The sequence below is a fragment of the Ochotona curzoniae genome, unplaced genomic scaffold (genome assembly GCF_017591425.1).
Source record: "Ochotona curzoniae isolate NIBS_2020 unplaced genomic scaffold, NIBS_Ocur_1.0 contig_1014, whole genome shotgun sequence".
Taxonomy (NCBI): domain Eukaryota; kingdom Metazoa; phylum Chordata; class Mammalia; order Lagomorpha; family Ochotonidae; genus Ochotona; species Ochotona curzoniae.
Window position 1 is genome coordinate 23865770 of NW_024464920.1, and position 71380 is coordinate 23937149.

At 41.7% G+C, this 71380-nt stretch overlaps 2 protein-coding genes across 5 annotated transcripts; both read left to right on the forward strand.

Annotated features, from left to right (window-relative positions):
- The first annotated feature begins 5537 nt into the window (after positions 1-5537).
- NAP1L1 (nucleosome assembly protein 1 like 1) lies at positions 5538-40465 on the forward strand. Of its 4 annotated transcripts, XM_040981384.1 has the most exons (16): positions 5538-5651; positions 19083-19119; positions 23494-23579; positions 24935-25037; positions 30769-30910; positions 31152-31232; positions 32998-33126; positions 33988-34059; positions 34851-34990; positions 35484-35629; positions 35723-35742; positions 37179-37301; positions 37781-37810; positions 38292-38342; positions 39208-39279; positions 39941-40465. In XM_040981384.1, the coding sequence occupies exons 2-15, from the start codon at positions 19103-19105 to the stop codon at positions 39241-39243; spliced, it is 1176 nt and encodes a 391-aa protein (XP_040837318.1). In that variant the 5' UTR covers positions 5538-5651; positions 19083-19102; the 3' UTR covers positions 39244-39279; positions 39941-40465. The 4 variants fall into 4 exon arrangements, with proteins under 4 accessions (XP_040837318.1, XP_040837309.1, XP_040837328.1 ...); XM_040981375.1 differs by having other exon boundaries at positions 39208-40465; XM_040981394.1 differs by lacking the exons at positions 38292-38342; positions 39208-39279; positions 39941-40465 and adding an exon at positions 38036-38288.
- An 8853-nt stretch (positions 40466-49318) lies between these two features.
- Positions 49319-54902, forward strand: PHLDA1 (pleckstrin homology like domain family A member 1). The gene is made up of 2 exons (XM_040981416.1): positions 49319-50790; positions 51121-54902. Exon 1 carries the CDS (start codon positions 49586-49588, stop codon positions 50762-50764), a length of 1179 nt encoding a protein of 392 aa, XP_040837350.1. The 5' UTR covers positions 49319-49585; the 3' UTR covers positions 50765-50790; positions 51121-54902.
- The last annotated feature ends 16478 nt before the right edge of the window (positions 54903-71380 follow it).

The window sequence follows — 71380 nt, forward strand, 5'->3', positions numbered from 1 at the left end:
TCTCTGTCTCTGTCCCTCTCTCTCTGCCTCTGCTTTCCAAATAAATTGAAAGTATTTTTAAAACCTGTGAGCTAAATAAACCTCCTTTTTAATAAATATCTTGCCTCATAAATCTCATTATAGTGCTAAAAGCTGACTAATACAGACAACCTCATTGACACTTCTTGCACCTACATCCTGAAGGCTTCTAAATCTGTTATTGCCCCCAAAATTATTTTCATGAGTCATACATTCAATTTTCTGTTGGAAGCTCCATAGCTATTATAGTTCTTAAAATACACTCATTTTATGCACTTTCTCCTAAACTAGAAGATTTCACATAAAAAATATGCTTTTCCAGCTTCTCTTGAACAATTGAAAGTGTGATAACACTGCACTACAACTGGGGTTAGAAGTGGGGGAAGCTGCTTCCTTTCATCAAAGCCTATATTCATCCATTGTCTGTAAAGCCTGCCCCTTCATACATGTCTGAATTCATACAGTATATTTCTTGTCTGGCTCCTATAGATATTAAAGTTTATAATAACTGACATAAACCATACTAAGCCATCTCTTCAATTAAGAAATGATGTGAAGAGTAAATAACCCTATCCTTTCCTCTTTAGTCCAAAAGTACCAGATTTTATAAAATCATGACTTCATCAGTAAATAAGCTGGTTGCAACTTTGTGTAAGTTATTGCTAAAATAACTCAGTTATTTCATCTATGAAATAGGGATATTAATAGCTAACTCACAGGGTTGTTGTGACAGCTAATTGAGCTTCAATATATAGACAACACAGAACTGCCCACCACAGTTAACTAAAGTATTTGCTGCCTTAACCTCTACTGTTTCAGTTATTCTTTTCTGGATTTTCAAAAATATCTAGGGCAACATTTGGTCTAATGGCTAAGACATCAGTTAAAATATGCCTTTATCCCACATCAGAGTGCATGAGTTCAATTCCTGGCTCTGGCTTCAGACACCAGCCTCCTGCTCATGCAGACTTTGGGAGGTAGTAGGTGAGGGCTCAAGGAGTTGGCTCCCTGCCACCCATAGAGTAGACCTGGATTGAGTTCTCGGTTCCCCGCTTCAGCCCTGACCATTAGGACTTCTGAGAGTGAACTAGCAGATGAGAAAACTCTCTCTCAAACAAATAAATATTAATAAAAAAATGACTAGAAGACTTTGTTTTCTGATTGACAAAGGATACAAGCCCAGTTACTTGAAGCTATATTGATGCAGTTTTCCATGACTGATATTTCTACCAGAGGTTCAGTTTTGACACCTAAAAGAGGTGTCAGCAGTAGGAAGACCATTATGTTCTTTTAAGGAACTTTGTTGATGGCAAAATGGGCTCCAATCCTTTGGCAGTTATGTACAGGTGATACTTTACTCATGGCCTGGGTTCTGGAAAAACCTCCTTGACAAGGCCTAACATCCAGATGTTATCTATGACCTCATGAGACTTGTGACCCGGGACCCCCTTGAGGCCAGCTGGTCCTAACATGCCACTTCCTTAAGTAGTAGGTTGATTTGCAATCACTGAAGCAGGGCAAGAAACTTCAAGCTAAGAGAGGGAGACAGACTGTGTGAGGCTAGGGCCTGATAGAACTCAGTGTCCATACTGAAAGCATTATCTACGGGGTTGGTTTCTATTCTAGCAAAAAAAAAATTGATTTTCCTGTTGTTCATTTCTTCTAACTTTAGGAAATATCCTCTCACAATATAAGCATTATAATCTGATACTGCATAGGTAGAATGCTGAGAAGTGAGATATTGAATGTCTTGTATGAGAAAACTTTTTTTTAAAAGTTTTTTTTTTTTTAATAGGAAAAGCAGATTTACAGAGACACAAGCGATCTTCCATCCACTGGTCCATTCCCCAAGTGGCCACAGAAAGACGTGAGAATCCTCATGTCTCAAGAACAAAGAACAAGGGATCCTATGCTAAATTGGACAAGGATGGTCTATGACTGACCAGGCTGTATCTGCACTTTCTCAAGAAATACTAACATTCAAAAGAGACATTCCAGGAGTCAGATAAGAGACATTCCAAGCATCAGATAAGAATGGCAGATTATCTTAATGAATTTATACCACTAGGTAGGATGCCTGCCAGGCAAAATGGTGGTTAAGACCAAGATATTTATAGCCAAGTCAAGCAGGATTCCTATATGTATCCTTGTCAAAAATGGAATTTTGGACCTAGACATACACATAGAAGGGAGGTGCAGGGAGAAGCCAAGAACAGAAGCTGGGAATACAGTGTTCCCTTAGAGTACTCAAAACAAGAATGCCAGAAAAGCATGTTATCCAAAATATTAGACTTTGGGATTTATACCCTATGGAACCATGAAAAAAAAAAACTTTTTTAAGTACCTGGTTTGGTACTTTGTTATGATAGCACTAGCAAACCAATGCATAGTTCTTAGTACAGAGTTTAGTCAGTTTCAAAATTTCTAATACCCCTTTGAGAAATAAAATTACTAAAGTACCATGTTTTTGTATAGTTTTTTTTTTTGCATTTTTTTCTATGCAAAGAAGTAATGGTATTCTTTTTAAGATTTATTTATTTTTATTGGAAAAGCAGACCAGATTTACAGAGAGGAGAGACAGAAAGATCTTCCATTTGCTGGTTCACTCCCAAATGGCCATAACAGTTGGAGCTAAGCAGATCCAAAACCAAGAGCTGGGGCTTTTTCCAGACCTGCCACATAGATTCAGAGTCGCAAGGCTTTGGGCCATCTTCTGATGCTTTTCCAGGCCACAAGTAGGGAGCTGGATGGGAGGTGGAGCTGCTGGGATTAGAACTGGTGCCTATATGGGTTCCTGGTGCTGTCAAGACAAGGACTTTAGCCTCTAGACCACTGCGCCAGGCCCCAAATTTACTTTCAAAAAAAGTAAATCTTTCTTCAGCATAGTATGCTTTTTTGGAAAATATGCTTTTAGATTTTGTTTTCTTCCTAATTTTATTTACACAATTGAGAGGGATGCATGCCCCAATGGGCCTCTGATTAGGGTGGTGTTAAGTACAGAGGAAGGTAGGTGGGACAAATGTTTCCGTTCCTTTTTCTGATGAATCCACGGGGAGAAGTGGGAAAGAGCTGCTCCTTGCCATCAAACTACATCAGCACCTGAGGATGACGCCTAACACGTTAAGTGGCCACCAGCAACAACCGTATCTCTCATGGCTGCCAGCAATGGAGGATGGCCTAAGTGACTGGGCTCTTGTAAAACCACGTGGGAGACCTGGAAGAAGCTCTGGGCTTCTGGCTTAGGACCCTGGGGGGAGGAGGGAGGCCCTTGGCTGTTACAGCCATTTAGGGAGTGAACCAGTGAATGCAAAGATGTGTCTCTCTGTAACCCTATAAGTAAAATCTCAAGGGTCCTAGGAGGAATGCATACTTATTGCTCCTATTTTATAGATTTGGAAACTAAAATTTGGGGTGGCTAAGTGACTTATTCAAGGTTACGCAGTTACAAAATGGTATAATGGGGATAAAGACTATTCAACTCCAAAGCCACACCACTAAACCTCTAGGAAACAATGCTCTAAAAACCTGCCAAGTGAAAACCACAGGGGTGAAAAGAGGAACTTCAACTCAACGTTTGATGTGGTCCAAGATTACTGACCAGGGACATAATTTATTATAACAAGATTTGATTTAAATATATTATGTGATTTGGGGTCAAAGGGAGGTCAACATGAACAACATGAAAAATTCAAAGATATCTTCAGGTCAGCCACATTCCACTGCTTTGTCTCATTTCTTTGTAACTCTTTCACTTACCAGTAACAGAAATTATTTTGTTACTTGTTTATCATACGCCCCTTCTAATTAGAGCATAAGTTCAATAAAGCCAAGAACTTCATCTTTCTTGTTCAGGGCTGAAGTTCCAAGTGTTTCAAGTTAATGCATAAATATTTGTTGAACGATGCATAAATGGCCTTCCTTGGACCTGAACTGCAAAGATTTCAATTTACAAGCTGTGGTTGGACTGGCCATAGTAAAAGGCACATGTCAGGACCAACTGTTTGCTTTGTTAGTTAGGCTAGGGTATACTGAAGAAAGAGGAGGAGGAAGATTGAGTTACCTGGCAAAGATTAAGAACCCCAGAAAGATTTTTATGTGTGCTGTAGATATTTTATGTGTGCATTGGAAACAGAAGTCCTTATTTTAACACAATAATGACATCAAATGTCAAAACGAGCCGCTGGAGGACCCTACCTGCTCTGCTCTCAGGCACATGGGCAATGAGCCATTAACAGTGACTTCCTCCATGTGTCTTTGTTGCCTCTCAAATACATAGGAATTTTTACAAATAACATTTTCGAAAAGGATTTGTTTATTTATACGAAGGGGACAGCTGACACAGAGAGACCTTCATGCACTAGTTCATTCTTCAAATGGCCAACATGGAGCCAGGAGCATTAATAGGGAGCTGTGTTGGAAGTGGAGTAGCCTTGAACTTGCATGGCAGGTGGCTGCTTAGTTTGCTGTGCCGCACAACTGGCTCCACAGATACCTTTTTATATGAAAAATAACTATTTCTCCCCCTCCAATCTCAGTGCAGTGGTGCTATTTTATGTTTTCCCAAATCTCTTTAATGTCTGCTTTTACACCAGATGGCTCGATTCTCCTGTCTGCTTCTATTTTTCAAAAGCCTGTTTGCTAGACACATGTTGGGTACCCTTGGAAAATCTGCTGTACACTTGTGAGCTTGTAAGAAAGGCAAGCAATGTCTGAGAATTACAGGGCGAATAGTTTCCCCTTGAAAGGCTGTGTTGGTGCTCAGCTCGCGTATTGAGGATGACTGTCCTTAGGGTTAATTTTAGACAAGTCAATTGAAAAATTGTAGCGGTTTCACAAAGTGATGATTTACATAGGATTTGATTCATCAGAAGGACAAAAGCATTATCCGACCTTCTGAGTACCCTTAAACACGCAGTTGTCATCAGTCAGAACGACTAAAGTCGCAATAGGGAGCTGCATGCGGACAGCCCCAGAAAGCGAATCGGCAGAAGACGCCACCAAGGTGGTCAGGAGGAAAGCTGTTCTTAGGCGGGAAGGGGAATATGGTGACCAGAGGCTGAGGAGTTGGCAGGAATTGGGTCCACGACAGGGATGCGGAAAGACAGCTGGAGGTAAAGGATGCAGCCAGCTTGGTCTGCATTCTCACCCACGCCGCCCGACGCCGAGAAGAACCGAGGTCGTGCTGCGGCCGATGAGGCCCGCGGGTCAGCGTCCTTCCCTCAGACTGACGGGGTTGGGATTTCCCTTTCAGCGCAGTGGGAAGAAAAGAGATGGCGGGGTGAGCAGTCATGGGAGGCAGACACTCGCTGGCGGGAACCAGAAGAGCGGGAGCAGGAAGAACTCGGAGCGAGCGTGTGGAGGTCGCTGAGGAAGAAGGGCGGTTCCGTTACCCGGCAACCCGGCCTGGGCCCGCCTCTAGCTGGCGTTGCTAGGAGACGACGAGGCCAGGGGGAGGGCGGCGGAGCCGGCCCTACGTGCTGACGCTAATTGTATATGAGCGCGAGCGGCGGGCTCTCGGGTCTTTTTTAGCGCCATCTGCTCGCGGCGCCGCCTCCTGCTCCTCCCGCCGCCGCTGCCGCCCTGAGTCACTGCCTGCGCAGCTCCGGCCGCCTGGCTCTCCGTACTAGCCGCCGGTAACGGATAGGGGCCTGGAAGAGCAGGGAGGGAAGGAGGAGTCGGTCTGGGCGGCCTGCGGGAAGGAAAGGGACGGATGTGTTGGGAGGGGAGACCGAGAGCTGAGGGCCGCCGGCTGCTTGGGGAGGCTCCGTGCCGTGAGGCCGGAGCCGCTGGCCGTGCGGACTCCGTAACCTGAGAGGGACCCCGGAACCGACGCGGGGGACGGCCGAGAGGACGCGGGGGGCCGGCGCGGCCTAGGGGCGGGGGCCGAGGTTGCTTGGATCCCCACCGGCTCCTCCGCGCGGACGGGAGGGAGGCCGCGGCGGCGTCTGGGTGTTGTGAGCAGTCGGCGGCGGCAGCGGCGACGACGACGCCGCGAGGGGACGGGAGGCGGCCTAAATGCGGAGGGTCGGGCCCGAGCCTGGTGCCCGACGCCCCCCAGCTTGTCCCTCCTGCCCGGCCTCCGCTGGTGGCCGTGCTGGGGGGGGATGGAAGGAGCGGCGGAGGCTGCGAATTCCGACGGGAGGGAGGGGGCGGGCGAGGCCGCGCGGCCCGGGCTTCTCCGCCCACAGGAGGCGGCGGCCGCGCGGGGAGGGGAAGGCCCGCGCCGGCGCCCGGCACGTGGTGAGGGGCTGCATGGCCGCGCCGCGAGGCCGACCCCTCGGCCTGGCCTCTGCTCAAAAGTTGTGAAGGGGTGAGGGCTGGGAGTTCATAAAGCAGCCCGACATCCCCCTTGGCTTACTCCGCATCGGTGCGGGAGGAAAGTGAAGAATGTTAGCCGGTGGGTGCGGGGACAGGGTCTCTCCACAGTTAGGATGTTGAAGAATTCAGGCTTGTGAAACGCTTTGTGTTAGGAGTTACAACAAAAGATGCGTTGCTACATCCCAGGTACAGTTGGCGCTTCCGTGGGTGTCACGACAAGGGCTTTTTATTTAGGGAAGATGAGTCCTAATGGAAATAAACTTCTGAACGGTTGCAAGATGACGGTAAGGGCTCTGGCTTGTAATGCTTTTGAATCATGCAGGCTTTTAAACAAATGGGCTGCTTTATTGACGTTTCCACACTAAGGTGCTTCACTGGCTTCTCAAAGATGGAGGGGTATGGGCTAGAATGAGGTGTTCATGCAGAGTGAGCCCAGAGTGCCTCACTTCATTGCAGATCTTAAAAGATGGGCCATAAGAGAAGATGGGGCTAGCGGCCTTTCTGGTAGAGCCAGGCTCTCAGGATGTCTTCTAGGAACCCCATTGTAGACTACCCTGAAAAGGGAAACCACAGCTTAAACTGCTTATCTGCAAGAATCTGAAAAATTTGTAGCATCAAAATATCTTTTGACCCTAATGTTGGGGGCTATTTTCTTTTGAGCTTAAATAATGCTATTTATAGCTGCATTTGATTGGATAAGGGGCAGAACTACTGTAAGGATAGAAACATAATTCCGAGAGGTTCAGTGAAGTTTCCATTGATCTTCAAGGAGTCGTGTGCCTTTGGCATGCTGGAAGTTAGCTAAATTCACGTAAATTGTACGGTTCTGAGGATAGGTGAAACTAGTTAAGTAGGTGAGCTTGGACATCTAATATTATAAAATACTGACTTAACAGATGCTCTTTTCAAGCCAATATTGTTTTTAATCTACTGAGAATGGTAAAGTTTCATCGTATCAACTGGGAAATCATTGTAAATTTTATATTGAAAGGTACCTAAATTTATATTAGGCCCACTAATTGATAACGGCAAATAACAGTGCTTGCCTTTTCATGAAGCCCCCACACCCCCTTAAAAAAAAAACCTAGTTAAATCAAAATACTGTCCCTTATTTTTCTAATTGCCTATGTTGGTGCCAGGATTCTCTTCTAAACGTCCTAAAAAGAATTCAGGACAGCTTTTTTTTTTTTTTTTTTTTTTTTTAAATAGGGGTGAGGGCTCAAAGAGGCAGAATCTGTTGCATTACAAGGTATGAAGGAAGGTGTTCAACTTTGGATATTTGAAATATAATAATGAAAGGATGAATCCTCATTCTCTTTAAAACAAATACTACTGGTCATTTCTTAAAGTTTAATCGAACCTGTAATTGCTTTTGTTTAAGTGTTGTAGCACCTAAAGTTTGGCCATGTATGTAAGAAGAGCCTAACAGGCAAATGATGGTTGCCAGGATAAAAAGTGTTGAGTTGTGATGACAGCTATGAAAGGAAAAGACAGAAGGGAGCTCAGGGTATTAAGAACATCCTTTATGAAACAAAACAAAAAAACACATCCTTTCCACTACACACAGGATTCATAGAAATAACAATGATATTAAGTCTCTTTTCAAAACAGTTTCATCTGGGTAAGTTCCTTTCCACATTGGGCGGCGCAGGGATTAGCTGAGAGCTTTTGTTTCACACACATTCTTGAGCGTAGTGCCAGTATATGGCAGCAGGTTGCTAGAGCACATTATTGAAAGTATAGAAAGTGGCTTTTATACTTGGTTACCAGCTCTGCCTTTTATTGCTATATGCATCTATACATTTCATCATGCTTAGAAAAATTTTGTACATCTTTTATTGGTAAAGTGGGTAGTCTGAAATAAAGTACAGAAGAACACAACATGATTGAACAGTTGGCATTTACATGATGGTTATTCTAGCATTTTTGTAAGTTTCCATATGTATTATTAATTCACTTAACATTTTAAGAAGTAGGTAATAGTAGCATTTTAGCTGAGAAAATGCGACAATATGGCCCAAGAATTTGTCCATAGTTAATTAACAGAACAGTAACTTCTGATGGTTTTGTATTGGTTTTTATTATTTTCATTTTGAAAAGAATAGCAGAGATCCTCTGTTCTGATTTGTTGAGCACACACCTACAACAGCCAGGGCTAGGCCAGGTTGAAAGCAGGAACTACCTCTGGGTTTCTCATGTGGATGACATGTAACTAAAGTAAGCTCTCTTAAGAAATGTGGATGTTCCAAGGGCAGTCTATACACACACACACACACACACACATATATATAAATTATACTTAGCAGCAGTGATGTTGGCCCTTTAGAAATACTTTATCTTGGATTCCACTGACCTCTGGGTAAGGAGCTATAATAGCACTTAGCGTAGTAAGAACTCCCAAAGTGAAATTTGTTCATACATACAGCAAGATTATTTTTGAAAACTTCATGGAAAAGTGGAATTTAAAGTATTAACTTATTTTGACAGTTTTACTTTGTACATTGAAAAATATTCTGTGTACTATGAAAAAGCTGCACGCACTTCAGAAGTCTTTGTGCCAAATTAGACTCAGTCTGTTTTGGTTTTCCATCAACTTGAGGTATACTCAGATAGTTGGGCGGTAACTTCGTGTGTGCTGCTTACACATATATAATTTGGGGACTTGTATGTGGACAAAGTTTTTTTCACCAAGTGTCAGTCGAACCTGGGTGTATTTCTTTGCTATTATATCAAGTGAAACTATGGGTTTTGAGATAGATTAGGCAGAAAATAGTGTTGATATGTAGGTGTCCCATTTTCATTTGAATGTCATAAAATTTCAGTTCTTAAAAATTATAAAGTGAACAGATTTCATGCTTTTAATATATACAAATTTTAAAATTAATTTAGTTTTTTATTTGAAAGGCAGACTTTTTACAGAGGAAAGACAGAGCCTTCCACCTGCTGATTCACTCCCCAAATGGCAGCAATGGCTACAGCTGATAATGATCTGAAGCCAGGAGCCAGGAGCTTCCTCTGGGCCTCCCATGTGGATACCAGGACCATTTTGCTTTCCCAGGGAGCTTAATCAGAACTAAGCAGATAGGACATGAACTGTTGCCCATTTGGGATGCCGGCACTTGCAGATTAGCCTGTTGAGCCATTGCAAAGGCCCCAAAAGTTCAGTTCTAAACTGAATGTTAATGCTGCTTAAGCAAGTGATCATAAAGATAGTGGTGTTCAACCATGAGGTCATGAGGGAGCCAAATTAAGTACTGACTTCCTGGACCGTAGAAGGTAGGTTTTTCTTTTTAATGTGTCTGCAATACTGATTTGTTTAAAGTAGGTTTGGAATGAGGAGAGGTCTGTGATAGAGGAGAATTTATACTTGGTTATAACCGATGCTCCCTTTGCCTTAAAATAGTTCCATTTTAAAAAAAGTATTATAATGATTATTTCCTGTGAGTGATTTACATTCTCTCTGTATTAAGCAGTGGACTGGTCATGGGTTTCAAAAGTCAGGCTTCTAGGTTTTAGTATCTAGGTGTTTTAATACTTTATCTGAACAAAAGGATAGCCTGTAATAATTTCTCACAAGGTAGACTGTAGAAATTTTAGCTTGGTTCTATTTCTTTGGAAATAGAATTTATTCAGAACAAGGTTTACCAGAATAAGAAGGTAGAAACTTTCTGGTTATCTACAGGAGTGCAAATATTTAATTTTTGTGGTCTCATTCACTTATTCTGACTTTCCTTCAGGTTAAAATTTGCCTCAGGCGTGTTGTTTAGGAACTAACATGTTATTCTTGCCTTGGGTTGTGAGTTGAACCTTTTTTCCTGCTATTGTAGTGATATACAATATAACCAAGGGAAGCTGACTGGACTTTGAAGCTCTACAGAGCTCCTGCAGATGGGTTCCTACGGCCGGAATCAAGATCTGCAATGCAGAACCTTTAGTTGATTTACATTTGGAGTTTAAGTGATTGTTTTATACTGTGTATGTGTTCACTCTGTGTTGCAGGCTTATTTAAAAAGCATATTTTTCTTCAGAATTAACATGGTATGTTTCTAGTCTTTTGGTCATCCTAGAAATTAACTTCAGATTGTTCGAATACTTTTAATCCATATCCTTCCCCTGTTCAAACTACTGACTGTAGTGTTGGATGCACTACACGATGCTGTTTCCGGTAATACCTTTATAAATGTGCAGATGTCCTTTATTTTACCTTAGAATTCCCATTGGGATCACTTGCCTTATATCTAGGGAGTGTGCTTATAGATTTATTTATTTTTATGGGAAAGTCAGATTTATAGAGAAGGAGAGACAGAAAGATCTTCTCTGCACTGATTCACCACTCCCCCCAAGGGGCTGCAGTGGCCAGAACTGAGCTGATCAAAACCCAGGAGCTTCCTCTGAGTCTCACATGCAGGTGCAGAGTCCCAGGGATTTGGGTTCTCTACTGCTTTCCTAGGCCACAGGCAGGGAGCTGAATGGAAGTGCAGCAGCTGGGACACTAACTGGCGCCCATATATGATCCTAGCACATGTAAGACAAACACTTTAGTCACTAGGCTACCAAGCCCCAGCTTCCTTCTTAGTGAATGTTTTGATTGGGTATAGAGTCTTAAGATCGTTAGTTATTTTTGACGATTAATATCTTTTGGTGTGTTGATGGGAAGAAGACGTCTGTCAGTGTTTTGTACTTTTGAGGTTAAACTCTTGTGTACATTTGGGATGACTTCTTTGTGTTTGGTTCCATGCCTTTCTATTTCTACTTAAGTGTCATTTTCTTTTTTCTTTTCCTTTCCCTTTCTCCTTCCCTTTTTTAAGCTGTTCTTTTCTTTTGGCTTTTTAAAGCTATCCTGATTGGTGTTTCTGGAGCTACCTGAATCTGGGTTAATGTGTTTGTTTGCTTCACAAAATTCTTAGCTGTGGCTATGTCCAGATAGTCTGTTTTTAATCTGTTTTTTTTACTTCTGTAACTTGTATGAACTATTTGTTAGAATTTCTTGTGTCCTGCATTATTGTTTTATTTATTCATTTTGAAAGGCAGAGTTCTAGGGAGAAACATTTTCTATCTGCTGCCTCACTCCCTGAATGAGTGCAGTGGTCAAATGCAGGATCCATGGACTTATCCCTGATGTCCCATGTAGGTGCAGGGGCCCAAGACTTTGGGCATTCTTACCTGCTTTGCCAAGCACATCAGCAGTTAGCTGAATTGGAGGTGGAACAGTGGGACTTGAATATGTAATGTGTCTGACAATAGTGGCTTTACCTGCTATGCCACAGTCCTGGCCCTTGTTTTTCATTTTGCTGTCTTTTGTCCTTTAATCTTTACCACGTTTTAGAAAGTTTCTTCTATACTTCCTTTGGCCGGCTTAGTTCTCTCTCCAGCTGTCTTTGGGTGGGTTTGAATCTACTTTTTTTCTTTAAACTTCTGAAAGAAATTCTTTTAATTCTTTTCCAGATTTTAAGTATGCTCTTAATACCAAAAATATCACCTTAATGGATGATTGCTTCTTGCAGATGTCACATTTTTTTTTCTTCCTTTCTTTCAAGGATCTATTTTTTGGTTTTACTTGAAAGAGTAAGAGGGAACAAGGGAGGGATAGAAAGATCGTCCAGTTGCTGGTTCATTTCCCAAATGGCCAGTAGGTCACTAGCGTGGTCTGAAACTGAGAACCAGGAGCCTCTTCCGGGTCTCCTATGTGAGTGCAGGGGTCCAAGGGCTTGGGCCATCCCAAGCTGCTTTTCTGGGCCATTAGTAGGGAGTTTGGTTGGAAGTAGAACAGCTGGGACTGGTGGCACAGGTGGAGTATTAGGCTGCTGTGCCTCCATGCTAGGCCCAAATACCATGGTTTTATTTACTATTTTTTAAAAATGTATTTATTATAAAATCAGGTTTACAGAGAGGAAGCAATGGCCAGAGCTGAAAACAGGAGCTAGGAGCTGCTTCTGAGTCTCCCATGTAAGTGCAGAATCCCAGGGTTTTGGGCCATTCTCTTACTGTTTTCCCAGGCCACAAGTAGGGAACTGGATGGAAAGTGGAGCAGTTGAATATGAACTGTTGCCTATATGGGATCCTGGTGCATGCAAGGCAAGGACTTAGCCTCTAGGCTACCATGCCGGGCCCAGATACCATGTTTTCAAACCAGATGATAGCCTCTTGGTTTATGTCTACAGTTTGTTTCTAGTGTGTATGATAATTGAGCCTCTGTAGGACTCTGTTGTATTCTTTTATTTGGATCCTATTGCCCTTGAAAAGTATTTGTATGAAGTGTTGGAGGTCTAGGTGTCTTTGATATATATTTGGATGCACAGCTACTAGGACACAAGCCTGTAGCTTAAGGTTCAGGAACAACTATCAATAATCTTTTCTTTTTTTAAAGATTTATTTTTATTATTTTTTTATTGGAAAGGCAGATATACAGAGAGGAGAGACAGAGAGGAAGATCTTCCATCCGATGATTCACTCCCCAAGTGAGTGCAACGGCTGATGCTATGCCGATCTGAAGCCAGGAGCCTCTTCCGGGTCTTCCACGCGGGTGCAGGGTCCCAAAGCTTTGGGCCGTCCTAGGCTGCTTTCCCGGGCCACAGGCAGGGAGCTGGATGGGAAGCGGGGCTGCCGGGATAGAACCGGCGCCCATATGGGATCCCGGGCGTGCAAGGCGAGGACCTTGACCACTGCGCCACCGCGCCGAGCCCCAATAATCTTTTTTTACCAGTGTTAATCTGTATAATCCCGTGGCTTTAATGGAAGTAGGAATTTTTCACAATTCTTGGCAGTAGTCCCATGTATGATAAATAAAATTCCATTAATTTTTAATGTTAGGAAGTGCAATGAGATTAATACAGGTATTAGTGTAAACTTATATTTCAGTGTGATCTGATTGAGAACAGCTGTCTCAGAAGCTGGATACTTGTTTGCGGTGCACATTTTTGACCCTATTGTGTTGGACCTTCATGGTTCAGGATTTGAGAACAGTCCTAAGAATTTTTTTTTTACGTTTAGATTTACAAAGTGATACATTCAGAGTCCTCACCACCTTTTAGCCAATTTCTCTTGTGGTTGAAATCTTAAACTATTGAAGAATCTGTGTAACTACATTAAAGGGAAGGAAGTTTGTACAGTTGTATCCCATTTCCTAGTGCTTGGGTTTGAGTTCTGCCTCAGCTCCCCTGTTCATTCTTGTACCCTGAGAAGACAGCAGGGGATGATGGATCAGATGGGGAGTCCCTGACAGTCCACTAGTCCTAGGTTGAGTTCTGGGTTCCTCCTGACTTAAGGGTTGTCTGATTCCAGCTGTTGTAGTCCTTTGGAAATTGGTAGATGTTGTTTGTTTCTGTCTGTTGTCCTGGCTTTCTGGTTAATAAAAAATCAATAAGAATTACCATCAAAGCTAGTTATTCTGTAGAACCACTGACCTTGTATTAGGATAATTAAAAATAGTCCAATGAAACATAGCTTATGTTTGAGTGCTTATTAAATGCCAACCACTGGTTAAGACCTTCATAAAAATTTCCTTCTTGGGTTTGAAATGTAAGCCAGTGAGAACATTTTTTTCTGCTTTTTAGTAGATTGCTACAAAGCTGGTGTCAGCCACAATGATCAGACTCCAAATTTAGGCCACCTTTTAAAAGTGTATACAACCAAAAAGAAATGTAATGTAACTGAGAGTTAGCATGTTGGAGTCATCATCTGCCTCTTTAATGAAGAAAGGAGAAAAAAGTTTCACTGTTAGAGTTTTAAGTTCTGGGCCCAGTGTGATGGCTCAGTGGATAAATCTGCATATTGTAAGTGCTGGGATCCTTTATGGGCACTGGTTTATGCCCAGGCTGCCCCACTTCCCATCCAGCTCCCTGCACACTTGTGGGAAACCTGGAAGGAAGAAGCACCTGGCTCCTGGCTTCAGATCTGCTCAGCTCCTGCCATTGATGTCACTTGGGGAGTGAACCAGCAGATGCATGTTTCTCCTTAAATCTCATCTGCCTTTCCAATAAAAATAAATGAATTTTGAGATTCATTTATTTTACTTGAAAGTCAATAACAGGGAAAATGAGAGTGGTCTTGCATCTGCTGACTAACTACCCAAATGGCTGCAACGGCCAGAGCTAGGCAGGTCCAAAGGTGCGATCCAGGAGCTGCTTCTAGGTCTCCCATGTGGCTACAGTGACCCGAGGATTTTGGCCATCCTCTGCTGCTTTTTCTAAGCATACTAACAGGGCGCTGGATCCGAAGTGGAGTAACTAGGATTCAAACCCATACCCATATAAGATACTGGAACCTCCACTGTAGGATTAGAGCACTATAGCACTACCTTGGTTCCAGGATTTCTTTCAAAGTTTGACTACTGATGTTTTAAGAAATGCTGCTTATTTAATTTAACTCAGCAAATTTCAAAATGTTATTTTGTTTTTGTATGTTGAAAGACTAAATAATGCAGAGTGAAAAATAAGTTTTTCATCCCCTCTAAAACGATTTGAGACATAGCTCCTTTTCATAGCAAGGAGCCAGCAGCTTAATCCAGGATCTCTACAAGGATGGCTGGTATCCACCTTCAGTGTCACCTGCTTCCTCCCAGGGTGTACTGCTTCCTCCCAGGGTGTACATTAAAAGAAAGCTTAGGCATGGAGCTGGGGCTTAAACCTAGGTGCCGTGATAGGTGATGTGATAATCAGTGTTGTAATTGCTAGCCAAATGCCTGCCCCAGGAAGGTTTTCATTATAAAGTGTGCTCATCATCCACCAGCGTGAGATGAAACGGAGCAGGCCGGGCCAGGCTATAACACCCAGTGACAAATGCCAAGGTGAGATGGGCCAGGCCAGACTGGGCTGCAGCACCCACCAGCTTGATGTGGGGTGGTGAGCCCAGTAGGGGAGCTCTGGGGACTCTCCTAGTGAGCGTGAGAGCTGGGACTAGGGGCAGAGCAGGCTGGGCAGGGCTACACCTTTTGGCCTACATGTGAACTGGATTTGGGGGAGAGCTAGGCTGGACCAACTGTATTCACTGGTGCTGGCGTGAGCCAGAATAAGGGAAGGCTGGTTCGGCTTTGCTGCAGTATCAGCTGGCAAGTGCTGGAACAGGGGCAGTCTCTGACAGGACTGGGGAGTGGGCCCAGTAGGGAAACTGTGGGTACCCCTCTCATGGGGCTGAAACTCTCACTGACAGCATGAGACTGGGGATGGGCCTGACTAGACAGGCAGTGGCACCTGCTGGCATGAGTGTGGGCTGGAGGGTGAGTTGGTTGGGATGAGTTAGGCTTCAAGGCCCAATTATGTATATGAAATCTGAATGGGAAGTGGGACAGACCAGACCAGTCCACTGTACACATTGGCAGACAAAGAAACCAGGGCTGGGTTCCAGCCCAGTGGGGGCTATTGGGAGTCGCTTCAACCAGGCTGCAGCTCCCAGTGGTGTACTTAGGAGCTGACTGTGTGGAAGGTGGTGTTGGACTGGGCCGCAGTTGGGAGATGGGGCTAGAAATGGATCTGACTTAACGATAGCAGGTGCAATTGCCAGTGTGGAAGTAGGCTGATGTGGGTGATGGAACGAACTGAACCCTGTGCAGGTGGGCAAACGTGGGAAATAGGTCTGAGATCACCTCAGATGAGATTTCTTTGAGGGCTCCCTCCACCTGGGTCGCTGTAATAACTCCGACTGTGGGGAGAGAAGGACCTGTGGTATGACAATGGAGTGCATCTGTTAGAGCTGGACCTCCTCGGTGGCTTTGACAGAGCAGCAGTGGATGGCGTGCCTGGAGGCACATGGAGAATGGGTCACATCCTGGAGCCTGCAGAGGACACCTGGTACCATAGCAGAAGAAGCAGGGCAGAACAAATTGATCATCTACCCCAGTGAAGCCTGACAGCAAATGGAGACTCAGAGGTGGACTGTGTCTAGCAACAGACTTTAAATATATATCTGCAAGGTCGACAGCACAGCGTTTCAGAACTATCAAAACCACTTGAGCAGAACTCTTTAGGCATGCTCCACCGTGGGGACTTTGGGATGACATCGGGAGGCTGGGTATGGCTTCTCCCCTTGAAGAAGGGAAAAAAATGTGGATGCAAAGGTCTCACCTCTTTTCCCTGATTCAGGACTCTTCCCACCCTAACCAATTATGTGAACATTATCAAAAATAAATTTTTAAAAATGTGCTCATGCATTTTTTTGTTTCATATATTCAAACCTGAATTTTGCATTGATGTTCTTTCTACATCAATGCAGATCAACATTTTTGACATTAAAATATTCTGTTTGATTGTTTAGTGTTAGCACTAAGCTTATGGCAATGCAGTCAATGATTGGCAAAAGCATCTTAATGTGTGATCCATTGGGAGAGAGACCGTAGAGGTCAAACTAATTCAGAATCACAAACTTGAAAGATTGTATGATGGGAAGGAGTAGAGCTTCAGGCTCCATGATGACACCACAGGTTAAGCCACCAACTGCAATGCTGGCCGTCCACCATGAGTGCTGATCAGAGTCTTGGCTCTGGATTCCACATCCCGAAAGGTTTCCTGCTACTGCGCCTAGTGAAACAACAGAAGTTGGCCTACGTGCTTGTGCCCCTGCCCTTGCTTCACAGATCCAGATGAAACTCGTGATTTCCAGCTGATCCAGCCCTGGCTGTTGTGGCCATTTGGAAAGTGAACTGGCATTTGAAGCTCCCTCAGTTTCTCCTGCCTCTTTGTCTAACTTTTTTTTTTTTTTAAGAATGAAAAAAGTGTTACTGTTCTGTAGAAGAATGTGCAAATTAGAAAAGAATGTATCTGAAGGAGTAAAACTTGGAGCTGAAAGCCAGATAATATACAGGGACATCTTCCAGATTTTGTCACTATCTGTAGGTTATTGGATGGGGAAAGGGCCTTAGTTTTTTGTTTTTGTTTTTTGTTTTTCTCCTGGTGTGGCACATGGTCCTAAGTCTAGAGAAAGACATTTAAAGCTTTTGATAGTCCCTTGCTGAAATTACTCTGTAAAAAGCAATAATTTATAGAACACTGCCTAAATTTCACACTATTTTACCTGCATTATAAAAATCCTTGGGGTTGAATGTGGTGGCACAGTAGTAGTGGATTAAGCTCGCACTGCAGTGCTAGCATCCCTTGTGGGTGCTGGTTCAAGCCCTGTCTGCCACACTTGCACTTCCCAGTCTAGCTCGCTGGTTATGCTCCTGTGGTTAGATCCCTTCGCCCGTGTAGGAGACCCCCAAGAGTTTCCTAGCTCCTGGCTTCTGTCTGGCAGATTTCTCAATCTCCTGCATGGGTCAGGGGCCCAAGCACTTTGGTTGTCATCATCTGCTTTCCCAGTGATATTAGCTAAATTAGAAGTGGAATAACTGGGCCAGGCGCGATGGTACAGTGGTTAAGGTCCTCACCTTGCACGCCTGGGATCCCATATGGGCACCGATTCTAATCCTGGCAGCCCTGCTTCCCATCCAGCTCCCTACATGTGGCCCGGGAAAGCAGTCTAGGACAGCCCAAAGCTTTGGGAACCTGCACCCGCACGGGAGACCTGGAAGAGGCTCCTGGCTTCAGATCAGCATAGGGTCGGCTGTTGTACTCACTTGGGAAGTGAATCATCGGACGGAAGATCTTCCTCTCTGTCTCTCCTCTCTGTTATCCATCCGCCTTTCCAATAAAAATGAAATAAATCTTTAAAAAAAAAAAGTGGAATAGCTGGGACCCAAACGAGGTGATGTTGTAAATAGGGGCTTAACTCCAATGACCCGACACTGGCCCCTGGATTTTAGTTTTTTTAAGGTGAAAAGTTAATTTTAACATGAACTTTTTTTTACATTTAGTTCAGATTTTTAAAGTAGTCTTGAATTACCTAAGTCATTTAAATAAACAGGTTTTGCTTTGTTCTATCTTAATCTGACAGTTAAAGGGTCTCATTCACTATGTCACTCCCCCAAAATCACTGAAGGCTGGGATGGGCCGAAAATACAGTTGAAAATAAAGTGAATGTATTGAAGGCAGGAGTCAGGAATTCATTCCAGAGTTTCCCATGTGGATGGCTGAGGCCCAAGCACTTGGGCTAGCTGAACTTCATAGCTGGCCCCAGGTTTTGGATTTTTTGTGGAAAGATACTTTGGGCATGTTATGATAAATCCCAATAATTCATTCAGGTCTGCTAATTATGGAGTTTACAGTGTGTGTATCTGCGTACTTTGGGAGGCTGAAAGGTAGTTGGTTATCAGTGATGCTACGAGAGGCATGTTTGAAGACTCATGTTTTATATGGTATAGGGTAAGATCCAGGATTTTCTAAAACTCATGAAATATTTTATAAATGCAATAATTAGTTTTTTTAAGCTCTCAGATGACATGAGTAACAGATTTTTTAAAATTGAGTTTGCTGAAAATAATACAGTTGAAAATAAAGTGGATGTATTATGAGTGCTGATTAGGCTTAAAAACTTAAGCAAATCTTGACCATTATTTTTAAGTGAATAAATAAATATGCTTGTGTTCTGGTCCTTTCCTATGATCTGTAGAAAATTTCAGACCTTTTCTGTTGGTGCCATTGTAGTGATACATACACTGTAGTTTCTGAGAGCCTGTTGGTAACTTGATTTTTGGAAAACTTGCCTCAAGAATTAATTTGGTGACTGTTTTTTTTAAAGTATTTGTGTGTTCTATGATTTTTTTTTAACACTGATGCTATTTTAAAAGAAATGTACATTTGTTGATCTATTTCAGTCTAATGTGGTTTTACTGGTTTTAAGCAAGTTAAGTATTTTAACATTAATATTTTTCTCTTTAGGTATTTGGAGTTCTTACAACATGGCTGATATTGACAAGTAAGTGGCAAATAATTAGTTCCTTTTCAGACATTTAATGTCACTTTGTACTATGTGTTGTTAACAGCAGTACAAATTATGTGTTATTAATATGTATGCAATACCTCATGCTGAGTACTAGTAAGTATCCAAGTTAAGGTATTACAATAAGGCAATACAGATAATGATAGTCACATAATAAATAAGACATTTGTCAGTGTTTATTAGAAAAGTGCTCTGTAGTGTGATAACGATCATAAATGTATGGAATTCAGTTTTGGCTACATTGTATCTCCCAAAGATCTTTTTGTTACATTAAAATATATATGTCAGATGTGTATATTTATGTAGAGTTTAGATAAGACATGTAAGTTAAAATGCATTGTTAGAGTCCCTGTGTGCCCTTTCTTAGCTGAATTGTTCACCTTTCTTCAGAGATGTGAGAACTATCCTGACTGTTGTCTAATTCATTTCTTTTTAAGTTTTACTGCCTGTAAGTTCTTAGCCAGTGTAGCTGAATAAGAGTATTATCACTGCTGGTTAAAAACTCCAAGATAGGACAATATAAAGCAAAAGGTATTTGGATCAGGCTTCAACTCTCCTGAGGTTTTACAAGGATTTGTTGCAGAGAAGTCATTGGACAAGGGTCTAGGACAGAATGATTTAATCGAGTTTGCATGCGGTAGAGTCCTGGGTGCTGGGGTTGAATTGTGTGATATTTGTTGCCTGTGATCTTGAAGTAGCCTACTGACTAGAAGTCAACAGGTGGCTAAATAAAACAAAGCACTTTGGGATTATTTGGACCGACAGTGGTTCTCATCAGTTGTAAGTACTAGGGAATGAAGGAGGGATGGCAGAGACCTTTAGCACAAGGTCAGCACATAGAAAAAGGTGTAAAATTGTAGGCCAGTCTTCAATTCAAAATTGTTTCCAAGTTTCACTGCTCTAATCTGAATAGCCTAACTATTATTACAAGATTCATTGTGATCTATTTTACTGCCTTCCTGATGTTTCTTTTTGGTTTGCTGTGTGCTTTATCCCATGGTGTTTTCATGTTTGAAGAGTACAAGGGAAGTAAATTATTTGATACATTGTGTGACTGAAAATGATTATTCTACCCTTAGTTTGGCTATAAAATTCTTCCAATATTTTGAAGGCGTTGCTCTGTTTTCATCTTTTCAGTGGTGCTGTGTTGGGAGTTCAGAGTAATCACTCTTGTTCATTTTTATTGATACGTTTTTATATGTCTGTGTGTTTCTGGAAGCTTCTCTGGCTTTAGAAGTGTGAAATTTATTTTCGTCTATGTTGAGAGTGGGATCCTCTTCCATTTACTTGTAAATGCCCACAAGAGTTGCTGCTAGACCAGGTGGAGACCTGGAGCTGAAAACTCAATCGAAAGTCTCCTTGTGGGTTCAGGACCTCAACACTGGAGCTGTCATCTGCCCCCAGTTTGTTTTAGTGTAAGCAAAGGAGGCAAGACTCAGACCTATCCCTCATGGAATATGGGTGCCCCAAGTGGCAGCTTAACGTGCTACACCCACCTCATTTAGGGGGCATTTGTGACTTTGCTGATTTCCTTGCTGGTTTTTTTTTTTCCTCTGAAGCTTTAATGAAATGCCATTCATTGGATTGGTCTTCTTTTGTCTTACTTTGCATCTTTGCTTGCCTCTGTGCTGTTGTTCATATTTGAACAGATCTGAAGAAGCTTTTTTGACTCTTAACGTTGAGTTTTTAAATCTATTTCGTTTTTAAGAGCTCTCTTCTTTTCAATTGCTGTTTTTATAATATCCTGTTCCTACTTTGTTGACTCTTTTCTATGGATGTTCTTCCCTGGGATAGTCTATTTGCTCTTACATTTTCTTTCCCCACTTGTTTTTAGTTTGGCTGATGAGATTTTCCTCAAGTACGAGATAATACTTAGTTGTCTGGGTTGTCTAGGATGAATGTTGAAGCTGTTGAGGGTTAAATTTTCAGTGTTTGAAAGGACTGTCAGTTCGAGATTTTACTATCAGCAAAATGAGCATTTGTCATTAGGAGCCCTAATGTCAGTGGACCTCCTTTTTTTTCTGGACTTGTTAAATTTCCAACTAAACAGTGTCTAGGTCAAGATTTGGCTTCACAATCTAGCCATATCTGAACCGCAGGGTCCTTTATTGCCATATTTCAGGAGGGGGGAGGAGATACAAGGCAGTCTGCTGCTTACCAATTTTCAATCTTGTTCTAGCCAGCTTCACTGGCCAGTCCGCCAGTCTTGCTTCAGAAGTGGAATTGATACAATGCATTAATGCCAATTTTGATTTCTCTAAGATTTACTATTTTTATTGGAAAGGCAGATTTACAGAGAGGAGAGACATATCTTCCATCTGTTCCTTTACTCCCCAAATGGGCTCAGTTACCAGAGCTGAGCCCATCTGAAGTCAGGAACCAGAAGCTTGTTCCAGGCCTCCCAGATGGATACAGATCATAAGGTTTTCGGCTGTTCTCGGCCATTCTTCCCAGGTTACAAGCAGGGAGCTGGATGGGAAGTAGGGCCACCGGGACCCGAAATGGCCCATATGGGATCCCGGCACTTGAAAGGCGAGGACTTTAGCTGCTAGGCTACTGTACCTGGCCTGGGGTTTTTGTTTTTTGTTTTTCATAGACCATTTATACTAGTCCTGGGTTTTCCCCACTGCCGCCTTAAACTTCAGATGTCGGCAAAGTTGATTATGGCTTGACTGTTGGCCCAGTTTGAAAAGTTTTGCTAGTGTGTGTGTGTTTGTGCCTCTGTGTTTAATTTCTTCATTGCAATTTTAGTGGAGATTCTGGAAAGGTTTATATCAGATGAGCTGGTATACTCTTCAATCTTAACTTTGGGACCTTCATTTTACTTTACTTCTAAAAAAATTAAATTGGTTATACAGCTTGAGTTCTCCTTATTTTATTTTTAATGCGTGTTAGCCTTATGAGATGGAATAAAATTAGGATCTTTAAAATAGGAGTAGCAGACTTTTTGAATGGCTTCATAGAAAATACCTTTGCATTTTGGATAAATTAATGTGTTTGTGTCCAATAAAATTTGGTGTGTAGAAATAGAAGTAGGGCAGATTTGTCTACATTGACATTCTTTGTGGATACCTGATTCAATGTCTTGTTAGATGTAGCTGTTGGTTAAATGGTTGAAGACGCTGGAAGAACTGCTCTATCTTAAGGCATTGGCCTTTAACATCGATTCTATATAAAGTCTGTAACTCAAATTTTGTAACATCACAAGAGATTTTATGAAGCACCTTTATAAAATAAGTATCCTTAGTCCTCCTCTTTTTTTTTTTAAAGATTTATTTATTTTTTATTGGAAAGTCAGATATACACAGAGGAGGAGGAAAGATGGAGAGGAAGATCTTCCATCCATTGATTAACTCCTCAAGTGGCCACAATGACTGGAACTGAGCTGATCTGAAGCCAGGAGCCCAGAGTCTCCTCTAGGTCTCCCACGTGGGTGCAGGGTCCCAAAGGTTTGGGCTGTCTTTGACTGCTTTCCCAGGCGACAAGCAGGGAGCTGAATGGGAAGTGGAGCTGCTGGGATTAGAACCAGTGCCCATACGCAGTCCCGGTGTATTCAAGGCGAATACCTTAGCCCCTGGGCCACCGCACCAGGCTCCCTTATCCCTCCTTTTAATGTTGGGTATAATCTCATGGTTAAGTAAAAATTTATTCATTACAATGAAATAGAAAGAATGCTGTCCTAGGAAAAGGTAGGCTAAGAGATCTACTCCTTACGTGTTATCGACCCCATCTCTACTATGAAGAAAGTCCAGAGAAAGTGAAACAGGCAGGTGTGGTTGTTCCACAATCCTCAGGATTCAGTATCCAAACTCTTGTCCTGAACTGGTGGCTTCCATCTCCTCAGATGCCCCCTGAAGACCCGTATTGTAGATGGGAGGACGTGCGGGAACAAGATCTTAGAGGCTTCCTAACTATGTGTATTCTTAACAGGAATACTTCAACATTTTGTTCCTCCATTTTTAAAGAATTTTACTGCTGAAGCATAGTCCTAACCACATGTAGCTAAAAGGGAGACTAGGAAATGTGGAGTTAGCTTTGTGGGTTGCTGTTCTGTGTAGAATGGGGATGACTTTACCAAGAATAGTGAAATCAGTGAGTATTACATGCTTCTTGGTATATTCTCCACATACCTACCAAATCAAATCATCTGTATTTCAGCAGATACTCTAAATTGAAAGTTTAAGTACTTCCAGATTGTACTTGTTTACACATGAAGTTAGTGCTTTTAATTTTCTGTCTCACAGGTTTGAAATAAGCATTTTGATTTATGAAATGAATTTAAGTTTTTCTATACTTTTTTTTTTGGTAATTGGTACAATTGAACCATGGTGTGATACTATGATATTGTAGCAAAGAACAGTCTGAACTTGATCAAGATTTGGATGATGTTGAAGAAGTAGAAGAAGAAGAAACTGGTGAAGAAACAAATATCAAAGGTATTATTTTAAATTACTTCAGGTGCCAGTGATTGGCACATGGCTTTCAGAAGAAAGCAATAAGTGCCATTCCCCTTTCTGGGCCTTTGTCCATTGTCCACTTGTCCTCCAGTTCAGTAAGGGTGAGTGTTTTTGGGATGGGTATAGTAAGGGAAAAGGTCTATGGAGATAGTAATTCATCAGACATCACTATTCACTCACAACTTTGGCTGGAATGACATGGTAAGCTGCCTGAGTTTTTATCTGAATTAGAAATTTTAACAAGTAGTCACGGTGGTGATTCTTAGTGATTCTTTAAACAATGACTAATTTTTAATATCTAGAAAATAATGGAGCATCTATATTGTCTTTGAAAATCCATTCTTCCAACAAACAACAAAAATGAAAAGAGTTAAGGGTAGGTAAAAATCACTCAATTTTTCTCAGCAGCAGGTAATTTTTAAAAGGGTAATGGTGAAGAGTTGTGTTATTTCAGGGTTTTACCCTGGATACCTAGGCTGAGAACAGTGAGTTCTAGGTGACTTGGGTTATTTTGAAGCCACCTGGGGGTCAATTACAAAAAGCCTTCTGAACTTACATCTTTCATCACACAGTATTTTCTTACCGAGTACAGGACTGTGTCTTCTGTGATCAACATCTGTGTTTCTGAATGCATGTTGATTATCACAGCTGTGTATCATCCACTATTTGATTTAATGTCAGAAATAAATTGACTTCCAAGAATTCAATTGGGAAGATTAATGGCAATTGTAATATCTGAATTGGTGAAGAAAGGAAAGATAGCATAATTAGTTTTGCATAAATCTGGTTTTTAAGTAGATTGACTATAATTTTTCAAAGCCATTAATAGCCAATTCTTATTTGGATTCAATTATAACCTTTGTCTCAAGTATTAACTTTGTCCATGTATACACAAGTACATTAAACAGGTAACAAATGTAAGCATTCTGATCACTTACTTCATCTTTCTCCCAGGCTTAAAATAGTCACTTTCTTTGCAGTTCTGTGTTGCTTGCCATCTAAGTAATTTCAAGAGTTATAGCTAGGCATCTGGATGAAGCTTTGAGCTTCCCAAACTGCAAGGTGGGTGAGCATGAAGGAACTAGGAAGAGAGAGGATACTGCCAGTAGTAGCAATGCCTTGAGAAATGTGATGCATTAGAAATCATTAGAATCTCAACATGTCCTGGTCATTGGGTTTTCTAAGAGTGTATTTTTCTTTAGCTTGCTTTGTTCATCTCTGCTCACCAGTTTTTGGGTGAGTCACAAAAATTTCATGATTGGATTGTCCTATTTATGAAGCATAATATATTTTCATAAAATCCTTCTTTCGATACCCCCCCTTTTTTTTTAAAGCGCGTCAACTGACTGTTCAGATGATGCAAAATCCTCAGATTCTTGCAGCCCTTCAAGAAAGACTTGATGGTCTGGTAGAAACACCAACAGGATACATTGAAAGGTACAAGTTCTTTTCTGTAGCTGTTTCCTTATTTATCTTTCTGTGAATCAACATTGCTAGTTGTGTCTGTTTTTAAGGCCACCTAGGGTAATGTATGTAATAGAGGAAACCTTAATGTCTGTTAGTATGCAGGATGGTGAGGATTCTTGACAGTTTGAATATTTGGCCAGTGCTACCTGTCTAGAATTGGTCTTTTGAAGTTTATTTTAACTCCACAGAAAATAGATTTTAACCATTGCTGTGATAGTTTTAGGTTTATTAGACATATGCAGGATTAGAAATATAGATATGACATAAGTCATTAACAGTAGCCTGTGTATATTATGATTTTAAAGCCATTCAGACTGCTATCTTTGTGTGTCTAGTTAGTTTCTAAATGTTGACAAATTCTCTGTGGTGTATGTCAACTATTATCTTCTTTTTCTTAAATGGACTCCTGTCTCTATCAACACAAATTTTATTGAAGTGGACAGGCTTGCACATGTCCTTTAAGAACTATAAATTTCTTTGGGACCTGTATTCTGTCTGTATTGGGGATGCTAGTAAATAGCATTTACAAGGCTTAAGTACTTCGGTCATTATTTTTGGCATTTCTGTATCTAGCACACAAATGTTGCTTTATCTTTGTGTTTCTGCTGAAAATTGCATCCAACTCTGGGGTTTTTTAAGGTACATACTCATTTTTCACTTCAAGATTTCTTTCTTTACTTGCTTATAAGGTAGAGTGAGAGAAAAGGAGGGAAGGGAGAGATCATCCTTCTCTGTGCTGGTTCACAACTGCTGATGCCAGGAGCTAGGAACTCCTTCTGTGCCTGCCCTCTGTCTGCGGGGGCCCAGGTACCTAGGACCATGTGCTGCTTTCCCAGACATATTAGTGGGGACACGGGGTGTAAATGGAGTAGGTGGGACTCGACTGGCAGCGAAGTAAAGAATGTTGGTGTCATAGCAATGGCTTAATTCACCATACCACAATGCTGGTAGTTGTTTTTAAACCAAGGTAAGAGGTGCTGGCTCATTTTGTTTCATTTCTATTTTATGATATCTAATGAATTTTTTGGAAAGGCACATTTACAGAAAGAAGAGGGATACAGAGAGAAAGATCTTCAGTCCACTGGTTCTCTCCCCCCATTGCTACAGTGGTCAGTCTGAGCCAATGTGAAGCCAAGAACCAGAAGCTTCTTCATGGCCTCCTATGCGAGTGCGGGGTCACAAGACCTTAGGCTGTGCTAGACTGCTTTCCCAGGCCACAAACGGGGAGCTGAATGGGAAGTAGGGTAACTGGGACTGGAATTGGCACCCATATGAGATCCCGGTGCTTGCAAGGTGAGGGTTTAGCATTGAGCCATCTCTGAGGGTCCTCTAGTATTACAGTTGCTCATAAACGGTGTGAGCCTTTTAGGATGCTCCTATATATCTTTTTTATTTTCTCTTAGAGTTACTGTCTTTCATATTTGCAAGAGTCTTTAATGTAGGATTTATCAATTGAAAGGCAGAATTACCACTCCCCAAATAGTTGTAACAAGCACAGGATGGAAAATGGCCCAGGCCAGAGCCAGGAACTTTGTCTGGGACCCAAGCAGTCAAACCATCTTTCCTCTTCTTTCCCAGGTGTATTATTGGGAAACTAGATTATAGGTGAAGTAGTGGGACTTCCAGTTTTACAGGCAGTGAATGTAACTTTTTTGTATTTTAAATGTTTCCTTGCCAGTTTTAGATTTTGTAAATAAACATTGTGTCATTTCTACGAGATTATAGGGCCCTTACATAAGATAAATTTTTAATTTTTATGTTGGAAAAATATTTTGTCCTGTGACTTGTGCTTTTGAAGTTCTAAGGTCCTTCCTAGTTCTCTCTACATTTCTTATTGACTAGTTTTACCTTGACATTTAGATCTTTAATCTCTAGAAACTAGCTTTATTTGTTGCAGAAAAGCATCCATTTCTTGCAGCTTTGCTTTTTCCTGAGCTAGTTTTTGTATTAACTAAGTCTGCTCTTCCCCCTTGCAGCACTTAATTTTGTGTCCAGTTCCTACAAACACTTGTGTATGTCTTTGAACAGCACTCTTCTGTTTCACTTTCTTTTGTCTCATTCTTTTATCATCATAACAAGTAATGTAACTCCATGACGTGTCTCAGTATCTGGCAGGGTAGGCTGCTTCCTTCCACATGTCCCCCAACTCCCAATATAATCTTAAAGCTGATGAATGGATTTTCAATCCCATCTGACAGTTAAACTTGTTAGAGTAACCAATTTATTTAGTTAACCTCACAGTTTGTTAGAAATTACATTGTATTGATGAAAATTGTATCTTATATTGTGTCATCTATATATGTGCATTTGTTCAGATCACATGGGTCTTATTTGAGTTTTTATGGTCTGTCGGTTAAATTCATGTCTGTTTTAGTTGTTGCACATATGGTCTTTCTATTTGCATTACTTGATTGACTTATTGTCAAAAATTGATCTTATATCTAGAAACTTAGTAAATTGATTTATTAATTGGTTTTGTCCCATTCTCTGCCAAACAGAAAATCTTAACTGCAGATAATGGCAGTTTCAGCTCAGCTCTTTCATATTAATTTTCTCTATGTAACACTGGTCTGGACTTTAAATGCTAGTATTAAACATTAGAATTAGTATTGAAAACAGTCATCTTTGCCCTAATGTCTTAATTAAATTTAGTGCTTTTTTTTTCTTTTTAAATTCCGTTTTCTGTGTGCAAATGATCTTTTGAACTTTTTTCTTGAGTCTGCTAGGTAAATACTAAATACATGTTTTGGAAATATACTAGGCTTTGCATTCCTGGAATAAACAATACAATGTTATTGATATGTTATTAATTAATATGATAGACTTGCCTGTGACATGCATGTATGTATATGTGAGGATTAAAAATAAAACTTGGTATTTAATTTGTAGTCCGTTTTAGCTGTCTGGTGGTGAATGAGATGGCTTGTAACTTTTCCCTAGTTTTCCTTTATCAATTTGTGTAAGACAGAAATCAGTTTCCTGAATGGTTGAGTAGAACTGCTAAAAATTTACTTGGATTTAAGTGTCCTATTTTCTACTTAGCTTTTTTATTTTAAGCAGTTTTGCCAGCTGTCTTGTATCTTACTGATGTTTCTCAGAATAGGTTTGCTTTAGATTTAGATTTCCTTTTCTGTTCTGTTTTTGATTGTCACTGTTTGCTCTTACTAATTTCTGGCTTTCATATCATTTTTTATTTCTTAGGTTTCTAATATACCTCTTTCCTATTTGTTTTAATTACATGCTTAATTCAGGTGATTTTTTTTTTAAGCTTTGTGGCTTCAGTTCCACTCCTCCTGTGCCTCTTCTTCCCTTCCCCCCAATGAATCTTGGGTGTAAAAATATATGCTGAAATGAACAACTTGTAATTAAGTGTTTTGTCTTCCTATCTAGGTTTTTGGTAAGGATATGTTAAACGTTTTTACTAAATTACCTTTCTTCCTGTAATTTTATCAGTTGTGGAGTGAATTTCTTTGAAGCTATATGGTTGGGTAGGTGTTTTGTATAGCACCCTCTGATTTCTTTTTGTTATAAATACTGATTTTCTGATAAGATCTACTCAGCTTTTTTATGTTGTTGTTTGTTTAAGCTGTCATGCATTTTTCCTTCTTTATATTTTCCTGCAGTGAAGATGATTGCTTCTTTATTAGTAAGTTCAACTGTACATTTCTTGGAGGTTAGATTGATTTTGGACATAACCCACATGGTTTTTTCCCTTTGAATTTGTCGTACTTTGCTTCTTTTTCCTTTTATAAGTCATATTATCGTCCTTTTTTACAAGTTAATGCATTCTACTTTTATTAACTCAGTATCCTCTGACTTTACTTACCTCATTGATATTTATTAAATTTCTCAATGTCTGAGTTTTAAGATATACTTCATCTGTTCTTCTGTTTTTTTTTCTTCAAGGCAACAGTGATATTTATGAAGATATTTGACCACCCATTCCTTGTATGAATCCACTGTGTGTTTTTTTTTAAATTTACGACAGACCTCTTGGATCCTGATGATTATGATAACATTTTTATGTTGTGCTTATGCCTGAATAACAGTTTCATAAAATTATAAATTTCTTAAAATATTTTAAAAATTATAATTCATTTTCTTTACAGTGTTTTTTTTTTTTTAAAGTCTGTTTTTAGTCTGATTCCTTTTTTTTCCTTTTAGGTTATTTGCTGTTTTTACCGAATGCCTTTAGTTCATGATCTCACCAGCATGTCATGGGTAGAGAAGGATTTTCATAGTACTTTATGGAAAATTTAACGTTCTCATGTCTTAAGATATCCACCCACCCACCCCATTCGTGACTCAGCTTTTGGTATTTTTGTCATCAGTTTCTAACAGCTTTTCTGTCTTTAATGCTACCTTCTCAGAGAACTTTTCAGTCTCATTTTTTTCTTCCTTTGCATCTTGTTTATTCTTTATGTTCTTAGTCAAACAATACTTTAGATTACAACAAATCAGTTCTTTCATAGAAATTGTACCCCTCAAGTGTCAAGTTATTTTGACCTTTGAGTCTCAGAAACAATGAACACTTTGACTTACTCTGATAATGCGAATTGTGGGAGCCGTGAAGGTCAGAATACGGTCTGTGATGTGACAATGTCATCTCAGGTAGGGTATGTAGTATAGTGACTATCTGGAGCAACAGTTACCTTAGATTCAGTCTCCTTCCAATTCCAGGCAGTGTTTCTGTTTGCTTTGAGAGTAAGCAACCACCTTCCTTTGCTCTATCAGTTATTCCTAGTTTAACTTTGATCAGATTTTTGTGTTATTTTTTAGAAATCCTGGCAGTGGGCCTCTGCAGAAGGTAAAGGACAGAAAGGAAGAACTTAAAAAAAAGATTGGTTTTAAAAATTCTTTCCTCTAAACTATTTTGTTAATGCTTTGGGCCATTCCTCTGCTGTCCAGCTTGCAGGTTACCCTCTACCAGCCTTCAGTCGGACTCAGAATTGCTTGTAGTGTATTATATGCCTGAAATAGTTGTCAACAAAAATAGCAGTTAAGTAGGAGAAAATTTAGGTTAGCCTGGATTCTGGGTCTTTTGCTGAACTGAGGTAAATTTTGAGTGAACTTTTTTGGGGCTGTGGGTGACAGAGAAGTATCTAGATTAGTCATTCTGCAAAGGTCTCTTAATCCAGGTATGGGCTTTCAAAAACCAGTACCCCATATTGTATTGCATGATGAAATAATTGTATCTCAGTAAAACTGTTGCTTTAAAAATTCAGATTTCCTCTTCATTATACATTACATTCTTTCAAAAAACAATTTCAGGTCCCTTATTAAATATATATGCTGATATCCTGTGTGTTATCATTTTTCTCCTTTCTGTAATGGGATAAACTTTAAAAGAAAAGGGAAAAAATTCCAAGTAATTATTCTTGGTTATGGTTTGTTTCTAAATTTACAAATTTTCATAAGTATCAGTTGCCTTTCCAGTGAAGTTAGCAGTGACAATTAGAACACAACTTGATTATAATGAAAGATTTAAGATTGACAATGATTTATATTTTCTTAATCAGTTTATCAGGTTAAATTTCCACATTTGAAATGTTGTATGATCAGCATCTGTATCTTCTTGAAGTTTATTTTCAAATAAAAAAACTTGTCATTCATTCCCTTTTATGCTTCAGTTTCAGTATGATGAAAGAAATATGGCTGGTGTTTTACTTTGATGCTGTGTAACTAGTTTCTAACCTTTCAGTCTGCCTAGGGTAGTTAAAAGACGGGTGAATGCTCTCAAAAACCTGCAAGTTAAATGTGCGCAGATAGAAGCCAAATTCTATGAGGAAGTTCATGATCTTGAAAGGAAGTATGCTGTTCTCTATCAGCCTCTATTTGATAAGGTAATGTTTTCTTCTACTTCAATTTATCTAAAATTCTAGAAAACAAGTTCTGGAAATATAAACTTTCAGATGGTTTACTCCGCATCCACTGAATTAGTTATTAGAGTTACCTGGAAATCCATCACTAGAAGCAGTTAAGATGGTGGTATATGTTGATGAAATCTATAAAAGTCCTTAGTGAGAAACTGCTAGTTTTTAGCTTGGATGCTAGTGTTTTATGCAAATTTTTTAATTGTTCTAGCGATTTGAGATTATTAATGCGATTTATGAACCTACGGAAGAAGAATGTGAATGGAAACCTGATGAGGAAGATGAAATTTCGGTTAGTACATACTACTTCAATGTGTTTGTTAGGTGATTCAAAAAAACATTTCAGAAGTTCTGGCATTTGGGGAAGGGTTACAGTGTTATACAATCAGTGATGTTTTTAAAGCAGGAGATGTTTTATTTTTTTTCTAAGATAGTGTAGAAGTTACTGTTACTGTTCAACCTGATGCCATCTGTGCCTTCTTTTTATTGAATTTATTTGAAGTTAGAGTTTGTATCTGTTGTAAAGTGCTGGCACAGGCCAGAATCAGGGACATCATGTTCCATGTGGTGGGGTGGGAGCCCAAGTCCTGGAAGCTAGAATTAGGAGCCAAAACTTGGATTAAACAAATCCAGGCTCTTTGTGGGACATGGCCTTTTTGTTTCAACCCGATTTTATTTCTGGTGATGCCCATGTAAATTACCTATTAGGGTGAGGAGGGTCGAGGAATGGGGGAAAGTTCATGGAACAACTGCCTCCAGTTTCCTTTATTCTTCCTGAATCTTGGGAAAGTGAGAAAAAATGGGAAGGGGACAGCTTCTAGCATTGCAGCTGAATCAGTACCTGGGAATGTGGGAAAGCCTTCCGGTCCCTGATGTGGGGCATGTTCTGAGGGTATTGCTTAAGTGGTTTCTTTTCTTTTTTTTTTTTTAAGATTTATTTTTATTGAAAGGCAGATACATAGAGAGGAGGAGAGACAGAAAGGAAGATTTTTCGTCCAATTGTTCACTCCCCAAGTGAGCACAACAGCTGGAGCTGAGCCTATCTGAAGCTGGGAGCCAGGAACTTTTCCGGGTCTCCCATGTGGGTGCAGGGTCCCAAGGCTTTGGGCCGTCCTTGACTCCTTTCCTGGGCCACAGGCAGGGAGCTAGATGGGAAGCAGGGCTGCCAGGATTAGAACCAGCAACCATAAAGAATCTCGGGTGTGCAAGGTGAGGACTTTAACCACTGTGGTATCGCACCAGGCCCAGGTGATTTCAATAGTTCTGAAATGCTGTTAATTTTGTTGCTCCGAGGTTGAGGAAATCCTTCCAAAGTCCTTTGGCGGACACATGCCATCTTAGACTCTTAGTTTGCCCAGAAACTCACTTGACTGGGAGAGCTATCCAATTTATTCTGCTCTCCATGATACTCCTTGTCCTCAACAGGGCTTAGTGAGTTGGTTGTTAGGGGTCTAGTCGTTCTAACTACTAGCCTAAATGCCTATTCCCCAGAGTGGTTTCTCCTTTAAATTTACAGTAGTTCAAGTTTATGGAATCATGAATTTCTCCTTTGAGTTTCATGATGATAAGCAAAGGATTTTTCAGGTTTAAAAAGTTTTTAACTCACTTGCAAAAACTAGTCTGAGATGTTGTAAAACCTGGGGCCGTATTACCTCACCCTGCTTCTGTTCATCACTATTTTAATTTTGGTTGTTAAAGGAGAGGATGTAATAATTGGATTAGGATCACCATGGGTGGGATGTTGAACAGTTACTTTGTTTTTATTTATTTATTGTGATTCATTGTTATTTTATTTATTTATTTATTTTGTCTGTAATGGGTTTTCCAGGGGTTTGGGTCCAGTGGCTGGTTTTGTTTTGGTTTTGAAGGATGTGGTAGTAGTAGCTTTGATGGGATTAAGATTGGTGTGAACAATTGATTGCCTAAACCTTTGCCTGAAAGTTATATTTGAGAGTGTGTTTTTTGTTCCTGTGTGAAAACAAAAATGCAATGCTTGTGAATTAAGTAAGTACGTTTGAGAGATCTAATACAGATAATATGTGCTGTCAATTATGAAGGAGGAGATGAAAGAAAAAGCCAAGATTGAAGATGAGAAAAAGGATGAAGAAAAAGAAGATCCCAAAGGAATTCCTGAATTTTGGTTGACTGTTTTTAAGAATGTTGACCTACTCAGTGATATGGTGCAGGTAATTTTATTCTGAAAATACCAGTTTACCTCAAGGAGAAACCTTTAAGAGTTGAAGGACACGGTGTGTTCCACTCTTGACCTTTATAGGATGGTTACTTTACTTTGAAACCACTATTCTCTGTAGAAAGAAAATCATAACTTCGATTATTGTGATTGAACAAAGACGATTCGTCTTCACAAGTTAGATAATGGAATAGACCTGTTGCTAGTTACGCATTGGCTCTTAGCACTGTGCTGCCTTGTCATTGCATACTTTGTATAAAGATAGAACAGGGAAAGATTGCTTGGTTTTAATTCTGATTGCTTCCATTTGAAACAATTGTTCAGGGGAAATTTGCTCTGAGTAGTACTTTAAATGTTTAACTCAATGACAGAAAAACACTACAGATGTCACCTTTGGAAAACTTATTTTCCAAACATTTCCTGAACCACTACCATTTGTGCTGTAATACTTACTAACCCTGTCTTAGGATTGTTGAAGTCACATTAAGAAAAAAGAAATACTATCATAACATTGGTTTCCTCTTACTGCATTTCTAGTTTATCAAAGGATCTAGCAGATGGAGAGGAATGCACATATGGAAAAGGCAGCATTTATAATCAAAGCATTTTTAAAGGGAACCATTTTTAAAGGGAAAAAGTCTTACAACTTTTTCCTCTACCAATAGCAGTAGAAGCGCATTATAAAGTAGCTTTAGTGTAAGCCGTGTTCTGTAGTTTGGAGGCTTGTAATTGCTACATAAAATTTTGGAGTACATTCTGTTCCAATCTGTTGCTGATTATGTAGTAATAGAACGCTAACTAACTCTAAAATGCCACTTTCAGTATTCAGTTTTATTCTTGCTATTTTTTTTTAAAGGAACATGATGAACCTATTCTGAAGCACTTGAAAGATATTAAAGTGAAGTTCTCTGATGCTGGCCAGCCTATGGTAAAGGAATTTTAGAAATATTCATATTGTGTAACATGATTATATTTTCTGTATATATATATGCATATACAAGGGATGGATAAATGCTTTTTTTTGTTTGTTTGTTTGTTTTAAATAAATGACATTGAAGCCTTAGGGTGAAGGTGAGAAGGAATTGCTGATATTGAAATTTAGATAATTAAGGATTCATATGCATGAATAGGTAAATATTGTTTGTTTAGTAGCATATGCCTTGGAATTAGAGAAAACAAAAACGGGTGGTGTTTATTTGTTGTAGCAGCTCAGGTGCACATAGGGCACCTAGAGAGAGGCCTGGGTCCCTGGATGAGCGTTGGATCTGTGGGCATTCGGTGAGTGACCCAGTAAATGGGAGCACTCTTTTGTTCTGCCTTAAAAGTAAGTGAAAGCATGATGTCACAGGACCTGTGTTCCTACAGGAGAAAACATCAGCTATCAACTGCCCTACAAAATCAAGGGCAAAACCAGTATAGAAGTACTGGCTGTGGATCTTTCAAGGTTAGGCCCGGCTCTGCTACTTTAAAAAAAAATCCTTTTTTGGAAGGATATGTAAACATGTTATTAACAGTTATGAAGTGAAGCTATACCTTTTTAATTTCATTTAATTGTGCTTTATTTTGTCAAAATTTGGGATTTGTCTTGGTTCCTTGAGTAGTGATTATTTAGAATTTTTTATGTCCTTATAAACACTTAAAAGAAAAAGCCTTGCTTGCTAATAGATTAAAATATATTAGGAGAATTTTTAATCCTTTGTTGTGTTTTTTTTCTTTAAGAGTTTTGTCTTAGAATTTCACTTTGAACCGAATGAATATTTCACAAATGAAGTGCTAACGAAGACATATCGGATGAGGTCAGAACCAGACGATTCTGATCCTTTTTCTTTTGATGGACCAGAAATTATGGGTTGTACAGGGTGAGTTTACTGTATTAATATATTAGGAATGTTATATCTGTTTGGTTGTGCCTGTGGTTTGTAATTGACAGTTCCAATATGTGAGCCTAAATATATTAAAAGCCTATCAGAAGTGTTTTATGGAAAAAACTTCATTGGTTTTAGCTGTCCTTTTGCCTCAAAATAAGTTTTCCAATTCATATTTTCCAAAAAATGTTGTTGAATTTACTGTATGAGAAATGAGTTTCCATTTTAAGTAGTTTTCCTTGTGCTGTGATTATGATACATTGTCACAAAGGAATATACTGTTAAATTTATTATCTTAAGTGTTTTTGTTGATTGTAAATACATTCTAAACGTCTGTTTAGAAATAGTTTTTTTTAATATAGTTACAGAAAACATCTGAATCAATTTTTGTTTCTAAAACTTGAAATCAAAATTCTACATTTACTTGTACAAAATTAGGGATTGAAAATGCTACTTCTGATTTTTTCTCCCTCTTTATTTTTCACAGGTGTCAGATAGATTGGAAAAAAGGAAAAAATGTTACTTTGAAGACCATCAAGAAGAAACAGAAACACAAGGGACGCGGAACAGTTCGAACTGTGACTAAAACAGTTTCCAATGACTCTTTTTTTAATTTTTTTGCCCCTCCTGAAGGTAAATGGTGGTTTTGTTTGGGTATTGATATTTATCATTAATACTAAGCCTTGTTGAATCTCTTACTCATTTGAATTTTTCTTAATTTTACAGTTCCTGAGAGTGGAGATCTGGTAAGTTGATTTGTTTTTTGTTGAATTGACTGTATTGGAAAGTAAATGCAGGTGGAGAGTGAGAAGTTTCTGCTAGCATTGTGATTCTGACACCTCATGGAGTCAACCTGTAAAACTCTGAAAGACTGATCCAAAGTGATGTCTCTGTGGAAAAACAGTGACATGAACTGCTCAGGATTTTCTTTGCAGACTTGAAAATATTTTTATGAGGGGTTTAGTTTTTTAATATTAGTATATTCTTAAATCAAAATTATTGGGTCGTGATATTACTTGTTCTTTTTTTTAAAAAACAATTTATTTGTACGAGATTTAGAACTCTTACCTGCTGGTTTACTCTCCCCAAAAGGCCACAGTGGCTGGGGCTAGGCTAGTCACGGTCAGGAGTGTGTTCTGTGTTTCTCCCATGGGTGTAGGCCCCAGCACTTTTGCCGTCTTAACAGTTTGTTAGGCGTTGCAGAAGTGGGACAGCTGGGACTGAAAGCAGCCACCCGTATGGGATGCCTGCATCAAAGGTAGCAGCTTTACATGCTGCACCCAATGCCAGTGACAGATTTCTTTAACCATGCTTTGGTAGAACTTTATCCTGTTTCTTACCATAATGAAAATATGGTTTTATATCATGACCAAAAAGTATGCCTGCCGTACATGAGGAACAGCCTCCATAAAGTATCTTCAGGCAGAGGAGGCTGTTTTTATGTTTCATATTTACAGTTGCTTCTCTGTTGATCAGGCTTTAATTTGAGATTATGTATTGGAATTGGAAATTTAGTAAGTTTGAATACTTTTGAATTGGCATTTTCTAAGGCTAAGAGCAGATTTGTAAAAGACAGTTCCTATTGTGTCTGGAAAGAGTAGTAACTGATGGGAAAACAATCTCGGTTTTGGATAGAAAATCTCCATCTACAGTTAGAATTTCTTTCTTGAAAGTATGCCCTCCCTTTTTGTTTTAATGTATATGTCGATGACTCAGTAAACATTCAAAAACATGTACTAATTAATGTCATGAGCATTTCTGTGAATTGCTTGGCCATTAAATAGAGTTTGACTTAATTGTTGTCGAATAGCACTGTCTTCATTGTCATTTAAGTAGACACAAAGCTGTAAAACTGCTTAGTTACTTTTAGGAAGTGTGAAGTGATTTTTTTATGTCTCCCGTGTTTTCTATGTGTCATATACTTTGTTATTTGCAGAAGGCTAATTTCTTAGTACTATTCCTTTTAGCATTTTCAGTAATATTTTCATAGAATTAGTTGTAGCAAAATTATTATTTGTTTAAACCAGAAAAAATAAGCAAATAAACTTATGGCTTATTTCCCAGATCCTCTTAGCACATAGTGCATCATAATGATTTATTTTGTTTTTATTTAAATTGTGTAAATGTATCACATGAAGTTATTCCTAAATTTTGTGCTTTTGTTGTCCTTTTCAAAAAATAGGATGATGATGCTGAGGCTATCCTTGCTGCAGACTTTGAAATTGGTCACTTTTTGCGTGAACGGATAATCCCAAGATCAGTGCTATACTTTACTGGAGAAGCTATTGAAGATGATGACGATGATGTGAGTGAATTTGAGTTTTGTTATGAGATGATTACATTTGCGGGTATGACAGAGGTGGGCAGAGGTTGGGTATTAGACTTGGGATGTACCAGATAATCATTTATATAACTTACCTTTAAGTAGTTTTTCTAGGGATCATTATATTCATTTATCTAAATTTTTATTTTGTACCAGTGGGAAGATCATTCTGAGCTTGTTTCCTGCTTGGTCAGCATTATAGATGCATTAGGCTTTCCCCCTTGGCCACACAAAGCAGAATTAGAACCGTCTTCATGCTTAAAATAATATTTATTAGATGGCATACAATTTTTGTCTAAAGATATTAAACAATGATTAAGGTTGATTTAGGCTGTCCCATCTAATGATAGCTGAGTGATTGCTGCATCATATATGTTTGGAAAAATATTTCATATTTTTACATTTTACATTTACAGTATTAGTATTACTAATGCTTACACTTTACTGTTTTTTCTTTTCAGTATGATGAAGAAGGTGAAGAAGCAGATGAGGTAATGTTTACCAAATGAGCAAATAGTTCTCTGTTTAACACAGTGAGAAGCAAGTTGAATGACTTATGTATTCCTTTGCTATAATCATTATTCTGTGATTTGGGATACATTTTGGAAACTGGTTTTAGAACTCTTCAGCCAAACGATGTATGTATAAGGTTTCAATAAATAAATTACAAAACTCAGCAACTTTTTTTTATTTCAAATAATTTTGTTCTGCTGCAGGGTTATCAGCTCTTTGAAGAAGTCAAAAGCTGCAGTAAACTTTTTCAACGTTGGCTGCAGTAATCTTTTCAATAAAAGCTGTCTGGATGTCTCAAGTTGTGTTGAAATTTTTTAGATTAAGTTGCATTGTCACAATGTCTGTAATCATGAAAGACTATTAACCCATAGAATAATTTATATTAAATTTTCCCTACATTATGAGCCAGTATTTCCCATTTGTACCTACTTCATGGATGCATTTTGAACTTTAATATAGGAAGGGGAAGAAGAAGGAGATGAGGAAAATGATCCAGACTATGACCCAAAGGTGAGCAAAATTCATACTACTTTCTCTTCAGTGTGAGCGAAGCTAAAGGGAGAAACACTACATACACAGCAGTTCAGCTTTACTAGGAAACGTTTTTAGTTTCTACTTTTCCCAATTCAGGTCAAGTGTAAACTTTATTAGGATACTTTTGGAGTTTTTTGGTTTTGTTTTGTTTGTTTAGTTTGTGAGAATTAAAAGCATTGAAGCTGAATTTGTTCCAGTCAAAAGAAGGCTTGTAAACTCAGGTTTTAAAGTATCTGAATGCGGGAGTGCTTCCTGAGGATTTGTTGTATTGGGATTAATAAAAGCCTTTACTTCCAACATGGTGCATAGTAAACTAATAGGATTTGTTCTTTTAAATTAATTCATTTGTTAATTGCTTTAAAATACCCAGAAGATACTTTAACCTAATGAGGAAGTATGAGAGTACTTCAAAAGCTTCAGAAAAAATGAATTAAAGGTTGTTTACTTTGTTTGCTACAGAAGTTTGAGACCCATAGGTTTGGAGGGGTTTTCAAAAAGTTTGTGGAAAATACTTAGTATGAAAGAGGGGTGCATGAATGATTTTTGGTTCAAAACAAATGTCTTTTAGTTCACTTCCACAAATGTTTTGAAGATTTGCAGTTCTATTAGTCTCTGTTTAAAAGAGTTAACTGTACAATGTAAAATTTGGGTTTTATGTTAAGCATTTCAGTGGCTTGCTAATTGACTAGAGAGTTTGCCTTTAATGTCTTATATATTTCTTTAGTGCCACAAAAATTTGTACAAAGCAATGAATTACTGTGCTAATTGACTAATGTGCTGCTGAGTAGTTCGCTACAGCAGGTAGAAGAAGATGGATTGACTTGTTGTTTTCCTTTAACAGAAGGATCAAAACCCAGCAGAATGCAAGCAGCAGTGAAGCAGGCTGTCTGTGTCCTTGAGGATAACCTGCACTGTAATAGCCTAATGCAACTGTCATTTCCTTACAGCCTTATGGTTTTGTATTTTCTTGGTAGACTCAGTACCTTTTTTTTTTTTCTTTAAGGGAGTTGATATTTCAAAGATAATTTGTTGTAGCTAGAATTTTAACTATAGTTTTCTTGTGAGATTTGTTGAATGCTCAAATTCTTGTTGCATGTTCATTCATTACTATATAGTTTGGTTCTCCTGGAATATTTTCAAAGTGTAGCTATTGGAATACAGTTTTAAAGTGCAGCTGTTTAGCACATTTTTGTTTTATTCATTATGTTTTTCCTGAAGAACCAAAGTATTTCTCAGCTGGTGGTTGAATGAATTTGTTTGCTTGCATTAGCTGTGCCTTTTATTACTTTGTTGCAGAAATGCAGTGACTTATAGTAAAACAGTTCATCTTTAAGAAAAAAAAGACCAATCTTGTGGTTAAGAATTTCCAGTATGACCACAACTGATAAATGAATGTTAATGAATTAAAGAAAATTAGCATATAACTTTTTTAAAAGTCTTTAACTCAGAATGGTTATTGGTTGCCCATACAGAGGTCAACAAAACGTAGAACCTATAATTTTCAAATTAGCCTGATATTTAATTGTACTTTTAATTGTAAACTCCATTAACTAAACATCTTTTCTTTGTGGTAGGGTCTACCTTCTGCTTCCCTGGAAAGGATGAATTTACATCATTTGACGAGCCTATTCCAAGTTTTTTGTTGTTGTTTGTTTGCTTGCTTGTTTTTGTTTTTGCAGCCTAAAATAAAAGTGTCAAATATAATTCTAGTTTTCCAAGATAATGTCTTAATTTTATACTAATCTAGGTTACAAGCAGAAGCTTAGCTTGTATTAAGTGTTGTGCCCAGTTAATCATATTGAAGAAAAGGGTGCCAACTTCAGAAAAGGTACTCCATCTACGAATAAGCAAGTGTTAAGAAAATAATAAAATTTTAAATGATGTAATGCTTTTTTAAAGGAACAAAATTAAGGAGTTAAATTTGTTTTCTCCAGTTTAGAACTAGAGACGACCCCAAGCTGCTTTGATTTCTCTACTTCTTAGGCTTTTGTTTACTATGTATTAAAATGGGTAGTACTGTTTACTTAACTACCTCACCTATATGTTAAGGCATATGAAATATCAAATGTTTCAGTCTGATTAAAAGTTCAGAAATTGAATATTTGTACAACAAGTGTGATGATTCAGTATCTTACTCGTACTGAGCTTCGATGGTGAACATGGGGAAGGACCTCTGTTGTGAATCAAGGCAGACAGCCTTCTGGATCTTTGTGTGGCTCCTATTTTAATGAAAGTTGATTGGGTGGACATACTGTCTCAAGGTCCAAGTTTTTTCCCACATGTTTCAAAAAATACAGTAGGAACTATGGGGCTAAAGCAGACCATTGGGGGTGGGAGTATAGAGCCACATTTAAAAATACCTCAGGCTAGTTACTGTTAATTTTGAGGGATCTTATTTTGACAGTGAAGGTCGACTAGATTCTAATTACAGGAAGGTCTAGAGTTCTATTCTTAATGAAATTACATTTGACTTCATTTTTAGAGATATTAAAAGCTTACTGTTTGAAAACTTAGTAGTATGGTGGTTTTGGCCTATAAACATACTCTGTTACCTGCTGTTCATACCTCTTAAGCTTTTTGACTACTGGAAATCCTTAACCAATTAAAATACTTACCCTTCCCTTTGATTTTGGTTGTTTTCAGTTGACATTTTACAGATATGTTATAGTCATAATTCATTCACTCAAACATTGCTTTTTCTGAACCTTCAAGTTTAATGATAGAATCCCATTTTTAATTAACTTAAATAGCAAAGTTTAATTGCTTTATGAAATCACTGATCTCAAAGTGAACAGGTAGATAATATTGCAGCTGTGTAATGGGAACATGGTTTACAGAGGAATTGGTTCTTTTATAAAAACTGGAGTTAGAAAGGATGTCAGTGTTCAATTTGTGCTATTTCTCCAGTTTCAAAATGGTCCCATTTCATTCTAGAAATTTGAAATAACTGTAACTTGAAATCCTTAATAAAGTTTGACTTTAATTTTTTAAAATATACTGGTGATACTTGAGACATTTTAAAAAATATGAATATGTACCCGTATACTATTCTGCTTGGGTCAATATGACCAGTGAATACAACTTTAAGAACAGCTGTCAAGTTAGAAGAATTTGTTTTCTATCAGCTCATTTCACTTGAAAAAGTTCCTTCTCATTTTCTCCAATGATAAAGTCAAATCTAAGGTAATTATCGCTTTATGTCCATTGAAGTATGGCAGTGAGCAGAGAACAGCAGTTTGAATAACTGATTGGTTGTTTTAATTTGAATATCTTATTTACATTTATATGATATCTTAGAGTTCTCTTAGCTGATTTTCTCAGAATATTCATACTATTCTTTATTGTGAAAAATCTCAAGTGGTTAGGAATTGATTTATGGAATGATAACTGAGAAAATGGGATTCTACCTATATATAACTCATTTAACAACCACAAATATGAAAAGGAAACTAGCTTTGGTTAAAACATTTTGTTTTTTATTCTGTTAATAAGTGGTTGCTGTATAGTAAGACCCCTAATAGAACTGAATTAATGGTTTATGTTACTGTTGCTTGTAAGACAGAATGAATTTATGGGTTTATCTGAGTTGTAGGTTATTCCCATTATTAAAAACAAAGACAAAACTTTGAGGTGTATATGAAAACATTGTTGTGCTGCCATTGCAAAATATAAGTTAATATTCAAGTATTTAATGCTTTGATTTCAGGGCTTGATTTAATATTTGGATCTATTTTTAGTTAATCTTACAAATATTTTAGCCTTTATATTTTTTCTTTGAATCAAGCCAAATGTTACTTTAGATGTACAAAACAGATTGCTAATTTAGTAGAAGCATAAGTTCTTTGTAGGAGCTTTAGAAAAGAGAAATATATGCTAATTCAGTTTTAAAAACACCTGCACTGTATATACTTGGTAATTGTGGACTTTTGAAAATCAGCACTTATAATTTAGGTAATTTGCTAATAGCTCCAAGTCTTGATACTCAAAAAGTAAATGTAAATGATAATGGTGATACACTAAAATTATTAGGTGTGTACTAGTGATTTTTGTATACTGGTTTAAAAATCCAGATGTTAGGATACAACCTGGATAAGAAGCCAAAGTCTTTGAAGAAGAGTCACATATGACTTTAGAGAAATTGAAACATCCTTCTTGGTGTATGGAATTAATTAAGTATTTATCCATCAGAAATTTTAATTGATGTATTCAATTATATTTTCAAAAAATATGTTGTATCTTGTGTTTCTTCCATGTGGCACTATGTGACAAGCATGAAAGGAGAAATGGGGACATAATTTAGAAGTAAGAATTTGCTGGTAGCAAACTAATATTGGCAACTGAACATTTGTGCGGTTTTTGAAAGTTGGATAGAATTGACGTTTTGAAATTTTCAGACTTTATACTCTACTGAAAAATAGTAAGGGCTGGGAATAAGTAATCAAAAATGCAGATATTGGAGGTCAACAGGTCTCTGGTGTTAATAATATTTAAATAAGTTTAGGCTGTTGTGCAGTCGTTTTTTTTAAGGATGCTGTGAACCTTGGATGAGAGCTGATCATTTTAAAGGTTGATAGACATTGGTGAAGCGTGAGGTTCAGGTAGAGCAGCTAGAAGGTAGTAAGAGGTGAAGTCCTGAGAAAAGAATCGGCATGTACCAGGAGTTGAAATAATGGTGGATATGCCAGTCACTGGACCCATGTATGGTAAACACTAAAAAATACAGGCTGGCCTTCAAACTAAGATGTGGTCCAAAAGCCCTTGTCAGTTTGAACGAAGGTAAGACCATTTTGCAGTCCCCGGATTAGTTTGAGGCTAATAATTAGCTCCTTAACTAGGTGATACAGAGGAACAGAGAAAAAGCTCAGTGACTACAGGGTGGAGAAATGGTGAACAAGATGGACTTGGAGAACTAACAAAACTTGTCTTTGCCAATCATAGGAACTTTACATGTTGTCTCAGAGTACCAGGCCAAATGTCCGTGCTTTTTAAAAAATGTGTGTTTAGAAGCTGATTTGTATGCTTTGACCTTGGGCAGAATGCAGAAAGGGTCTATGTAAACCTAAACTGATTTTAGGTTTCTCATGCTGCCAAGCACCCAATTTGGGCATTTACCTGGAGCCTTGGGCATTGGTGCTCTTGAGATCAGATGGGACTCTAGACTAGGATTAAGGCCAGTCATGTATTTTTCCAGACTTAAAGTCTTGATGTGTTGTCTGCTGATCAGTTAGTTGGTTTAATGGGCAAGACCTAGAACTTTGCGGAGTGCTAATTGGCATTGTGGTGTTTGAGCTCTGTTTGGCTCCCTTTTCGCTGGGTTTTTGTGTATGCTTGACTCTTTAAATTAATAGCTGCTTTGTGATTCTTCATTTCTGAATTTGAGTGTTCTAGGATTGGTTGCTCACTAATGAATTTCTGAAGTGCCAGGGACTAACCTGGGACGTGTTAGGTATAGCAACTTTGTATATTTGTTATAAAATAAAAGGTGTTATGAGACTATGAAGAACATATCAATAATTTAAATTATCTGGAACTGCATAATGAAACCACCTTCAAAACATAATTTAAGACAAGAATTTGGGCTTAGTGCTTGCTCTGTTGATGAGTATCACCTGGGGTGCCTTTTAAAACTAGGGACTGGAAATTTTTTTTTTTTTTGTAAAAAATATTTTTTATTGCAAAGTCAGATGCATAGAGAGAGGAGGAGAGACAGAGAAGATGATTTTCCAACCAATGATTCACTCTGTAAGTGACCACAACAGCCGGTGCTGCTTCGATCCAAAGCCAGGAGCCAGGAACGTCTTCCAGGTCTGCATGCGGGTGCAGGATCCCAAGGCTTTGGGCTGTCCTCAACTACTTTCCCAGGCCACAAACGGGGAGCTGGATGGGATGTGGGGCTGCTGGGATTAGAACTGGCACCTGTATGGGATCCTGGTGCGTGCAAGGTGAGGGCTTTAGCCACTAGACTACCGCGTGGACCCCATAAAGATTATTCTCTCTTTTTTTAAAGATTTATTTTTTATTATTTTTCATTGGAAAGGCGGATATACAGAGAGGAGAGACAGAGAGGAAGATCTTCCGTCCGATGATTCACTCCCCAAGTGAGCGCACCGGGCCGATACTATGCCAATCCGAAGCCAGGAGCCTCTTCCGGGTCTCCCACGCGGGCGCAGGTTCCCAAAGCTTTGGGCCGTCCTCCACTGCTTTCCCGGGCCACAGGCAGGGAGCTGGAAGGGAAGCGGGGCTGCCGGGATAGAACCGGCGCCCATATGGGATCCCGGGCGTGCAAGGCGAGGACCTTTAACCACTTGCGCCACCGCGCCGGGCCCAAGATTATTCTTAATATGTAAGTTTTGTGGATAAAGCTGCTGGCAACTCAATTGGGATGAGACTAGATCTCTTAGCTGCACATGAACTGTCTGGGTTCCAAGAGCTAGTGACCCAGTTTTTCTGTACACCCGTTGGACTGGATTGTCCATTTTGTGTTCTCATGGTTTAGTCATCCCACCTATCCAGGACTAATGGGAAAGGAGTTTACTTGGCAAGAAAATGGGTACAGTTTTGCAAATGAAAGAAAGCTAGATTATCAAATTCTGTGTGTGTGCATAAGCAAAAGCTACAGTAGTTCCCCAAGATACCAGGCATGAAATGTTAAGTGACATCGGTGTAAGGGGGAAAAATGTTTGTTTTTCATCATACCGAGTCTTTCTCTATTTGAATTGCACCTGGATGGTATATACACAATGCGGCATTCCTGAGACCACGGTGTCCTGCTTGGTTGCTAAGGAAAGGATGAGTAGCATAGGCTTGCTTTCAAAGAGGCTGTAATACACTTAGCATTTCAGGAAAAGCTTCCACTAGGTGGAAATCCAGGGATTCACATCTTAATCACTTGAGACACCTAAAGGCCTAGTCATTTAATTGTGTAAGAGTACAAATAGTGCCTTATTCATATGCACCCAAGGATAGCTGTACATACAAAGTACATGTTAATGGCAAGGACACAGTGTGTTGGGGTCAACATTATGCTGCTTTTATGAGAATTAATGGCTTTGGCAACCTTGCCAACACAAAATTGGTACAGCTTTTAAAAACATTGGGAGACTGTGGTTAGCCTATACCAATTTCTAAGCCATTGAGATAACATTTCTTCGAATTTTGCATACATGTGTTATATAATACAAAGTAACTGTACTGGAGGTTTTCATCCTTGTGGTTTGTTTGGCAAGTTGCCTGATTCCAAATGGCTACTAAGACTACTGTGATCTCTAGCTTCAAGGTAGCAGCTTGCGGCCACAGGCTACTGGCATTCAACTTGCTTTAAAGGTGAGCCATGATTCAGGGCTGCAGGGAGGGCAGTTGGGGTCATGTGCACAAACCAGAGCAAATGTTAGCCTGATAGCCACCATCTGCCCCATGAGTTAAAGGAAGATTTATGGATTTTTAGAGCAAGGATATGCTGGAACAAATGAACTAAATGTTTGAGAAATAAGCAAGTTGACTCAAGAACAGCGGTTTAAGAACAGCCTAGAAAGATGAGTTAAGACTGAAGTCTTGTGCCTCATCCAGGGCTTTTTACTCACAAATGAGGTTGAGATCTGAGGAGTAAAAAGTTGCCTGGTTTCTTAACCTGGTAAAGAATGCTAATTGAAATAAGTGGTTTATTTAGATATCAAGATTGGGGTTTGCTATGACCGGGTTGGTAGGATGGACTAAGTAGTAACCCTTCCCATTCGCCCACCCATGTAAGCTCTCCTTTTCTTTCATCCTCACATTTTTGTTACAAGTTACAGCCATTTGCTGATTTTGTTTCTCTTAAAACGATGAATTGAAAAATCCGTTTTCCCACAGTATATAGTTGTGAGGGAATCATCTATTCAAGGCAACGCTTGAGATTTGCCCAAATGGGAAGCTGATTTAGGATAGTAGAGGGTTGAATGCAATTCAGTAAAGATTTTGCCCAAAATAGTTCCCAAATGCTGCCACTATCAGTTACAGTAGAATGCTTCTTGACTGGCTAATGCAAAACCACAGTGTTGGTTTGCAGCGAGAAGGAAGCAGATCTGTTTGCTGGCTCATCCCCAAATGGCTGCAATGGCTAGAGCTAGGCTAATGTGAAGCCAGGCTCCCCCTCAGGTCTCCTACATGTGTGAAGGATCCCAGGACCTTGGGCAATCCTTTGCTTTCCCAGGCTAAAAGCATGGAGCTGGAGAGAAAGTGGAACATCTGGGCTACAAAGTGGTGTCCACATGGAATGCTGGCAGTTCCAGGCAGAGCTTTAGTTAATTGAGCTATTATGCCGACCCAATCATTGATTAAAACACCTTTTCCTGCTCCCTAAGTTTATCTGCCATGGTTTGAATGTAGGGAAGAGCTGGACCCCTCCTCTGTTTCACCCTATTCCTTAGACTTTTCTAAGTATTATAAGTAATATGTAAGGAGATTCCCCACCTTTCCTGGCTGGCTCTTTTTCTAAATGCTAGCAGCTGTTTTCAACATGATGCACTGTGCCACACATCAAATTTATTAATCTGAGACACATCAAAGTGATAATTAATGGACGAGTTTTAAAGTGCAGTGTTAGGAAGAAAGAAGTTAAAGGAAGTGACAGGTTTGGTTTTGAGTTTGCTTTGAACAGAGGTTACAGAGAAAGTGGCAGTGGAAGCAAACTGCAATGTAGACTGGTTACTGGACATCGCACAGGTGGTTGGTGAATTGTAAAGCCAGATGGTTCATCCTGTGCAGGCTACTGTACTTTTCTACTTGTACTTAAATTGAATTGGTGGCAGTATGTATGATAGTGTGGACCAAGTGGTCGGATGATTTCCAGAATTGGCCTGACTCACAGACTGATGCCCTAAACTTTGAGCATGCTTATTTTGATTTTCTTCTAGCTGTTACATAACTTGAACACTAGGAGGTGCCCACTCCTTAGCCTTACAGTAAGATAAAGAGGGCAGCCAAACAGCCAGGACATGGGGCTACCTCTGCAGAAAATAGAAAGGTAGCGTGTAACCAGTTCAACTCGAGGCTTCTTGGAAATTTGAATCTTTGCAAGATTCTCTCCCTACACCCCCTAAATGATCCTCAAAAGTGTAGGATGACCTCAGCTTATATAATGGGTTATTTTAACCTTGACATTATGCACTTTTGTATGAATTAGAAGGTGTTATGGAAAAATCCATACATTTTTGAGTGTGATGTTGATCAGGGAAGGCCTCATTAAGGTGCTGCTTGTGGAAGGTCCTGAAGTCGGGGTGACGGGTGGTGATTTGGATGGTGGCCGTGATTGTTAGTCTGCCAGGTTCCTAGTAAGCTGTGCGGCCACACTAACTTTCCCTGAGGTGGTCAGAAGGTGATAGAATGGCCCAATGGGAAATTCTGACTTTCAAATTCTGTGGTTCGAATCAAGAGACATTTTTGACAATCGGGTTGGCTATTACGGCATTTGCAAGTGGAAACGGTGCATTTGTTGTACCATGGTTAAACTGCAGAAGGTGAAATAATGCCAAAATTACTTAAGCTTCCGGATTCATCTACAATCACATCTGTTTTGCCATATGCAGTGCCTTCCAGCCACATTTTCCCTCAGAGAGTGTGAATTACAGACTAAAAGGAAATAGCTTCCAAATGAGCTAAAGAATGTCATTTGCTTGAAGGATGAACAGCTGGTCATGTAGAAATTCCTTGGAATGCTCACCTGGCCTACAAAGGCAGGGAAATAAACCCATAATGTTAGCACTCAAAATTTTCATCTTATTTGGGCCACTTAATTGTACGTGAAAGCGTAGGGATCTGGCCAATGGCAATTTACTGAGACTCCCTGGTCCTGGGATTGTTGCATTGTGCGTCTTGGATTTGGACACTTTCAATTATAAGACAAGGACTTTCCATCTGCTGGTTCACTCTCCAAGTGGCTGCAACAACCAGAGCTGAGCCAATCCAAATCCAGGACCTTCATTGTTTCTTGGCCTTTTGGCTAAGATGAAGAGCACAACCAGGACCATCTCCCAGCTTTCCCACGCGGGTACAGGGTCCCAAGGCTTTGAGTCATCCTCTACTGCTTTCCCAGACCACAAGTAGGGAGCTGGTAAGGATAGTGGAAGAGCACGCATATGGCTGCTAGTTTATTGCACTGGGGCCCCTTGGGATGAATCTTAAACTGACACACAAACGGTGTATCTGGCTGAGTTGTCCAAGTTAAGATACCACTCTTCCCCGCTTTGAATTGTTTTAGCCATGCAACTAGCAGATGAACTAAGTCCCATTTGGCACAATCAACAACCTTCCTTCCCTGTAGTCCAATTCCTGGTTTATGACATTTAGCACTGCCGGTTTGCTTAATTCATACGTTTTGCCACCAGGAGGCGCTGTCTCGGGTGTTTGCCCTTTCGGCTTCACCTACTGGAATGCGTCTTCTATAGAAAACTAAATAGGAGGACTCCTGGGCGGCGAATAGGGCTTTTCCTCGCCCATAGTTAAATGGTTCAAAACAAATCTGGCCCTGGTGGGCGTTTGTGGATGCTATCTAAGCGTTTGGAAGTTAAGAGTGGAGAATCAGCCCTACGGCCCTGGTTTGTAGTTAGTTTAGTTTCTCCTCTGACAGATGTTGTAGGCGTCAAGAAGAAAGCCGCAGTCATTGCAGGTGGAGGGGACCAGACGCCACCTTAAGTGGATCTTTCCACCTCTTCCAAACGGGACAGAGTAACGCTACTGGTTTAGTACCCATCCTCCCTCTATTCAAGAAAGACTTTTATGATGTGAACCAAGATACAGGGTCCTCTTGGCCTGTGTCTGGGACAGACTTGCTTCTGCCTGCCTCCAGGCTCTCAGACCTCCATCACTCAGGGTCCCCTACCCGCCCAGGTCAGGGATGACCAGTTCTGCAGGATTTCACTGCCCAGCGTGGCTTCCCAAGGGCAGAGAGCACCTTGCCTGGAAGCTGATTCATTTTCTGAGTTTGGGGGCAGAGAGCCCTGCGCACAAGGGAGTGTCAAGACAGTGGCACGGATGGCCCCTTGGTACCCTTTGGGCGTCAGCATTCGCTGTCAGACAGGAGGGTGAGCTGTCGGCGTTCACCCTGTGTGGAGAGGAGTTTCCGGCGCTCGGTTCCCGCCGCATTCCCGGGCTGGTAGCAAGGAAGCCGGCTGGTGGGTGGCAAGAGGCGGAGCCAGGGACGCAAGGGGCGTGGACGCGGCCGGCTTTGGAAGGGCCCCAAGTTAATGAGGCGTGCGCCGGCAGCCGAGCGCCTCTCGGAGCTGGGCTTTCCCCCGTGGTGCGGGCGCCAGGAGCCGCCTTTTCCGCTGGGTGTCACTCGGGGGTGGAGAGGATGGCCCATTCAAAAGCGCCACGAGGGGGCTCGGCCAGTACCCTTCAGTGAGCGCTCGCAAGAGGACGGCAGGAGCCTAGCAGCTGGCGGCTCCGGGACCTTGCGGCGAATCAGGACACGGCTAACCTTCTGCCGGGACCCAGATCCACCACCACCGCCGCCGCCGCGGTTCTGTCTCCTGCGAGTTAACCTCCTCTGCGCGCTCCGGGCAGGTGGCCGTGGGAGCCGCTGGAGCGAGGACGGCGCGCGTCTGCTGCTACTGCCCCCGGCACGGGCCGCTGGACACGGAGAGGCCGAGCCGAGAGGCGGCCCCCCTTATGCCGAGAGGATGTTGGAGAGCAGTGGCTGCAAGGCTCTGAAGGAGGGCGTGCTGGAGAAGCGCAGCGACGGGCTGCTACAGCTCTGGAAGAAAAAGTGCTGTATCCTCACCGAGGAGGGGCTACTGCTCATCCCGCCCAAGCAGCTGCAACACCAGCAGCAGCAACAGCCCGGGCAAGGGCCGGCCGCCGACCCGTCCCAACTCGGAGCCCCCGCCGTTGCCGGCCTTGAGCCGCCGGTCAAGCTCAAGGAATTGCACTTTTCCAACATGAAGACCGTGGACTGCGTGGAGCGTAAGGGCAAGTACATGTACTTCACTGTGGTGATGGCTGAGGGCAAGGAGATCGACTTTCGGTGCCCGCAGGACCAGGGCTGGAACGCGGAGATCACGCTGCAGATGGTGCAGTACAAGAACCGTCAGGCCATCCTGGCGGTCAAGTCCACGAGGCAGAAGCAACAGCACCTGGTGCAGCAGCAGCCCCCGCAGCCGCAAAGCCAGCTCCAACTACAGCCACCACCGCAGCAGCCACAGCAGCAGCCACCGCAGCAGCCCCAGTCCCTGCCCTTGCCCCAGTCCCAGCCCCAGCTCCAGCTCCAACCCCAGCCCAAGCCCCAACCCCAGCAATTCCACGCGTACCCGCATCCTCAACCGCACCAGCACCCTCACCCTCATCCACTCGCGCACCCGCACCCGCCACCGCACTCGCAGCCACACGGGCACCGGCTCATCCGCAGCACCTCCAATTCTGCCTGAAGAGGGCAGCACTCAGGCCAGAGCAGGTAGGGTCCCGGGCAGTGGGCAGTGGGCAGCGTTTCCAGGGCTTCGGTCCTTGCCAAGAGGGATTGGGAGACCACCTGAGAGTTCTAGGGGCGGTGGGGAGAGAAGCACCCCGGAGCCAGAGGAGCGTCCGGGCAGAACCGGGAAGGCAGCCGGGGCAGGTGGAGAGGGGCTCGAGCGAGGCAGGGAAGGCCGGACGCACTGCCCTGGAGCCCACAAGGGCCCCCGGTGTGTTCCGACCAAGGCATTGCCCCTGGGACTGGCCCCAAAACAGGATCTGTGTCTTGGAGAATTCTGAGCCGCCTACTTTACTCCATGTGGTTTGTTTCCAGATTCGCAGGGCTTGAGAAAGTGGGACGAGAGCACATTGATATTGCCTTCGCTTGGATCACAACGAGAACCTTCTCCCCGCCCCGCAGCAGATCCGGTAGATTGGACTTAACCAGACTGTTAATTGCGGGGTCGCCCTTGGTTTTTCCATGTATTCTTCATCACCACCCTGGAAACGGCATCGCCAAGACTTTATTTATGAACCTCTAAAAGGATCTTTTAGGACGGTTGGACCTTGGAGCGATGATGTACTGTAATTTTATTTTAATGTATTTTGATTTATTTATTAGTTTTTTAAAAAAACTTGTTCTGAGACATTTCTGAATGTAGGCCACTTTCCCAACAAGAAACTTTATTTTCAAAACCCATCCCTTAGTACGTCCTAATCTTAGAAAAGAAAACGGAAAAAAATGGTGGGTGGAGGGGAAACGCGAAGCATCTGGTGCGTTCTGTGTAGGGCATTTCCAGAAGGTCTGACCCTTGCATTGTCTGACCAGGAGGTTAAAATTAAACTGATATTCTTTTTTTCTTTGAGGTTTTTTTCCCCCCCTAGGCATAGTTTGTATAGTGTAGAAGTTTTACAAAGCTGGGAATTGTTTGATTATGAAAAAGAAATGATCTGGAGACTGCTTTTCTAAATGGGAATTGCTGAAAATGATTTTGATATCAAAATCTATCAAAGGTAACCCACGTGAGGGTTGGATGAGCATATTTGGGGTATGTGCTGGGCTGGGGTCTACTGTAGAAGCAGCTTCGCCTCCAGTACCTGCAAGTGAAGCTTCGGTAAGGTGCGTCCTTTGGGCTGATTTGCTAATTCAAAAAGTATGTAATGGGGGGAAGGAAAATCATTGAACTTGAGAGAATATTGTGCCCCTTCCATCCTCCTCAAGGGCTTGGGGCACCACACTTTCTGATCTTTAACTTAGCTTTAGAAGTGGCACACAGAAGGATCTCATAATTTAAGAAACAGTTTGTGTATATTTCAAAGGGCTAGGAGCCATAACCTTGTTTTCATACGGAAAATTATGTTGATGGGAGAAGCCAACTGTTTTTGCTTTTTATTGCTCTGTGAGAAATTTGAGGTTATGTGTTTGGTTGTTAGGTTAGCTAAACTTAGAAATTGAAAAAGGAAGGACTGGATAAACACAGCGTTTTCAGTTAGGAAACAACCCCGGTCTGTGTTAGGAGCCACTTGTTCAGTAGGATGTGGAGGGGAAAAAAGAGAAGAGGATGTGCTTTTAAAGGTAGAACAAACCCTCTTCTGTGTCCAGTCAAAAGGACAATCACAGTCCACAGGGCAGATGCTTCTGGAGTCTAAATGGAGTCTTGGGTGACAGCAAATGCTCCTGGGCTCAGAATCACTTCCTATCTGTGTGGCTTGTGTGGACGGACCCGTCTCTGGTTTTCAAGATCTGTTTCACAAAGTCTTTGTTGGTGTTTTTTGGTTTTTTTTGTTTTTCCCAGCATCCTGATTAGAATGGTATTAGGCCATTGCTAAGTTCTGTAGGCAAGCAAAGACAGTAGAGTTGTATGCTAAAAATTTTTTCATTTACCTTCCCTCTAGAAAGGAATTTTAGGGTGAAATTAATCTTAATGTAATCTTCAAGTGATGAACTTTTGAGATCATAACTCTTACCTGTAAAGTTTCAGAGGAAAATGGAAACTTGAGTGAATGTCAAGGACAACTTAAGTGTGCTGCCACTTCCAGATTCCATTTAGATTGCAGTTGCAAAAACATACCTCCAAGATTCCTCTCCCTCTGTTTCATTTCATTTCTTTCTTCCTTTTTCTTTCCTTTCCTGCCCATTCCTTTCCTTCTTTTTTATGGCAACACAGAGAGATAGATCTAAAGATTTTTTAATTCAAGATTGGTTGAGCTTCCTTAGGGCTACTGCTGTATGTTTTGGAAAATGTCTCCTAGCAGTATGGTTTAAATACATACAGAGCCTAATAATCCCAATTAAACCAACCTAATCCCAAATTCATCCCAAATACTTTAAAAAATTAAGTTTCACATAGGGCACTGAAAGGGCATTTGTTAACTTGCTTGCAGGGCTAGGCCATCTCATTGTTGAAAAAAACACATCCAGGATCCTCCACAATAGCCATGCCTTTTATTGGGGCTACTGGAATCACAATTTGTTGGCTTTCTGTAAGCCCTGCTTCCTTGTTTTTGTGTGATGTTTATGTTGAATTATGGTCCTGTCGTCTTAACCCGTCTTAGCATTTCACTGTGAAATCTCTGAAGTCAGAGAAGTAAGATGGTTTTACTGTTTTGACCCTTCAGATTATTATGGTTTAACAAAGATAAAAAGCAGGCTCAGCAAAACGGTTTGCATCTGTTAGCATATCGGCGGCTGTATTGCACCTGTGAGAAAATGAGGCAAACCACCAGAGATACAAAGGTTTGGCGGGTTAGCTTCCTGAAAAAACGGAAGACAGAAATTAAGAAGCTGGAAAATGGAAAGGAATGTCCCATCTGGAAACTGAACTTTTGTTCCTGAAACCAGTGTTGGCACTAAGCCTCTAACACCGTGAGCTCAGTAACTACTTGTTGGGAGAAATGAATGAAAGAAGGAAAACATATTAACTAGCCAGCACCCCTGGAGATCTTGTCTCTTGCCATAATGAATGCTGTTTCGTGGGAGCAGCTGGTTCTATGCCAGGCTAAGTGAACCTCTCCGTGGAAATTCACTTGCTGTGCCCTTGCCCTACAGGAGTCCAGAGGCAGTAAGAGACCCCTTCGAAACTGAACACTTTCCTCCTCAAGTGCGCTGGGATATTCTAATCCCGGGAAAACCAAACCACCCTTTCTCATCTAACTTGACATTATTCCCAATGATGGTAAAAACCAGCCAGTCAAGAAGTAAACACTACCCTTTGCTTTAAAGGAGCTTCCTCAGTCTGATGCTAGACATCGGAGCTGCCAGACTGTGAATGCAAATGTGTCACTTCTGGCTGCAGGTAAAGTGGTATGGCTTCCACTTGGCTGCATGCTTGTAAGAGGGGTCTAAGACCTCAGTTAATCCAGAGCTTCACGTGAGAAGGATAGACCCATGAGCATGTGTTTATCCTTTTGCTGAGTGTTGAGCTAGTTGGCTTTTACCCTCAGTAGAATAAAATTTAAATTTGGAAATTGTAGATCTTGGTATTGAATCCTTCAGTAATTCTTGCAGTTACCTCTAGCAACCTAAGATGCATTCGTTGTGGAAATGTGTTGGGGAAGGAGTTTGAAGAACTGGTCTCTTAAATTCTTGTTGCAATTTTGAAAGACAACTTTGATCTGTTGTGTTGAAGAGCCAATCTGGGTTTGTGTCAAAGTAGATGATGCTGATCTGTGAATGCATTGGCAGGAAGTTTGTAAATGCACGCAGGAAGCTGCAGGGCTTTCTCAGGGCGCTGTTGTCCAGTGAAGAAAGCAGAAGGCCTGCTGGTGGATAAAGGCAGCTGCATACAAACTGGCGAGGCCCCTTCCCAGCGCTGTGAAACTGGTTTACTGGTGACAGACTGGGCAGTGGGGAAAGCAGGCTTTCAAAGAATGATAAAAACTCATCTGTTACATTCCATGATCAGCCTTCTTAAGGCTTCAGAATACATATGAATCCGCTTCTGTAAAGCAGGTATCACCATACACCAAATGCTTTATAAATCATTACATATTCATGAACCTAATAGCATGGTCAGACTTTGTGTAAATATGTGTCTGAAATGATTTTGAGGAGATGTGATTTATTTTTCATATTTTCCAAATGCATTCCATTTCAAATAAAGTATCTATTGAGATGACTGGCCTGTGTACCTTTTCAAGGCCTGTTTCACTATGCATGGATGCTCTGTGTTCCCATGGGATAAATATTCTCAAGGGCTTGGCTCTTTTTGTAAAGGCATGTGGTTGGGGCTTCTATTTGCCGCAGTGCTCAAGCTGCTGCTTGGGGCACCTGCTTCCCTTGGTGGAGTCCCTACGCTACTCTCCATTCCTACTACAGTGCATCCTGGGATGCAATAGTAATCACTTAATCGCTTAGGGCCTGCCACCCACCTGGTAGACCCAGACCGAGATCCTAGATCAAGCCTTTGGCCTGGCTCAGTGCTACCTGTTGCAGGCATTTGGGGAGCAAGCTAGCCTGGCAGAACATCTCTCCCTGTCTCTCTGCCTTTCAAATCGACTTTCAAATTAAAACAAACAAAAAGCCATGGTCATTCTTGGAAGAAAACCATCATTTTTGAAGTTGGTAATTCATTTTTTAAAGATTTATTTATTATTTTTATTGGATAGGCAGATAGACAAAGTGAACCAGTGTCCACTGGTTCACTCTCCAAGCGGCCACAATGGCTGGAGCTGAGCTGATCTAAAGCCGGGAGCCAGGAACTTCTTCCTAGTCTCCAAACAGGTGCAGGGTCCCAAGGCTTTGGACTGTCCTCAACTGCTTTCCCAGGCCACAGGCAGAGAGCAGGATGGGAAGCGGAGCATCTGGAATTAGAACCAGTGCTCATCTGGGATCCTGGCACACACAAGGTGAGGACTTTAGCCACTAGGTTACCATGATGTGCCCTGGGAATTCATTTTTAAATAGGTAGGAATTTTAAATACAGAGAGACATTCTGATCTTTTGGCACAATAGCTAGCTTGCAGAATGCTAGTGAATGTGAGTTGAGTTTTACATGGTGTCACAGAGGATGAGAACCTGTGGTCCCTGGTGAATTCCCCTGACAGCGATCATGTCTCAGAAATTGATTTACAGTCCAGGCATTTAATGACTGCTGGCATTTGCTTATTACCTTCCTCCTCATGCTCATGTGTTTTAAGACATTTGCAGTTATACAATCACAGCACTCCATACATCACTACACTTTCTTCAGCTGGGGCGCTCTGCCTACATTGCTGCTTCAGGACAAGCGGGTAGGGGAGGGAAAACACTTAGCCTCCAGGCCCATGTAACCCACACACATGCTTCTGTATACTTTACATCTCTAGATGACATATAATACCTATTTCTTCAGAAATGCTATGAAAATAATTCCTGAGTTGTGTTATTAAGGGAGTGACGACAAGCAAGAAAAATGTACATTTTTTTCCCTGAATGTCATGTGTTTCATCTGTGCTTGACTGAATCTTCGGAAGCTGCAAGCATGGAGGGCTGCATGTAAATACCCCCGCCATGAAGGAAGATCATGGCATAATTGGAAAAGCCTGGGCTTTAGGAGACTAGCTCTTAACCTGGAGCTATTTTCTACTCCTGGAGATGTTTAGTGATATTTGAAGACATTTTTTTTTTGGTTTTCTTGATAGCTGGGTGGAGGCCATAAATGCGACTACATCTCTTACTATGAGCAGGATACTCTCCACCCCACCCCCCTCTGCCCTCACACCACCACCAAAGAATTATTATCTAGCACAAACATCAAGTGGGCCAGGGTGAGCAACCATGATTTTACAGTCAGGTAGTCTTATTTCTGTTAGCTGAGTTCTCCAGGTGAAGTGATTTGATTTATTGTACCTTCTGTTTCCATGAGTAAGTTGCAGCCGATGATGAACTAAATGGTCTTGTGCAATTGCAAAACCAAAATGAGGTAGCTCACTTGCAGGGCGGCAGCAATTCCTGTCCCAAAGTAGGCATTCGATGAACAGTAGCTATCATCCTTGTTGTGATTTAAAGTCATAATTTTAGGGATGGATGTTTGGCTTAGCAATTAAGGCATCATTTGAGATGCCTACATCCCTTATCTAAGTGCCTGGATTTGAATCCTGACTCTGTGTTCAAAAGCAACTTCCTGCTATGCTGGAGAAAACAGGTGATGGCTAAGGTACTTGGGTCTGCCACCCAAGCAAGAGACCTGAACTGAGGTCACAGCTGATGGTTTTAGCCTGGTCCAGTCCAGGGTGTTGTGAGAGTTTAATGAGTGAACATGCGATGGGAGCTCTCTGTCTTTCTATCCTTGTGTCTCTACCTCTCAACTAAAAACATCCTATCAAGTAATTTTTTAGGTCTTTGCAGAATTTGAGCCAAATTTGCATGTACATTAAAGGAATCATATAAACACAACATTGTGACTATACAAAGTATATGACAAAGGAAAATCTGAATGATCCACTCATTGGACCTGTGACTCTATTCAGCTTAATGTTTATTGCTGGAAAGCATTCACAGCTACACAGACAGGACCCAGTCAGGTACAGGTCATGATATGAATGCTTTAGAAATCTAGCCCTGTGTGCCTACGAACTGATGCAGTTATCAAAGACAAGTGGCTAGAGGACTCGGCAAGCAGATGATCTGAAAGGATTAGTGCTGCAGTTAGGACTCATTCATTGAGGAGCGCTCAGATTCTGATCTGATCTTCAAGGGATTGCAAGGACCAAAGTACAGAATGCACTGTTTCTGAAAGAGTGGCCATGAGAATGGCTGACGCCCTGCCAAGGCAACCATCTGAAGTATTTGAGGTTGATTAGACTTCGGAAATGAAATCTTGAAAAAAGAGTTCCTGTGGTTCTGTTGCATATGCTCACACTCTGCCAGAGTCATTTATCATTGAATGAGCAAACGCAGACAAGACATTCTGTGCTTCCAACACAGCTGAGAAATGTGTGTTCAACTACTGTACAGAGGGGAACAGGAAATGACGCCCTGGGACTTTCGAAGCTTTCATGGTATCCCTGTTCTCCGCTGACTTTGTTCTGTAAAACGTAGTTCATACACTTCAGTCCTCACTCAAACCGGCTACTCAATAATTGGGCAAGTATTTTGAACTTGGCATAACAAATTTTAAGCAGTAGTGTGGTTTGCCATGTCAGGGGTGACTCATCCCCCTGAGCAGATTTCATGACTAATCCATGTCAAAGGAGCTGAGCCTATAACAGTTTAAAGTGTTTTTCTCTCTCCCTCTCCATCTCCCTCTTCCTCCCCCTTCTTTTTTCTCTCCCTCTTCCTCCATCTCCCTATCTCTGCATCTCTGGTTTTTGGCTACCAAAAAAAAATGTTAACCCCCCCAAAACTTGCCTATAATAATCCTTCTGAATAACCCCAAATGTATATATTGTGTATGTGTGTGTAATTTATTTACTTTTCTTGCAAGCAACTTGCATGGCCTATGAAGTTCTCTTAGTCAGTATTATGGTTTGGAACCTGACAGCTGAAGGTTCGAAACTGCACCCCACAGGGCTGGCTTCCTCAGAACTTTAAGCACCCTGCTTTGACATTGAGTCTCACCTTGCTGGAATGCTGATTATAAAGCAGCGGTCTGCATTGGCACAAGGGCCCTTGGTAATTTCTGGTGCCACATTTCAGCATCACCACTGGAGTGAATGGCTTCGATCTCGGTGGGAGAAGAATTCTGGGAGTTATTCTTTGAGTTTCTGATAGCAAAGGAGACTCAGAAGGTGGATGTCAGTGTACAGATTACACTTGCACTGTGAGAATGAACTGGTCCTTCCTGTAACATACTGGTTTGCTGTGGAATACTTGAAGGGCTGGCACGGTAGTCTAACAGTCTGAACCTCTCCCTGTGGTGCTGGCCTCCCACACAGGTGCTGGTTTGTGTCCTGGCTGCTCCACTTCTCATTCAATTTCTTGCTTATGACCTGAGAAAGCAGAGGAAGATGGCCCAAGTTGGTGAGACCCTGCCACCACCTGGGATACCTGGAAGAAGTTGCCTGAGGTTACATGAAACCCTTGATATCTATTTAAAAAAAAAAGTACCAGGTAGTTATAGGAACACCTGTTTCCTGGCTGTCTGTGCTGCTGGTAAACCCTAATTTGTACTTGCTTTTTGTAAAACATTAAGTAATTTTTTTTTTCCACCTGCAATCTTGTTGAGTTTGAAATCAAAGAGTTTAGAAAAAATCTCAACCAAATTTGAACCCACATTACAGAGGAGGAAACAAAGTAGGCAAGTTTCAATTATTTGCTCAAGGTAATATTAGGGGTTAAAAATGAACAAGCAGGATTAGAACTCAAACCCAGCTACGTTGTTTCTTAATTGAGCCTCTTTCCATTGTCCCACTGTGTTGTAAGGATTGTAGGATCATTTATATAAATTCAAGCTTTTATTAACCTTGCAAATAATCACAAAGCATTTGGACATTACCTAAAATCTTTTCAACATTGAGATGAAATGAAAAGATTCATAATCTTTGCTTCCAAAAGTATAAATTATTGAGTTGTATATACTCTTCACTTACAGTCATTGAAAATAAATTATTTAATTCTATAAATTGTAAGTTATCCCTTTCAATCCCTGTGAGTTAACAAAAAATCACCAGCAGGTGCTTGATTCATGACAGAAATCAGAAATATATTTGGAATGGATGTATCTTTAAAAGTGGGGAGTGAGTATCCAGCCTAATGGGTTAGCTGTCCACATCCCACACTGGGAGTCCTCTCCAGGACATTAGTCAAATGCAATTGGCATATCCCTGAATTAAATCCCCAGGAACCACTTTTAATCTGTCCAGGACGTTAAAAAAAATCCAAGATTTTCTTCTGTGCCTCTTTGATTTAAGGGTACGAGTTGCAGACTTTAGAACCTGTAGTGACTTTCAGTGAGAGGATGGGAGAAAAAGGAGAGGAATCCCTCATAAGACACACACTCCAGTATCCACTAATTCTGTTTTGATTTCACATTTATGCATGTGCCCTGTGTGTGATGCCAGGATTTCCTCTTACATAAAATGACCTTTTCTGGGGTTTCATTCATGATACTTGGCTCCCTGTCTGAGTCACAGCACTTGTCACAAGGCAGTGGCTTGCCTGCTTGTTCCTAGGCAAGTGATGACTGGGAGGGCTTGATAGGGGGTGATGCTGACAGCCTTTCTCTCTGACAGCAGATTGTCAGCATTCTTGACCCGAACACTCCAAGAGCCTGGGAAAACACTTTGATTTCCATGTGGCTTTTAAAAAACAATACCCAGTTGGGCCAAGTGACTATATAAAATAGATCCACAGGGTATCTTTTTGGGGACAATCTGATTCTTTATGCCCTACATAAATTCATGATTTTGTCAGTGTTATAAAGAGGGTATCCTCTTTTTGATAGATATAGATGAAATCAATATTCTCCCTTCAAACTCATTGAACAGGAATCAACACATAGAACTTTGGGTGAGAGACAAAGCATGTATTGGGGAATGAAAAATACAGCAAGATGAGTTTGATGTCCAGCCCTAGTTGCTAACTCCGGTCTTTTGCTATGACACACCCTGGGATGCTGCAGGTGATTGGCTTGCTGCCACTCGCACAGGAGATGGACCACCCATGCCGGAGATGGGCCTGGCCAGGCCTAGTGATGGCAGGGAGTTGGGGAGAGTGAACCGGCTAGTGGGACTCGCTCTGTCATTTCTCTTCCTTTCAAATTAAAATAAACATTTTTTAACATGTGGAAAGTACCCAACAAGAAATGCAAAGTTGTGAGTTGTCAGTGAGTTGCTTCTACCTCCATAGGCAAAGAATAAACATGTGTCCTGGGCTTACAGGGAGTATTGAAATAAATAACATATGAAAACATGTATAGTGGTAGCTGAGCCATCAGGAGATGCATCATTAACCTGTCTTAACACTTTTCCTTTTTAATATTTCATGCTTAATATGTATCTTACACTCAAATAAGAAAGTTTTTATTTTGTTTTGTTTTGCTTTGTTTTGTTTTGTTTTCTGTCCCCACATTGGAGGAGATGAAAAAGCAAGGGGTTTACAATTGTGGCTTGTATCTGTAGATCAAGTGATGGCCTTGTGATGGCCAAGTGTGTGCAGAACCTAGGGTTTCTTTCCCTCCAGGCAAAACATCTAGAAGAAGCTTGTCTTCACTGTCTGCTAAAAGCACTCCCATTTTGTGACCTCTTTATTTCACAGTGAGCAAAAATCCCAACAATTTAGAAAACATCTGTTTTTATTCTGTGCTTTTCTGGAAACCACAAGGCATGTTGTTTTGCAGAGATTTGTTATCACCCTGGCTATTTTGGCAGCCCAGCTTGCCTTCCACCCAACTGTAGCAGAAGGACGTTCAGTGTGGCGAGAGGTGCTAAATAACCAAAGCACCTAAGACTCCTCCTGCCTGAGGCTGCAGGTATTCCGACCTAATCCTGAATTATTGGTAGGTCATGGCTTGGAATCAAAAGTGGATGCTTCTCAACAACTTAGTTTAGAAAGAAAATTTACTGAAGCAGAATCCTCTGTTCCCTACATATTCCTTTGAGCAGTGTTCTGTGAAACCAAAGAGAACAATTAAGGGAACTGTAAGCAAACTAACAAAAATTGTGACTGTTTTTTCTCAAGTACTCACCTTAACAAGTTCTTATCATAGTGCTTGGCAGTAGATACTGTCATCTCTCTCTTATTGATAAGAAAACAGAAGCTTATGGAGGCTGAGGAAGTTCTCAAGTTCAGGGGGCAGTGAAGTGGCACAGCTGCGATTGGAGGTGATTTGGGAGATTCCAGGGCTGTGGCTGCTTTGGGAGCAGGTGGATGCCTCCCGGCTTTGTGGGGCAGACCACAAGGGCGACTGGGCTCTCAGGAGGAAGAGCGTGGCCTGGGAGAGGGCAGCCTTTCCAGTGACAAGTGAAAAACTGTGGCCCAGCTCACTGGGCAGCAGGATTCCTCCTGGGACCACCATGTGAAATAAGTCTGTGCTTTTATAGTGTCATTCTATTTATGTAATGATGATGCCATGAAGTAAGGAGGAAAACAGACTAGTCTCATTTAGCAAGTACTCAAGAAAAACTGCAGCCTTTACTTTGTGAGCGTCGGGTGGACGTCACAGCCCTGTGGTCCAGCAACCAGCACGACTTCCTGGGGGAGCTCGTGTGAACATCTGGAGCACCCAGAGGCCTCCCATCTCACTAAGCTTGCACTCTGTGCCTTAAATGAAGAAGATATGTGAATTATGGAAATGGCAGGACCTGGGGGAGGAGTGGCCTGCAGTGGGAGAAGGACAAGCTGCACAGAACACAGGCAGAAATGGCCTGAATCTGCAGGCAGGTGAGGAGCAGACCCAAACCACTCACTACTCAGCATGGTCTGGCTCTCCGCAGGAAATTTCTTCAGGCCCCTTCTATCTTGCATTGTCCCTCTCTAAGAGCTGGGTGTTGAGGGTCTTTCTAGCATTGCAGAGGCAGTGCTGATTTCCAAGCACCTGCAGCCCTCCTCCTTCCCTGGTTCCCTCACCTGCTTCACATCCCAGGTGGGTGCTCTGGTGACAGTGCTGTCACCATGAACACACTTAGACCTGCTTTCAGGCCTTGACCTCAGGTCCCGGCTGACCACCTCGCATGAACCTCACTCACAGGACTTGGAGGAGGAAGGCACCTCTGAGGCATGTCTGGGTTTACAAGAGCCAGGATCCCATTCCTGGAGCTGCCCCAACTTCCTTGGTATTGTATGTTGTTGGATAAAAGGCAGAGGCAAGGAAGGAGTGAGGCAGAGCTCAGGAGGGTGAAAGCCCAAAGGGAGAGAGGGAGTGGTGGTGGGTGGTGGGTGGGGCATAGGAAAAGAAAGGAAGCCTGTGGATCAGGTTCCTGATGGAGATAGTCCTTGTTCAGAAACCTCAGGGTGCCCAACCTCAGCCATGCAGGCCAGTGGCTTGGGCAACAATAACAGTAGTTTGATTCCCTCCCATGCCCCTCCCCTTACTGCTGCCTCATCACTTCCTGTCCCAGATGGCCTGGCCAGCTCCTGGGATACTTGTGTTAAGCCTTTACTCAAAACTATGGTCAGCCATAACTAGCACTGAATCCCATGTCACAGCTGTCTCAGTTTGTCCCCCCACAGAAACCACCAGAGCCCCCTGAGATCCTTAAAGAAGAATCTGGCTTCTTCATCTTGCAGTGCCATCTCCCAAGGACATTGGAATTCTAGACTTCCCTAGGGCCTAAGCCCTTTGAGACAGCATGGTGTGCATGATGTTGGAGTGGGCTTGATATTTATGAGTGCCCATCAGTAGGGGTCCCCTTACAGGACCTGCACTTAGCTACCATTCCTTGTGTAGGGGCGAGTTCTTTCATTATCACTTTGTCCACTTTTTCACCTCCTCCCCTGTGCTTCCAGGAAACCAGGGTATCACCTGCTTCCCTTCTTTGCTCAGCAGTGCTATTCCAGCCTCTCTGTCAAGTCCAAAGTCCCATTGCTTTCTCCTGGGAGGCTTAAGAGTTCTTCACAGATGGGATGCTCAGGCCCCTCTCCTAGGTCTTCAACTGAGCACACAGATTAACACTCTGCGGTGGCACAGAACTTAAAAAGTGAGTAACAATATAATTCTTGACAGTGACTTGTAGAAACCGGGCCAGACTCGTGTTTTGAAGCAAAGCTATGTACCATTTCAATGAGGTCTTATTAAACCCTGGGCTGTTTTTGAGGTTGAGTGCTGGGAATTCTTTCCAACATAAAGGCAGAGTCCCTTTGGGTATATTGGACCACCCCCAGAGTTACAAAGTGGATTGTAGAAGCATTCCAAAGTGAGGCTGGGAAAAACCTGACAGGAAATATTCCCAGAACACTCTACTCCCAAAGTCCCTGTTGGCTAATGACTGGGGCATAACTGTAAACAAAGCAGACAGCTTCAAAGAATCACAACCCGCACGTGGGAGCATCAGTCCCTCAGCAAACAGGAAAATGCCCTCCTGGCTTTTGGCAACTCCCAGTACCCACTATGCCAGGACATTCAACTGTAGCCAAGAAAATGTGCATGTTCCATTACCCAGGGCCATGAATACCCCTCCCTGACACCTTCCTCTTCCCCTTCCCACACTGCCTTCATCTCCTTAGTGTTTTAGCTATATTGTCTTGGGATTGCAAAGAAGGGATAGGAACACGGGGAAAGGAAACATGGAGGTCAGGTTGATGAGATGAGTGGATCTCCTTTGCTGTCCTCACAGGGCAGCTTTCTGTTGAGTACAGCCTTGGTGCAAGCCCATCTCCCGAGGAATCCTGCTCCATGCAGCCTGAAACAAGACCTGGGTGAGGTTTGACTCGGACACCCTTGAATTCAACACTCAGTGCCAGCAGTTGACTAGGTGCCTATGTAGCCTCTCTCTGCATCTGTAAAATGGAAAGGATGATTCTTGATCCTGTGTAGGCTTCTCTTGGAATTATGAGTACAGGAATTTGAGCATAGGAAGCCTTTGAATAATTCATGGACAGGCATATTACATAAAAAGCTGCGTAGGGATTAAAGCAAATTTTGTTTTGCCCCAAAGAGAAACTTATCTTGTAATTCCATTGCCCACAACTTTTGGAAGTACCCTCATGTTTAGTGCCTGGCACACATTCAGCAAGCACCCCAAGTACTGTAACTTGCTGCTGGTGCATGAGTGCTCACCACATCCTGAGTGTTGTGTTAAGTTCTGAGCACACACATATTCTGTAGTCATCACTTCTGTTAGAATACCATTAAAAAAAAAAACCATTGTTCCTAACACAGTGGAGTGTTGCTATATATCACTTTAGTTAAACAAGAATCTCAGCCAGGACAGGAAGTTTAAATAGAATGACATTTTTGTTTGCATATACTTACCTCAAATTCACTCTTTATATTTCAGAAGTCAAGAAACAATATCATATTTCAGCAGGTGTTAACTGTAACTATGTCAAGATTCCTAATGAATCCTAAGAATTTGGGTCAGTTGGCTGTATGAAACTCGATTAAAAACTTGTTTCTAGATATGCAATAACATCACTGAAACCCAAGAACAGGTATCAGTTGTTTTAATTATTTACTATCTGACATTATTATCTTTAACTCTGATGTCCCTTAGATTTAACTATTTTTTTATTCAACTTTAAGAAAAAATATGTATTTATATGAAAGGCTGAGTGATGGGGGTGGGAAGAGACAGAGAGAAAGAGAATCTTCCATCTGCTGATATACTCCCCAAATACTTTGCATTGTCAGGTCTGGGCTGTGCTGGAGTCTGGAATCCCAGCTGGGTTTCCTGGTCTGGGAGCCTGGAATCCCACCTGGTACCCTCAGATATGGGCCCAAGAGTGTCAGCAGTAGGCTGCTGAGTCAGAAGCAGAGCAGTTGGGACGCCAACCAGTGCACTTATGGGATACCAGTATCCTAAGCAATAACCTAACTGGCAACTAAGTGCCAGCTCCAGGATGCAAATTACATTGATCCCAATTTCTGTGCTCTTAATAAGCAGAAAGACAACATTTACATTTCCAGACTATATCCCCAAAGATACAGGAATCATTAGTTTCAATATATTATATGTTGCACAAGATTTGTCAGGGGACTCAGTGGCACTGATGATTGTCACAGAAGAGGGAGAGCAGCGGCTGAATAACATCCCTAGATGGGATGCTATCAGCCAGCATGAAAACCCAACGCTGCCCCTGCTTCTCCACGGGGAGCTGGAGAAAGATTAGCTGCCTTTGGTTTCCCTTGGGATAGAAATTATTATTTTTTTTATTATTAGTCATTTTGCTATTTCAGCTTGGAGGGAATTTAAGTGTGTGGGAACATGGAACACATGCTTGACAGTGTTAGGCAGCAGAAGGATTGGAACTGACCTGAGGTGTAGGGGAAGCAGGAGGGAGCCCTTTTCTATTCTGCCCCAAGGACAGGAGGAGAGGAGGAGTCCTACTCCTGCTTATGAACCAATCCAGTGGCAGGATGCTTGCTGGCCTGGTGAGCACTTATCCTGGGTAGTGGCCCCGGACTATTACTCCTGGCTTAGTTCTTAGGAAATCGTTATAGTCGGGTGTGCATGTGTTGTGTGGTTTCGGGGGTGGGACTGTCAAGTGTGTGGTATCTGTGTGTGCTTAAGCACCTGCATGAGGGCCCAATGGTGTGGCCCAGGTGCTAAAGTCCTTGCCTTGAATGCGCCCAGGATCCCATATGGGCGCCGGTTCTAATCCCGGCAGCTCCACTTCCCATCCAGCTCCCTGCCTGTGGCCTGGGAAGGCAGTCGAGGAAGGCCCAAAGCTTTGGGATCCTGCACCCGAGTGGGAGACCTGGAGGAAGTTCCTGGCTCCTGGCTTTGGATCAGCACAGCACCAGCTGTTGCGCTCATTTGGTCAGTGAATCATCGGACAGAAGAGCTTCCTCTCTGTCTCTCCTCCTCTCTGTATATCTGACTTTGTAATAAAAATAAAAATAAATCTTTTTTTTAAAAAAAGCACCTGTATGTGTAAGAGAGTACTTGGACCATGTTCCGCTGCTGATCCATATAGAATGCTGACTGAAAATAACTTCCCTAGAACCAACCTGAGTCAAAGCTAGGAGGAAGGGTGGGGACACAGGTAGAGTGACAGCTGCTGAGGAGGAGGTGTAGGTAGAAAAAAGAGGCCAGGGAAGGAAGACAAACCTTCCAGCTACATCTGAGACTTTGTTTACCCTTAGCAGAGGAGTCCCCTGCATTTGCTTTTGTGTTGTTGGTGCTGATCTTAACAGAGAAGATAGGGACACACACAGTCATGCATTGCTTAACAGCAGGGGCATGTTGTGATGTCAGTAGGCAATTCTGTCATTGTGTGAGCCTGACAGTGTGTGCTGACACAAACCCCGATGGGATGGGTTAGCCCCTTGATGTGGCCCTGTCTACATTTTTATGTATTTACTTCATCTATTTGAAGTTGAGACATCTCCTATCCACTGGTCCCTATTTCCCATGGCCAAGGTCAGAAACACAAGGTGGGGTTTCTTTGTGTGTGTTTTTAAAGATTTATTTACTTTTATTGTAAAGGCAGATACACAGAGAGGAGAGACGAAGATCTTCCATCTGCTAGTTCACTCTCCAAGCTGCTGTAATGGCTGGAGCTGAGATGATCTGAAGCCAGGAGCCAGGACTTTCTTCTGGGTCTCCCACACACAGGTGCAGGGTCCCAAGATTTTGGGCTGTCCTTGACTGCTTTCCTATGCCACAACGAGGGAGCTGGATGGGAAGTGGAGCAGCCAGGACACAAACCAGTGCCCATAGCGGATCCCAGCACGTGCAAGGCAAGGCGAAGGTTAGCCACTGAGCCACCGTGCCCGTCCCAAACATGAGGTTCTTATGAGCTGGGTTCTGAGGTTGAATGCACCATTCCTGCCTGTGATGTGTTAGCTCATTCTCAACCACGTGGCCATGAGGTTGCTGCGAGGGGTTGTGGGAATGTAGTCTACATATGCTTTGGGAGGGGAGAAGACCATGAAAACTGGAGGACAGCTGGCAGCGCCTGCTCTGCCGACTCCAACATCAAGGGTAAGCGCTCCAGCCCTTGTGGTCAGCCCCTGGTACTCCTGCCCTGCTCCCTCCAGCTTCAGGGCACAGCCCACAAACCCTCTGCTCCTTTGGGCTCAGGTAACTCCAAACGAGGGGAGGGAAGCACCTTCAACTGCTGGCTCAGTTTCATATATTTGCTACAGCTGGGGCTAGGCCTGGGCTGCACTGAGGGTAAGCTGGGAGCTGGGAGCGGCAGCTCTCTCAGCTGATTGGCATGAAGTCAATTGCGTGAGCCACCATGATTGCCTCCCAGGTGCTACATTAGCAGCTAGCTAGAAATGGGAGCTGGAACTGCGTCCTGAATCGAGGTGATCCAGTATGGCGTGCAGGCTTCTTGAGTCTTTTGTTGTTGTTTGTTTTTCTAAGATTTGTTTATTGATTTTAAAGGCAAAGTTTCAGGGAGAGAAAGAACTGGGCCTGTCAGAAACGTGGGTCCAGGAGCTTCTTCCAGGTCTTCCCCACAGTTGCAGGGGCCCAAGCGCCTGGGCCATCTTTTGCTGCTTTCCCACACACACCAGCAGGGAGCTGAGTTGGAAATGGAGCAGTCTGCACTTGAACTGGGGATGTGTGCATTGCAACAGCCAGGCAACCATGTGTTCCTGAGGTAAGCATTATTAATTATTATGCCTCTTTGAGAACAAGGAATGTGAATTCAGTGATCCAACAATTTACAGAGTTGTCCTCTGCCTCCACTCTCCTCTCCCCTCACCCATTTTTTTTTAAGATTTATTTATTTTTATTGGAAAGGCAGATGTACAGAGAGGAGAGACTGAAAGATCTTCCATGCACTGATTTACATCCCAAGTGGCCACAAGTACCGGAGCAGCTGAACCCAAAGCCAGGATCCACTTCCGGGTCTCTTACGTGGGTGCAGGGTCCCAAGGCTCTGGGCCATCATTTACTGCTTTTCCAGGCCACATCAGGGAGCTGGATGGGAAGTAGAGCAGCCAGGACACAGACCCAGCGCATGTAAGGTTGGAGTTCATGTTCAGAACCAGAAATTCACACAGAATAGAGTTCAGCTTAAAACAAGCTTTATTGGGAGAACTCCCAGGAGAGGTTCACAGGGCCAGTACAGAGAGTGGGCCGGGGAAGCCGTGTCCAGGGCACGTGAGGGGTTGTTTTTATCCGGGAGCTGTGGAGCTGGGAGTTGGGGGAGAAAGGAACGTGCCTTCTAGAGTGTCAAAGGTTCCCTTTGGCCTTGGTGGATCTGTATGTCACTGCCAGACTGCAAGCTGAGGAGGAAGCTGCCTTCTCCTGGGGAGGCCTTGGCAGTCACCCTTCTCAGTCTCCTCCTAGGTCACCGCTCACCCACCCCGGCTGGGCTTTACAGCTCCCACATGGGATCTTGGCAGATGCAAGGTGGGGATTTAGCCACAAGGCTACCATGCCAGGCCCTCTCCTCTCCCCTTTAGTCTCACTGGATTTTTGTCTTTTTGTAAATTACCAATGCAAGGAGTACTCCATGGCTTTGTGAAAATTTTGTCTCACCTCCTTAACCGTGGGCGTTAGAGCTTACAGGTGAAGCGTGGAGCCTCAGTATTGCGTCTTTTTTTCAATCCCTTGAAGGATTCAAAACAGTCCTGAAATCTACAGGATTATTTAAACCTGAGCTCAGCCAAACTGCTCAGTGAGCCTCCAGTCTCCTAACAGAGCTCTCTTAGGAAATCAGGTGTTCGTCTTTGTTCAGGCCAAACTAAACCCTGCTCAGACCCTGTTTGTTTCTCTCCCAGTTCGTGAAAGAAGTGCAGTCTCTGGAGAAAAGGATGGCCCACTCCCCAGTCCCTCCATCGCAGGTGCATTTGTGTTGCCCTGGAAAACTGAGCCTTGCGCAGAAGTTCCCAGCCAGGGCTTCTCTTCTCTGACTTCCTGTGGTTGGCGGGAGGTGTGTAGACTGGAAATGCCGGCTCCTTGACTGCCCCAGGTGCTTGAGTGTTCCTTTTGTGGTTCCTTTAGCTGCTGAAAGATCCTGTGTCCTCAGAGCCAGAGGATCAAAAAGGGGAACCAGCTTGGCCTCAGATGACAATGACCCCAAGTGGCTGGATGAGAACAAAGAAGTTGGCTGGGGTGAGTTGTGTCGCTTTTGTTGTGCTCTCCCCACTCTTCAGGGACTTTGATTAGGCTGACTTTAACCATCCTCAGAAGAAAATAAACAGTTACAAATGCAAAGGAGATTGAATTGCTCTGGGCTTGTCTCCCTGCTCCAAGTGTTGCCTCCTACATGTTATTAATTTAGAGGTAATCAAGTTTGCATTCGCAGCTGGGAAGCGTATGTTTTTCTAAAACACTCATGGCCATGGGCACCAGAACAATTAAGACTGGAAAAAATGCCAGGAAACATTTGTGGGTTTTCGTGTGTGTGTGTGTGTGTGTGTGTGTGTGTGTGTGTGTGTGTGTATGTCCTCTGAGGAACTAATCATGTTTTTTTTTTTTTTAAAGCCAAACAAAACAAATACTTTATTTAAGGAGAGTCGTTTGTTTTTGGTTGTCCACTGTGTGTCTGAGCTAGTTGGTTTCAGTAAATGAAAACATATTTAAATATATTATCTCGAGTGCTTTAAAATTCTGGTTTATTTTACTTGAAAGGAAAGACACTAGAGAGAACTCGGTTTTGTTGAGTTGCTCTTCATCTAGGAAGGTAGGCTCCAGCCAGATGCTGGGAACTCAGTCTGGGTGTCCCAGGTGAGGGGCAGGTACTTGCACAACCATCTGCTGGCCCTCAGAGTGCACTTTAGGAAGCTGGAATCCAGAGCAGAGCTGGGAGTCAGATGAATCAAGGGGCAGATTAGCTGCTTAGACTCCCACACCTTGGTTTTGTCTTTCAATCAGTTCCGTTTTGTTAGTGGAGCAGGAGACTATAGTCTGGCATGTTTCACTGTAGGAGACAGGGATACGAGGCCAGACGCAGAACACGTGTGGTGCTACAGCTGGAACGCGACATCCGGGAAAAGGCTCATTACATGCTGCTGGCTGGAAGTTGCTATTACTTTTTTTTTTTCCAATTTCAATAGAAATCGAAATTTTTTTAGCGTTCTCAGAAAAGCCCATATTAGTGTAAGCTGATTTTTGCCTCAAACACAAAATGTGTCTTTACTTTTTGGATAATCTTATAGAGCTTGAAGAGATTATAGATTTCTTTGAAGTAGATTGAGCTGAGTTGGGATGCACAGATGGTAAGCTGGCATGGCCACAGCTCATCCTGCTGCTGTTTAACACCCCCGTTCCTGCATTCAGTGCGAACATCAGTCCAGGAGTGCAATGGTGCTGCGGAACTTAAGCCACTGATTGGGATTCCTGTATCCCATCAGATGATGGCTTCGGTCCATGGGTCCTGCCTCCCATGTGGTAGACCCAGATGGAGTTTTGGGCTTCTGGATGTAGTCTGGCTCCATCCTGGCTACTGAGGGCATCTAAGAAGTGAACCAGCAGGTGGTAGATTGATATTTCTCCCTGGTTTTGAATAAAATAAAGCAAAACCTTTCTAAAAAAGAGTACAAGTAAAATTTACACGAAGATTTACCTAGGTAAATTAATTCTGGTGTGATTTAGTGTTTGTTCAGCTAATGTGCAATTTAAATTTCATTTTGCGTTGTTTTTATATGTATTTTTATTATCTTCTCATTAGTTTTCTGTGGTGATAGAGGAAGTGCTAGTGTAGCTGGGGGTGGGTAGATAGCAGCCCTGGGCCAAGTCCTGTAGCTCCCTGTTCATTTGTTCACCTGTCTCTGGCAGTTCCTGTGCTATCATGGTAGAATGGATACACAGGTGTGGCTGTCTTCATGGATGTGCTGCCTGAGTGGTGGTATATGACACAGGCTTAAGTCTCCTGTCAGGGGCTAGTATATGACACAGTGGATCAAACCCTCCTCCTTGCAACATGGGCATCCCACGATGGAGTGTTAGCCTAAGTCCCATGTACAGTTCTTTATTCTTAGTTTCGACCTGGTTCATCTCTGAATATTGTAGCCTCTGGGGAGAAGACTCTTCCATCTCTCCCTTTAGATCTCTTTGCCTTTCAATAAATGAATAAATAAATAAATAAATCTTTTTTTTTTAAAGAAAGATGC

What these genes read in the sequence shown, in the direction of transcription:
- PHLDA1 (XM_040981416.1), top strand. Translation starts at nt 49,586, where the DNA reads ATGAGGCGTGCGCCGGCAGCCGAGCGCCTCTCGGAGCTGGGCTTTCCC.
- NAP1L1 (XM_040981375.1), top strand. An exon ending in TTTTTTTGCCCCTCCTGAAG is followed by an intron (nt 35,630 to 35,722) that starts GTAAATGGTGGT and finishes TTAATTTTACAG; the next exon opens with TTCCTGAGAGTGGAGATCTG. An exon ending in TTGAAGATGATGACGATGAT is followed by an intron (nt 37,302 to 37,780) that starts GTGAGTGAATTT and finishes TTTTCTTTTCAG; the next exon opens with TATGATGAAGAAGGTGAAGA.